Genomic DNA, 72,089 nt, shown 5'->3' on the forward strand with positions numbered 1-72,089 from the left:
GTCCCAGATCTCCTTTTCGCAACCAATTACATTACAATTACCTCCACACAGATCAGACACCATAGGATGAATGACAAAGATTGTGAACACCAATCCCAGAGTCAGTTGTCTACTTTTGTTCTCAGCATATAAACCAGTGTTGGTGGAGTCTTTTGAGACTCCAAAAGTCAGTGTCTGTGCTGAGTTAAATGGTAGAGGGTTGTAGATTTATCTGCTTTTAAAGGAGTTTGAGGACTGATGTGGCCACCCATCCACTTGACAGCTGACCAGCCAGCCCAACCTCAAAAATAACTCATCAAGTTTTTATTCAGATGTGGGTGTGCGTCCTGGTACTTTCAAGGTTGCAGGGAGGGTGTTGGTGGAGATGGGGAACTGTACCCAAGACATGGTGCCCAATTTTACCAACAGACCCACACCACATGACAACCATGTAAATAGTGATGAGATGGAAAACAATAGATAACTGCCAAAGCAGTCTTTGTGTTCCCTCATGGAAAGTTTTCTTTTGAAAAGGATGGGTTGGGTGACTTCATGATGGTTTGACTATGATGTCATAAATCAGTAACCATGGAAATGTTTAACAACAAAAAACAATAAACAATAACTGCTATGTGTCCCCATTTCATGTTGAGACAACGTGAAGTGAACACTGCCAAGAGTTTTAGTTCTGCATTTTCAGGTGTGTATTGTTTTTTTTCCCTCTCCCTCGATAGTCTGATTAGAACTAACACTAGTTGAAACAGAGGGAAAGGATACCTTTGTGGTATTACTTTTGGTTGTGAGAAATGTTTTGATGTAATTTGAAATCATTTCTATTGGGCAGAATTTGTAACGAAATTGGATTTTAATTCATGTTTCACAGAAAGAAAAATTGGAAACATGAATGCAAATATTGGGATAACTCTAATTGAATTCATGTGTGAATGTTACAGTGGGCAATGCCTCCCATCCTTGCCAAAATAAAAATTAAATTGGCCACTTTTTATGTGTCTACTGTTTGAAAGAAAAGGAAACTGAAAGCAAAGTTCTGTTGACATTGTCCCCAGCAAAACAATCCAGTGACAGGGACAGTTAAACATTCAATCCTTCAAGGCACAGTGCATTCACCATAGCACCACTCTGCTGTGCCATTACTGTTTAAACTAGACTAATTTTAAGAGATTAGTGTCAGACATCCTTTTCAGAATCACGTGGGAGCATTGGAGCACTGCTACATAGAGGAAATTGGACTGAGTTTGGGTGGAGAGATTGGAGTTATTGATTATGAAAATATGCATGGATAAGCATTAATGGTTTAGTGGACATTGAGTAGGCAGATGAATAGTGGCAGAAGAAAAAGAAATGTTTGATATTTATTGATCTAGTCTTAAAATTTGACTGCAGTATTCCACCTTTTGTGTTTAACTGGGGCTTGACTCGAATTATCTCCTCACTTGTATTACAAATTTGACTGCACCTCATATTAGAAGACAACTTGTGGCAGAAAGTTGATTACCTATCCCCATTGTTGGCTCACTATTTTGTCATAGATAAAAAACATCTGTAGATCATGTTGAACTGGAACAAGGTGGCGCCATGTTTTGATCTGCGAAATCGTGTTTCTGTTTGTATACTTTGTGGATAAGCCAAAGCCCCCATGCAGCAAAGGCATTCTGTACTCACATTAGTAGTCAGCCAATATTTCTGATCCCACAAATGGAGTTTTGCTTAATTTTACCTAATGAGTGAGCACAAGAGACCAAGCCAGAAATACAATATGGGCTATGTTGTGATGTTTTGTGGGCTTTTAAGAAATATCCACACAGATCAGACACCACAGGATGATTGACAAAGATTGTGAGCACTATACCGAGAGCTAGTTGCCCACTTTTATCCTCACGTACAAATCAAACAGTGTTAACGGTGTCTTTTGAGGCATCAAAGGTCAATGTATGAGCTGACCTCAACAGTAAAGACTTATCTGGTTTTTGAGGGACTTTGAGGACTGATGTGACCATCCATCCTCTTGAGAGCTAACCAGTCAGCCCAACCACAATACAATACCAATAACTTGATGTTTTAGTCACGTGTGGCACGGCATCCTGGTGATTTCAACCTGACCGGCAAGGTGGAGGTGGGGGTATTGTATCCATGACATGATGGCCAAATTTACCAACAGACCCTCCCTCTCAACATGACCATGTAAACGGCGATGAAGTAGAAAACAACAGATAACTGCTCAAGCAGATTTGTGTTCCATCTTAGAAGGTTTTCTTTTGAAAATAATGAGTCCAGTGACTTCACAATGTCTTTACTATGATGTCATAAATCAGTAACCATGGAAACATTTGAAAACAACATAAACAATGAACAATAACTGCTGTGCCCCTCCCCATTTCAGGTTGAGACAATGTGGAGTGAACACTGGAGAGTTTTAGTTCTGTATTTTCAGGTGCGTATTGTTTTTCCCCCCTCCCTTTTATTAGTGTGATTAGAAATAACACTAGTTGAAGCAGAGAGAAAGGAGGAATACCTTCATGGTATCATTCTCGGATGTGAGAAATGTAATTTGATGTAATTTGAAATCATTTGTACAAAGAAATTAGATTTTAGTCCACATTTCACAGAAAGGAAAACTGGAAATGTGAACGCAAATATGGGGGTAACCCTACTGAATTCATGTGTGTCTGTAGCAGTTGACAATGGCTTCAACTCTTGTCAGTACTAAAATTAAATTGGCCACATTATTGGCTTTACAGCACAGTCAAGAACAACTGGATATAGAAAGCCTTAAGGAAATCCTTCCAGATGTGAAAGGTGGTCTATTAGAGTGAAGCTTTATTGAGTTTCATTTTGACCTGAAGTATCTGAAGGATAATGCCCTCGGCTGGTTCAGTTGACAAATTAAACTTTTAATTTTTCTAAGGAATGGCAGGTAGATATTGAAGGGGCAAATGAATAATAGACAGATGGCATTGCACTGATGTCAGCATATCATATGTTTTGGTCGGATATTTAAGTTTGATGCCAGTCTTTGTATTTTTGTGTTGAATTTCGTTTTGACTCATGATGTTTTCAAATTTCTTTTCGAACTCACAACATTTCAATGAGTGATCTCGCAGCGTCGCACTTCTATTTTGATTCGGAAAGGTAAGAACTATCGTTAGTTCTTCACGCACATCAAACTCCAATCCAGTGGTATCTTGTTCACCGTGTCCAGACATTCTTTAGCATATTCATTTTAAAATGATTTTAATTTACATATAACTTTGCATGCTACTTTGAGCCATTTTCTGACACTCATCTTTGCCATATCCGACTGGATAATAACATCAGTGTTGCAAGACACCTGTGAAAAGGAATAGTTGTCAGCCTTGCATCACTGGCAGCAGTGTGTCCCCAGTGTCAGACATTTCTCAGTTGTAACAATGAGGACTGATATGGCCACCCCTTTGAACAACCTAAACAGACAGGGTGAGCAATGAATGACCGGGCATCCAACTGCTGTCTCTACAGTTTCCCAGCTGTGTTCTCCCAACTCCCCAGGCTGGTTTCAGTCATCCACTTGACTGACCATGACCCAGTAACGGTCCTGCAGAGATATGGATTCCAAGAACCTGACTGCCTCCGATGGCCAAATGTCAGTGCCCCCCCTCCCCGCCAACCCCCACCACCCCCCCCCCCCGCCCCCGCCCCTGGATTACTGCTCTTGACTAACCTATCCTGAATGTACGTTGTCTCCCTACTTCACCTGTAGGTTACCCTCTTTAGAAGTTGGGATAGTGCTGCCAGGATGTGCAAGATTAATGTATTTATTCACAAATATGTTAAAGTGAAAGCTTTGTGAATTTTAATTTTGAATGACCTGAAAGTCATAGTTTGCTTAGTTAGCATTTTAAAGTTTTAGATATTTTTAAGGAAGAGCAAAATGATATTGAAAGACTGATATAATCATGGACACATGTAATTACTGTGAAGTTAGCAGTTGATAATTATTGGTCCAGTATTCCAGTTTAATGGTGTTTTACTCTTTTTATGTTGAATTTTGTTTTGACTGCCATGATGTTTTCATTTTACTTGTAGAACTCACTTTCGATCATCTGAATGATCTCACTGAGTCACTCTGATTTCTATACTTGTATTTTGATTCGGAAAGGTAAGAGCTATCCTTAGTTCTTCCCATACCACAAACTCCAATCCATTGATATCTTGTTCCTCATATCCCTCATTTGATCCCACACTCAGGCAATTATATTTTAATTCACATATAACCTTTGCCTGCTCTTGTGATCTATTTGCTGACACTCATCACTGCCATATCCTACTAGACAATGACACTAGTGTTGCATGACATCTGTGAAAAGGAGTAGTTGTTGGACTTGCAGCAGTGGCAGAAGTTTGCCCCTCCCCAGAGTCAGACATTTCTTAGTTGTAATAATGCTGAGCACAATGAGGACTGATAGTGAAAGGTTTGTTGAGTTTCATTTTGAGGGACCTCAAGTGTATGAAAGTCTGAGGTTCTGGTCTGCTCAGTTGGCCTGTTGCATTTTCCATTTTTCTCAGCAAAAGCAAGTTGATATTGAAAATGTAAATAAACATTTGTGTTTACCACGGATGATTGTCCTTCTCAATCTCTGCCCTGGCCTGATCCTCAGGTTAAACAACCACCAGTTGGCAACATTGGCGACTTTATATTTGAGAAATGTTGGTCATTTTGGCATAAACACACTGGATTTTCTTTGATAATAACTTTAGATCAGGAAATAGCTGTAGCTGAACATTTCAAATTCGAGCTATGTCAGTTAGGTGAAATCCCGAGATAGATATTTTAGCAAAACTTTTGTCAACTGCAACTTCTGAAGACTATCATTCAAAATTTCAAAACTGCCATTTTAGTTGTGTCAGTGTATTAATGGTAAATGAATAAAAGATGAGTAATTGGAGTTGAGATACAGATGGGTCATGATATGATTCTCAAGTGGCATTATTCGTATTAATTCAAAAAATATAGTTTGTGTGCTGAGATTTTAGCAAGCAAAATATAAGACAAACTGAGTAACAAATGTATACCATGTACTAGGGTAGAAATCCATTAAAATGTTCCCATTCAGTATTAATTAAATAACTGGTGTATGTATTGTTTTATTTTTGATTGAAGACTGATATAGACTAATGATCTAATTTCTATCCACGATGAATGCAAAACGACTATATAATCATCAAAAGGAATTGGGCCCCTTGATGTAACATAGTGGATGTGGCAAAGATAACTGTCAGGTCTTTAATCAATTTTTAATAATCACCATGACTGGGAACGAGCTTGTAACCACAAAGTGCAATGTTTTAATCGGGTTTAACTGTGGACCTTAGATGGTGTTTCATTCACTAGCCAAATTTTGCTGCTCTCCCACATGCAATGCCTGACAACCTTCAGTCAACGAAATCCAAATTTGAAGCAGATTTACAAACCAATTCCTAAACTCAAAACAAGAAAAGAACCTGTCATCTGTCAGGCAATCCTTCTGTTCACTGCTAGCATGTTGTAGTATTATGACTACTAAAGGAAAACCAAACAAGTTCATGTGGAACTCTACTTAATTTTGAAACCTGAATGTGCACACTTTAATTGATTTTCTCCACTGTGTAACTAACTTTAGCATCTCCATTCTGCTTTACTTGAAATATTAATATCACCTTGAAATCTTTCCTCCATCCCTGTTGATTGCTTACTTATTCCAACTGTTTAATATGGTGGAAAGCACATGAGGTTTGATTTATCACCACACATGCTGTGCATTGAGCGACTGTGATTTATTGCGTTTGATTATGTGTTTTTCATTTTTCTGGCATTGTAACAACTTAGAAATACTGGAGGGCAGATCCTTCCATAGCCTATCCTTCCCTGTCTTCTGTTGCACCATGCAATGCTTGGGAAGGAAAGGCTTGGGAAGAAGTCTAGAAGAATGAGGGGAAGAGTATGATGAAGTTCAGGGAGGGAAGACACCCAGAATGTCCATTGTGTGACCCTTAGATATACAGCACAGCACTAGATTTCTGAACAGCCCTTTTGAAAACCTAGGATCGTTAAGATGGAAGGCTACTATGTTAAGTTACCTGGAAAGCTAAAAATTTATATGACACAAATTGACTTGATGGTAATTAAGGGAGTGAGAATGACAAGTCAGGGATTCAACAGCCTTGTTCTTCCATGGCAGAACAGATGGAAAGAACCATAAATAGTGTGAGAGAGGAACAGAGATTTCATGCATTTAAAGGGTCAAAGCAATGTATTCACAGCTGGTTGCCTTTATTTTAGTAATGTAATAGTTGTACTTTAATAGTTTTACTTTTTTATTGGTTAGGCATGGACATTACATAATTTTTCTTACTGACCTTGTCAATATGGTTGTAAAATATCAATTTATTTTTATGTTATTTGTCTTATTAGATTAAAATGATATAAAAATAAACAAGTAGAGCATTAGTGCTTTTACTTAACAAGGAAGTGAGTGAAAACTGGGGACAGAATTGAGGTGGTAAAGCAATACAGCACAGACAAAAGTTAAAGGCAATAATTATGGATTTAAGTCACCATGATAACATTATGTTTGGAGGCTGACTTAGGATAGGATGCCAGAAAGAACATGGCCGAATTTCTGCTGAAACCAATTAAAATACAAGCACATAGTTTGTGGTTTTCTGTGACATGCAATTGTGCCACATCTGGACACGCATTGAGATTTAAATTGATCAAGGGCATTTATTCTATATTAGGTACAGTATGAATTAAATGCATTAGTACACATAATTTTGGGAGTTCAGTTTCTCTGATTCCAACAGAGAAATAATTCTTTACTTGCCTCTTAAAATCATGCATCAGAAAAATGTCTCAGAACATTCTACTGGCACAATGTATGGCAGATTTTCCAAATGCATTAAAGGTTTAAAAGTGATGTTTTTTTAAATCTGGTCAATATTGGTTCATAAAGATGAGAAAAACACAAAGGTCTGCACATACAATTGAATAAACAAAATAAAGAACTGCAATTAAAGAATTACGATTTCAGAAGCCAGGAATACTTAACTCCTGATTATTTGGGTAAAAAATTATTACCAGACTGAGAGTTTAAGTGAATTTTGTTTTTAGTAATCCACCAGACACAAACATACTGAGGAATGCCAACTTGCTTTTACAGCACCGGGTGGTGGTACTAGTGAATCATTTGAGTGTATGAATTGCGGACAAGTTGCCATGCTAGTGACAGCATCAAACCAACAATGAGTAGATTGTAGATTGCTGCATTCATTGAAAGCAGGGAAATGTCTTTAGTGTAAAGTACACAAATAAAGTACATCAAGTCATGCACTTATTGCATGCTTACTAGGAGACTCAAATTTTCATTATTACAGTACTGGCCCAACTATAAAGAATCTGGCCATTGAGTCAGTGGGGGGTGAATCCATTTTATTGTTGTAAATGACTTCTTCCCACAATGTTCCTCCAAGGAAGTCTGTTACCTGTAGTTAGTGTCCAGCCATTTGATAGACTGCACTGATATTGCCTTTCAGCCAGGTTTCCTTCTGGGAATAGATGGGCATAAGCTGGCTGCCACTTTCTTAAGTATTATGACTACACATCAAAATGCATGTCATTGGCTGTGAAAAATATTGGAATGTCCGCATGTTGCAAATGACAATTTTACAAATACTGAAACCTTTCTCAATTTAAAAGGCAACGTTAGATGGTTTCCACTGCCTTTTGAGGGTTATCCAGTGACCTCCAAAATGTATTAACAACTTTAATGCAGCAACATGTCCCAAATGTTTCAGAGTTGTAAAGTAAGGTGAGGGTGAGAAGTTGTTCAGACTAAAAAGGCTTATATCTGCTGAGTTAACTGCTGTCTACACAAATGACAATAAAATATTAGAATTTCCCTTGGTGTCTCTGCATAAGGGAGCAGGATATTGGTCAGGAAACACACTCATTTGACATTCCATAGACCACCTACTTGACTTACTAACCTCTTCTGTTCAAGACAATCCAGGCAATTTGATTGATATTAATGGCTGTTCCCTGCAGACCCGTGTTACACAAAAGAAAAATGATATAGGATTTAGATATTTCACTTGAATATATTACCTCATTGACTAAGTTACATACCTAATTTTCAATCTTAATTTTCCTTTATAGACAATGCAAAACATGTGTAAATTGGATGCTAAAGTCAAATCAAATCAGGTATTTTGTTACACTTATCATGAAGCATTCTGATTTAACAATTAAGTGTAGTTCGATTTGTCTTTGTTGCTGTAATAGCAGACTCTTATTAAATTACTAGAGTCATCTGAACTGTCTATTTGAGGAGACATGGGAGCCTTTGTGATGTGAATTATTCATGACAAGTGACCAAATTGTCAAAGACACTCACAACAATTTTTAATCGAAATGCTTGCTTAGGGAGCAACCATCACTGCTGCTTTGATCAAACTCCAGAAAAATTCATTATTTTTGATTCAGCATTTCAGTTGTGAAGTGTCATGTGTTTGCCTGCCATTGTCTCCTCAATAATTTTCAATGTGTTTCATTGTCAATCATGCTATGTAAATAGATGGCATTCTACCAACCTTGATGCACAAGGGCACAGATACGTGCCAATGTAACTACTGTAGATGAGTAATCTAGACATATGAGCCTATTGTTTGAGTGACACAAATTCAAATCCCAGAACAGCAGCTAAGGGTAGTTAAATTCAATTAATTAGTATATTCAGAATACAAAATGGTCCCAATAATAGTGACTACAAGCTACTCAATTGCTGTGAAAACCTAGGAGAAAAGCTATCTATTACACAAATGTCCTTCAAAGTAAGAAATATACTATCCCCTCATTTTGTCGAATCTGCAGTAGTCCAGAATCACGATCATATGGTTATCTCTTAACTGCCCACTGAAATAACTGAGAATGCAGCTATATGGAATCGCAACATAAATGTTAATAGGAGTAAAATAGCTCTGACCACCTGGTATGTATCTGGGCATCAGATACCACAATGGCACACATGACAATTCCGTCCTTTCAGTTCTGACTTCCTGTTATCCTGGATTTACATCAACATTAGAGGAGCAATAGTCTGATATAATAGACAATAGACAATAGGTGCAGAAGTAGGCCATTCTGCCCTTCGAGCCTGCACCGCCATTCAATATGATCATGGCTGATCATTCCTAATCAGTATCCTCTTCCTGCCTTATCTCCATAACCCTTGATTCCACTATCTTTGAGAGCTCTATCCCAACTCTTTCTTAAATGAATCCTGAGACTGGGCCTCCACTGCCTTCTGGGGCAGAGCATTCCACACAGCCACCACTCTCTGGGTGAAGAAGTTTCTCCTCATCTTTGTCCTAAATGTTCTACCCCGTATATAGTCATGTTCACTGAATCATATCTTACAGATTCCAGACTCCCACCTCACTACCCTGCTAATGTTCCTCCCCACCAGCAGGACAGTTCCACCAGAGGTGGTGGCACGTGGGTGTGCAGTCACAAAAGAATGGTCCAATAGTTCACAGCACTAACTCTGACCTCGAATCAGTCTCATGGTATCAGGTCAAATATGGAAAAGGAAACATTCTACCAATTTCTCTCAACTGGTAGCTCCAAAGTTCAGTGAATCTTTAAGAAATATACAATTACAAATTAGGAACAGAAAGAAGATATTCACCTCTTTGAATCTACTCCAACATTCAATAAGATCATGGCTGAACTACTTGTGTTCTGACTTGTAACTTGCCCTCACCCTCGACCCCTAATAGCCATTGATTCCATTGACCAACTGGAATCTACTTATCTCCATCTTAACAAGAGTCAATTAATTATTAATCACAATTTATTACTCCGGTCATGTTATACAATGCCAATTCTAATATAAACTATTCTCTGGCTAGTTCCAGAATGTGCTGTTCTGAACAACTATTTTGAAAATATTCTATTTGTTCGCCATCAAGATAACTCATGTTACCAATCCAATGTTTTCAGTTTATGTGTAGGTTAAAATTATCCATGCTTATTCCTGTCCCTTTATCACGAGCGTTGAATTTTTTATTGCATATATGTCCCCTACATCATGGTGGATATTGTTCAGGGACCTGTGGATCATTCCCATATGAGTTCTGTAGGTCTGCCAGCCTGAGCAGGTAGTGATGATAACAAGGGTAGCAGGTGCATGGGAACACCACCATCTGCTTATTCACCTCCAAGATACCACTGCCCTGTCTATGAAGTACATTTTCATCCTTTCACTCTGTCAAAATTCTGGAACTCTATCTCTCCCAGCTCCATGAGTGCACGTCTACCACAAAATTAACTTCTGGCTTGCTCCAATGTACCCCCCACTTAAGCTGCAGGATGGAGGTTACAGGCTGTTGTTGAATTCAGTTCCACATATGCTGATGGCCCACTGGGCCTTATCAGTCCCTAACTTTTATACTATTGAGCTACTTGATGAGGGACATTGAAGATCCCATCCAAAGTACCTTTAACCCTGAATGCTTCATCTATGTGGTATTCAACATGGAGATAAACTCACTTCTCAGTTGAAAACAGGGTAGGGGGAGGTAAGGTGGTAATCGGCAGGAGGTTTCCATGTTCATGTTTGACCCGATGGCCTTGAAATGTCAGATTGTTCAAAGTCAAAGTAGAGGAATCTCAGGACTCTCACAACCTCCTGCCTGTATACCTTTGATCGTCCCCAGCTCTGTTGTGTCTACTCGCCAGTGGGACAGGGATGTTGATGGAGGAGGCTGAAGCATTGGCTGTCAGGTATGATTTATGATATGACTAAGCCAGGCAGTTTCTTGAGTTGTTGTTGGACAGCTCTCCCAATTTTGGCACAATTCCCAGTAGGAGGATATTGCAGGGTCAACTGAGCAAGATATACTTTTGTTATTTCCCATACTACAAGGTCTCTTTGTTCAGCAACACTCCTCAAGACCTTACCATTAAGTGTATAAGTCCTACTCTGATGTGCTTTTCCAAAATGAAGCACCTCACATTTATCTAAATTAAACTCCATCTGCCATTCCTTAGCCCATTGGCCCAACTGATCAAGATCCCATTGTACTCTGGGGTACTTTTCTTCGCTGTCCACTACACCTCCAATTTTGGTGTCATATGCAAACTTACCTCTATTGTTCACATCCAAATAATTTTATATGAAGGATAAAAAGCAGTGGACTCAGCACCAACCCTTGTGGCACACCACTGGTCACAGGCCTCCAGTCTGAAAATCAACCCTCCACCACCACCCTTTTGTCTTCCACCTTCACACCAGTTCTGTATCCTCCATCAATATTCATTTACATTTTTACCCAAAATGTTTGTTTCCTGATTTCCCTTTTTCATCTATGATTCAGATATTTTCTACTCAAATTGTTCAGCAATGGTATTACACATATATTTGGAGCAGGTGGGCATTGAAACCAGGTCTATTGGCACAGAGCTAGGAATACTACCATTGCAACTCGAGAGCACTCTTTCGTTTATGTTTTTAATCTATTAAAACTAAGAGCCACCAGCTGCTCCTTTGTGGTTGGTAAAACATTTGAACATCGATCTGTGCAAAAGTTATTTCAGCTCAGTGAGGTTTTATAGTTTCTCCTAGTATCCATGCAGAAGAGGGCAAAAGCAGCACAAAATAGTCACAAAATTTCCCATGTTAAAATGATAGTAGCAGCAACTTTCTTTTCACTTGAATTCCTGCATGCATTTGCTCTGTTATATTTTTGTGCTGCTCATAATATACTGTCAACAGAGCTAAATGAATGTGGAAACACCAGGCCTGGTGTGCCACATTGAATAAAACAGCATATGCTCTGATTTGCAATTTGTAACTGCATGAGTAATCCTTGTGTGTTCATTGGAATAAAACTTTTTTTCAAAGTGATATCCTAAGTACAACTAGTTAGAGTCATGGAGCCATATGGCGTGGAAACAGACCTTTCGGTCCAACCAGACCACGCTGAACATAATCCCAAACTGAACTAGTCCCACCTGCCTGCTCCTGGCCCACATCCCTCCAAACCTTTCCTAGTCCTGTATCTGTCCAAGTGTCATTTAAATATTGTAATTGTACCCGCAGCCACCACTTCCTCAGAAAGTTCATTCCACAGGTGAACAACCCTCTCTGTAAAAAAAAGGCCTCTTCTTCAAAAGGAAATTCGGAGATAAAAGATTTGCAGTTGTAGGATTGAAAATACTTTTGATCCTTCATGGAAACATTTCTCAGCTATTCTTAGGGAACTGATTCATTTTAGTGAAAATTGACAACATTTCAAGGTTTCTTTTATGAAAGGAAATACAATCCACATTTTCATGCCCATCTTTCCCACAATATTTAAGACCCACAATTAGATTGCCAGCCCCTACACAGCACTGAAATAGCCCATAGTGATAAGTCACAGACAACATCCTTTGACTTGAGCCCTGCTGTATTATCCAGCTCTTTCCAATACTCCAACACACCATCCTCTTCTCTGTAGTCCAGTTCGGTGGAATGATCACTTACTTGTTCTTGGAACAACAACATAACTATAAAGATTACAATTTTTTAAAAACTGCTTAAACAAGAGCTGAATGGCTATTCCACAAGATTATGCCCATAAATAAACTGAAATCTAGGGGTTGAATAATTTCTCTGAGTAACTAGTTACATTGCTCAAACCGGTCTTATAGACAGTGGAATAAATCAAAAATGTTGGACTGTTAGACCTGCCAAATGTACTGAAACAGTCATTTCCTTATAGATTTAAATGTTGGCTGTGTTTGGTGTATGCCAGTCTTAAATTTAACGGGTCCAAAGTCACTCACGCACAACAAACGTGTCAGGTTGTAGCATTTGTCAAAGGGACAACACTGTACTGTTATTACAATGATCAACTTCAACACCTTCTTCTCTGTTACCAATGAAATTAATGTCTCAAGGGATTACGCTACAGAGCAGAAATTTACACACGACAAGAAATGAGGCAGCAAAAATTCATATCAACAGTTCGACGGAATAAAATTAGCCCCAACAGGTCAAGCCACTAAATTTGTCCCTGAGTGTTCCTTTGAACCAGTAACATAAACAGAGGACACCAGTGATGGTCGCTAAAACCAAGTCCTCAAACTGAATTATTGTCTGGGCCTCATGAATACTAATCCAGTTGCTTAATCGCAACGTAACACCTTGTCATGTTTTGAGCAGTTTAAAATGCTTCACAAAGAACTGCATTGGTTAAAGTGTAGTCAACATTACTTTTTACATAAGACCACAGCCAATTTGGTTGTAGTTGGTAAAACATTTGAACATTGATCTGTGCAAGAATTATTTCAGCTCAGTGAGGTTTTTTAGTTTCTCCTAGTATCCATGCAGAAGAGGGCAAAAGCAGCACAAAATAGTCACAAATATTCCAATGTTAAAATGATGGGAGCAGCAACTTTTTTTTTCACTTGAATTCCTGCATTCATTTGCTCTGTTATATTTTTGTGCTGCTCATAACATACCGTCAACAGAGCTAAACTAGTGCAGAAACACCAGGCCTGATGTGCCACATTGAATAAAACAGTGATTTTTGCAATAGGTATCTGCATGCTTAATCCTTGTGTGTTCATCGGAATAAAACCTTTCTCAAAGTGATATCCAAAATACGACTAATTAGATTCATAGTCATACGGCATGAGCAGTTTAAAATGCTTTACAAAGAACTACTGTACATTGGTTAAAGTGTAGTCAACATTGCCTTTTACATAATACCACAGTCAATTTGTTTGTAACCTTTTTTAGTATTATCTTTATTGGATTTCTTTGAGGGATAAATGTTGGCCGCAGAAAGAGCAGAGTTTCATCATTTTTTTGTTCAAAAGTGCCATTGAATCTGATGTCCAACTATGCAGGCAGTTTAAAGTCTTGTGCAATGCAAATTTTTTAACTGTAATTGGGTAGTTTGGGTGAAAGTTTGAACCAAGGCTCAATCTGATTTAGAGATAGGTGTCCAAAGGATCCCATGGTACTATTTCAACTGTCCTTGGCATATTTCCTTTGGCAAAGAGCATTATTCAAAGGAAATAATAGATTATCCAGTCCCTAGCTCATAGTTTTGCATTTCAACAGTAAATGCACTTAATTAATTAGAAAGTGCATTGGAATTTCTTGAGTTTGAACGTGCTATCTAATGGCAGGTGTGGTGTGTCTCTGTTGTTGTAAAAGACAACACCTGAAAGAATTTGCTGATCTTAGGAAATAAGCTCTACCTATCAATATATAAAGGAGTGCTCCTGGTCGGTGTGAACCAGTGAGTTGAAGTTGCTCAGTTGTCTCTAAGTTGCATACTAGAATGTTGCAGTAGGAAAAATGTGTAATTATTCATAAATAAAGCCTGAAGTCTTACAAAAAACAAAGTCGAAAAAGGTAGCGCTGTAAAAGCATAGCAGGTCAGGCAGCATCAGGAATATGATGAAGGGCTTATGCCCAAAACGTCGACTCTCTTGCTCCTCGGATGCTGCCTGACCTGCTGTGCTTTTCCAGCGCCACCCATTTCGACTAGAATTGTGTAAGACAGTTAACAAAACTAAATATTGTTCTTCCACTTTAGAATCCAAGCTTTCGAACAATAAAAAAATACTATGAGCCTTAATCACAGAATGAAGCAAGTCTCCTCTTTTTAAATAAATAATTTGGGCTGCAGCAAATATTTTGAATTTTTTTAGCCTTTAGCTATACCTACACCAATAACAATAATATGTGCTAGTTAAACAGGATGGAACATGGTACCAATTATAAGCAAGTGTCTTTCAGTTTAGGCTTTTATTAAACTCTATTTATTACATAATTTCAAACCATACATTGTAATCTGAGATTGACTAGGTTCTGAACTTATTGTTACAATGTTAAGAGACAGTTGTCTGTATGTCCATCTGTCTTCAATTGGTCTGTTTAGTTCCACCCATGCTTTGCTATTTATGCCATGTGGGAAGTTGCTCAGTGATGTCATAAAAAGGTTACTCCAAGGTCCTAAAGCCCTCGTTTAGTAAGGTGCTCTTTTGAGATTGAATTTAAAGTGGTTTCTCTGCAACTAGCCATACTCAAAGTGATCAGAGCAGATTCGGGCTTCACTTCACAGCAAGTTATCATCTACTTTTAATGGGAATATAAAGTCATCTCAAAGCCAAGGAAATAATTCTGACATTAAATAGATATTTCCAATAACTTAAATAATCTAATAAATAATAGATACCTTTCACAATTTTAAGCGGAAATCTCAAGCTAAGACTATTATAAAGTTGTTTAAAACACAGGGAATTGCAATTACATTAACATGGGAACTGCAATGACATTAACATGTCTAAAAAAAGTCCACATTGGAGGAGGAAGGGGGCTGAGAGATAAATAGAGGGGTGGGAAGGGGTGCTGGTGGGGAGAAAGTGGGTGGGAAAGCGATAAGTGGATGCTGGTGGGAGGTAATTGTGATTGTTCAGTGGGGAGGGTGGAATGGATAGGTGCAAATGGAGATAGACAGTAGGACAGGTCATGAGAGTGGTGCAGAGTTGGAGGGTTGGATCTGGGATGAGGTGGGGGAGGGGAAATTTGAAAATGAGTGAAGTTGATATTGATGCCGTGTGGTTGACGGGTTCCAAGGCAGAAGTCATGGCGTTCTTCCACTAGTTGGTGGTGGCTTTGGTTTGGCAGTAGAAGAGGCTCAGGACTTGCATGTTCCTGGGGGAGTGGGAAGAGAAGTTGAAGTTATCAACCACAGTTTGGTACGTGTATCCTAGAGATATTCCCTGAAATACACTGCGAGTTGGCGTTCTGTCTCCCCGATGCAGAGGAGACCACATCGAGTGCAATGAACGCAGTAGGGGTGAGGTGGGTGAATGTCCAAAAAAATCTGTTGGATGTGAAATTATCCTTTAGGACTTTGGACAGAGGTGAGTGGGGAAGGTGTGGATGCAGGTTTTATCACTGGCCTATCACAATGCACTTTCTTTAAAAAATGCACCGTTTATTTCTTGTCTAGTATCTCTGTTGCAGTCCAGCGCTTCGATCATTGAATCAACTGTACAATGTTGTTTGGTACTTAAGACATGATTTCTGTTGTTTATTTGTGAATTTCCTCTGCTATCCAGGAAAGTAGTATAGGCCAAGATAGAACCTTTGATAATTTCCTCAAATGTATTCAAATAGAATTATTTGCATATAGCTAGAGGAAAGAAGGGATGGAAGATAAATTACACAGAGCTGGGTTCAGCAGCAGGGCAGTGGGATCTGCAGAGAGGTTTGACTTGATGGGTGAGGAGAAGGCAAGGGGAGTAGCTGAAAAGACATGAACTGGAAGGTTCTCAGACTTTATTAAGGACTGTTTTATGTTAGTAACAGCGCACTAATGTCAATTTTACTTGTTCAATGCACACCATTGGTATAAATGATATTAGTAGAGAAGAGTTAATTCCAGTACTGAAAATGGTAGTTAAAACTCCAAAGAATTAGGTATATAAAAAGGAAAGCTTTTTTATTCTGCCTATCAATCTTTAAACTATCTATTCAGTAGTCTCATGGCATCAGACCTTCAGATTAGTGCTACTGTTCTGCATGGGTAACGTACAATCATTTCCAACTATCTCCTCCTGGTAGAGTGTGTACTTCATGACTGCTTGTCTCTCTTGAATCCACAAGACACAATGTAGTGGAAAAGATATCATATTGCTGAGGCATGTTAGTGCAGGATTAGGAGAGCAACAACTTGAACAGCAGACACTATTGTACAATGCTTGGTGTGAGTTCAAACCATTATGGTTGTTCTCCCAAAAACTGATCATAAATTATAGAATTTTGCTGCATCACACCAAGAATGTGTAAAATTAAAAAAAAACACAATATAGGCAATATAATGAAGCATGAAAAATGAAGTCAGTAATGTGAAATAGATTTGTGAGGAATAGAGGTGTGTGCATTTGGAAAAAGGAGTAGGTAACAACCTGTATTGACAGTTGCTGAAACAAACTGATAACTCATCGCAATACCTCTAACCTTAATAAGCTTACTTTGTTGACATGATATTTCAATTATTGTCAGAAGCTGTGATGAACTGTGCATAGCTGAATGAGACTGAACAAATAAACAATGACCACATTGAATATGACTAACAACTGAATTCTAAATGTTGTGAGCACAAATTGATTGCACTAGTATATTGCCTGCAGCAAGTCTAGTGAACCAATCAGTCTGGATTAGCTGTCCTCCATCTAGCTCCCGAATAACTAACTACACTCAAAGAATCAAGACCTTGCAGTTTGAGTGTTTGCAGACTTCATGAGCAGATTAAGGTTAGATTTGGCAAGAGTTCAGGTTAAAGCTACTATCTGGAATCAGAGACAATGGGACTGCACCAAAAAATAATTCAGACCTTTTTTCGTCGTTGCCATGTTAATGTAATTGCAATTTCCCTGTCTTTTAAACAACTTTATAATAGTCTTAATTTGACAGTTCCACTAAAAATAGTTGAACAAAGTTGACAAATTTTATCATACATTCCATTGTACTTCCTGCGCAGAGCTTATGAAAAAGCAATGACAGTGGAATTTATTGAAACAATTAATAGACCTTTCTCCTGTTTAAAAGGGATTTCTTCTCATTCAGAAACTCAACCAGTTTGGAAGAGCTGTTTTTGTCAGCTAATTCCTTCTTGTATGTTTTTTTCTCTTCCCTGTCTTCCTCTGTTGCTTTGATTTGCTCGTTCTTTTACCCATTGGAGATTCCAAAATTTGAACTGTTTCAGTTACTTGAATGTCACGTGGTGTTGATCTTGTTGATGTTTCCCCTTTGGATATGTTAGGCATGTTGAGATGTCTCACAACATTCTTTGGTTTAGTGTCCTGTTCTTGATGTGTCTGTACATACAAAGGTGATGGTAGCTTATTGGTAAGATTCATGTATGGCTGAAATAGTTGGTATGGAGCCATTAATGTCATTTGATTCACAGCTGGAGACGGTACTTGTGAAATAGGATACACGTCCATCTCTGGTGGCTTAAGATGTTGCATTCGATATTGCTTTGCTTGGGGTACTACATCTATGTAAGAAGGATGAACACCAGTAATGGCAGCTATCTGATGGGCATTGCTGAGGTCTGCAAAAGCTCTTTCAGGCAAAATTGTGTTGTAAAGAGTTAGCCGTGGCACACCATTCACAAACCTGTGAAGAATTGTCAGCCATGTTTCACTGCTGATGGGATTGAGGGTCACTCTTGGCCAAAGTGAAGCCAAGTTATGGAGAGCTTCTCTATTCCACCCAGATTCGGAAAAGTGATCATCCGTATGGTAGAGTGCAGAGAAATATATGTCCAACCTTGTGCTGGGAAAATCAAACAAGAAATCATTTATTTTGGTTATGCAGCAGTGAGCTCTTTCATTACACGGGGTGTAGTTGGAATAAATGGTAATATAAGCAATGTCCTCATATGAGTACAACAGTGCATCCAGGTAGCTGTCCATGTCAAAGAAGATAGATTCTGGATGAAGTTGATATAAAGTGCAGTTGGTTACTTGTCCTTTTTGCACGATAGTACCAGATGATAATTTCAGTTCATAGAAGATCAGATGCCTGTCAGACTGTGGTTGAGCATAGGGAAATCCAAATGTTTCATAAAATTCAATATAGGAAACTCGTGCTTCTTCTCCAGTTTTGATGTGATAGGGACATTTTGGGCATCTTTCATTGGAATACAGCCAGTAGTAAGGTTTCACCAGTGTTCCTTGAGGAGCAATATATTCTTCATAAGTCATTGTTATGATGGTTGCTTCACTTTTATTTTGTTGCAAAATCATAATCACTTAAGGATAATATATTCCTGAAAGAGAAAATAAAATGGGTATTGACTAAGCAGAAGAGGAGTCTCTGTATGAAGGAAAAACTATAAATTTTCCAAATTTGGGGTATAAACAGATCGTGACAGATCAGATTTTCTTTCAGCATATCTTTATTTCATTATTTCAGATTTTTTTATATATCAGATTTCCAGCATCATTTTATATTGACTATAAATAGAAGATAGAGATAATTGCAGTGGGGAACTTAGAAATTGCTTTCGTGGTTAGAATCTGAAAAATATTTCTGCAGTAAGTGTAAATAGCTTGGATGCTTTCAAAATGAAAGCAGCAAATTGGAAAAGAATACGGGGTATACTGGTAAAAAGGGATGAGGGCAATGGAATTAGAGGGGGCACACCAGACAGAAAGATTACAACTGGTTGTGCTGAATGGTCTGCTATGATACTGGAACAGGGGCCAAAGCACCAGAAACAAACCTATAATTGCAGAAAGTTTATGATGTAAAAACAACACAAAATGGCATGAATACAATTATAATAAACTCATAATATTCTTTGCACTTTGTACATGATTAGATTGGGATAGTTGTGCTTGTGTCGTTCCTCAGTATGAACTTTTCCAGACATTTTCAGGACACTGAAGAGGTTGAGAAGCAGTTTGATGGTTGAAAGTAGGCATTTCTGTGGTGAAATCTTCAGGAATATATGCATACGGAGTTGGCAAACCTTTATCTTCATCCCCATTGAGAAGCGAATTAAGTGATCAGTGGCTATGCCATTTTTAAATGCAGACTTGCACTCTCAGCTACATAAATTTTTACATGTAGCTGCAAGAGGAAGTATTTTATTCAACTGGAATTTCTGATACAAGGTTCCAACATTGAACTACAAAATTCACTAAACAAATATTGGAAGCAAACTATTGTAATTACCCAATACATTGTTGCTAGAATTCAGATCAGTTGTGCTCCATAAATATTACTCAATGTGCTAAAACTCATGTATAATTATAAAGCCTAGAGTCATAATAAGCACATTCCTATGAAAACATTGTGATTGAATATAAAACTATTGGATACAGAGTAAGAATAATAAGATTAGGCATTCAGGTGTAAATGTATATTCTCCACACATGTAGTATATATTGTAAGTGTTTACCTGTAACCAGGGGGCCCAGAAAAGGTGGTTCATCATTGTTTTTCCAGCATTTGTTGTATTTTTGATTAATCTGAACTATGGAATTTATTCCAAATGTTGGTGCAAATCTACAGTAGATCACACAAACATATTTTTCTTCCACCGGTGATTCTGTTCATGTGCTTGATAACTTGTTTGTTGCAGAGGGGTGGGGCAGTTTTGTTTATGGGCAAAGTGAATGGATACAGACTCCATGGCAACAGTGTTGAGACTTTGTGCTGGGTTACTGTTCCTCACGTAGACTATAGGTATTCCCCATACTTCTGGCAAGTTTTCTGAATGTAATTTAATCATCATCATAAAAACCATAGTGCTGCATTTACTATAATCACAGAATTTTTTCAAAGCCAGAATGGCAACATTGTATTCAACAAAGATCATGGAATAATGTGTGTTAGATATTGTCAGGCTGATCCGTCAGTTACAAAAGACTGACAGGCAAGTGAAAGGATATTGAGAAATAGTGAGGACAAATGATTGAGTGGGTTATATCTATTACTGAATATGACGATTTGGATTCATCCTTTCTTTTTCTGCCTTCTGCCTTAAAAGATCCGAAGTTACATGATCCCAGGTCATAGTCCTACAGCTTTATTTGAAATCACAAGCTTTCAGTGCATAACCCCTTCGTCAGCTGAAGTGAAGAGAGAAGCACACAGACACAGAAATTTATAGGCAGAGAGATTAAGGGCAGAGAGATCAAATGATCATACAAATAGTGTGAGTAGAGTGTTGAATAATAAATCTCTGCAGGTGATCAAAAGTGTCAAGTGAAGAGATGATCTATAATATGATTAAATGAGGCAGAGAGAGGTTTACAAAAAATTAAAAATAAAGTTGCGCTGGCGACAAACCAAATGACTGGAATAACAAGATAGGTATAAGAGTAATAAATTCACAAGTAATCCAAAATTGTACAAATTAACTAAAGTAGAGAGATCATAACAATTTCACAAGGTGATGGTGTCAAAACAGGACAGTAAGGAAGATTTTCCAGACCAGAACAGTGTGGTAGGGTCACATGTCATGCGACATGAACCCAAGAGCATCTTAAAAGGTGGCAACACTCACGCTGAGTCAAAGGATTTGCTAAAGTGTTACAGGAAGTGAAGTACTTAGAAGAAATATGTGCCTTCTGCAGATAGGTTATTTCAGATACATTACTATCATTTCTGTTTTTGAATTGACTACTGTAAAAGCTGTCACTTTTGGATGGCGTTGTTCAATCACTTGTAAATAGTGCAATGCTGAATCTGAATGATTGATATTGGGCAAAGATAAATCCAATAATCTTACTAAGCTTTAGTAAATTATGGGGTAGTATTGGCATAGTATATGAAGGTACAGATATTCAATTTTATTTCAAATTATAATCTACATTGGCTCTTGAAAGTAGAGTTGTAGGAAATGTAATAGCCAATAGTCCGTGGTCCCATCAACTGAAATGAGCAGATAGTCTTTGAGGTTGGAATAATTATTCATCTGCAGAACTACCCTTCTCTTTTCAATCAGAGACAGGGACTTTATTTAATGCATTGTTTGAAATATTGCACACTTGATAGTGCAGTACAGGCTGGCACAGTAATGTCAGCTGAGATTATGTGCTGAAGTCTCTGAAGTAGGACTGCAAATTTGAAAGTCAGGCAAAAATGTTATCCACTAAGCCAAATCTTGTAACAGACAGATGTTTGCATGACTTTTGATGAATTCAATATTGTGCAAGTGTTATAAAGGTCACCAGTGGTGGAATGTTAAAATTAGCTGCTTTTCACTCAGAAAATTTGTATGCCTTGGTCACAACACTAAGTAAACATGCAAAATGTTTGAATTGGGATGGCAAAGGTGTTTCAGCATTTTTGCTTTCAGTAGTTCTTTGATACCCATTGGCTGTGGGGGTGCTGCTCAATTGTAAACTGATTTAATTCATGTGCTGGCTTTTGGCCTTTTGGAGATTTCAGTTGGAGCACAGTTATGTTAATATACAGTTTATCAGCCTGCTGCTTTGATAATTTATCTGAATTCAACATTAATTTTAAATCCCAGCATTGACCTGTGACAAAGTGGTGAGATACAAGTGGAGCACAGTGACCTTTTGCATAAACAAATACTGGGAAATTGGCCAACTGTTGTAAAAAAAGACTCACTGGTTTCCTCTATCAATAAGAGTGACGTTCTATTTGTTACAAATCACACAACACCAGGTCATAGTCCAAAAGTTTAATGGGAAGCACACTAGCTTTCAGAGCGACACTCCTTCATCGGATGATACCAAACTTTGTACACCCCAGTTCTATTTGTTGGATACCATTCAGAAAAGTGTGTGTGTCATTCACATTTCATATTCTAGATGCTTGCAAAATTAAAAGTTAAAACCAGCTCACTTCAATAATGGGCCTTACTGGTTTCTAAGGAATTGGATCGCCTTCAATCATGTGCTGAACATATTCAGCAAGACAGAGAACTAAGTGTTCCAGCTGGTATTTATTAGAGACAGGATCTATTACAGCAATCTATAAATTAATTAGGCTGGTATATGATTGTGAGTAACAGAAGAAAACTGCAGTTCTGTAATCTTATCCCGTCAACAATTTGTGATCTGCAGGATTAAAATATTAACATTTTCAGGAATCAAAGATGAGATGAAATAGTAAGGGAATATTTGAGGGTTAGTAAGTTCAATTTCAGATGATATAGCAGAAGAAATATTTTCATGCCTAAAGCAAACCTAAGAAAATATTTAATGCTATTTAGAAGCAACAAGCTAACTGCCATTTAGAAAATTAATGCATGTCAGTATTTTGCTCTGTGGATGTCACATTTTGATATGGGGCCTTTGACTGGTGCAAATAATAATCATTTAGCTTTCTCTCTTTTTTTTGACTTTGGCTGGTGAAACTGCTACCCTGGCAGAAGAGGTAGATAATATTTATTATTTGACCATCCAGGTTGATTTTGTATGGTAGATTTGATGGTTTTTGGAAGCAATGTTAAGTTAAGTGTTAGTGTGTTGTCTTACCAGATTGACTATTAATGGGTTATTCTCACTGTAATGTTGCTCATTTTAGATTAGATTACTTACAGAGTGGAAACAGGCCCTTCGGCCCAACAAGTCCACACCGCCCCGCCGAAGCGCAACCCATACCCCTGCATCTACCCCTGCACCTAACACTACGGGCAATTTAGCATGGCCAATTCACCTGATCTGCACATCTTTGGACTGTGGGAGGAAACCGGAGCATCCGGAGGAAACCCATGCAGACACGGGGAGAATGTGCAAACTCCACACAGTCAGTCGCCTGAGGCGGGAATTGAACCCAGGTCTCTGGCGCTGTGAGGCAGCAGTGCTAACCACTGCTTCAATTTCTTGAATGAAGTTGGGTCAATGTGCCGCAGTTGTTCCTCTCCCTTCTCCTGCTGTTCTAACCTTTTCCTTCAGTCACTAACTGTGGCAATATCAGAAGCCTCATGCCTTTCCAAACATCTTGCTTTGTTTTTGCACAAGATCCCTGCTGCATCCCCATGGCACTGCCCTGACTATTTAGAGTCATCTTGACTGGTATGAATGTAATCAGTTAACTGGGAGTCAACCCATCCTGCTGTCCTTCAAAAATACAGGCACATGGTGGACAAATTCACTGCAGGAAATGATATTATTGATCCCTGAAGATTGCAGGGCAGTTATATGGTAGGTGTATGGGATACTTACCTTTAATAGCAGAGGCATAGAGTACAAGAGCAAGATGGTTATACTGAGGTTGTATAAAATGCTGGTTAGACACCAACTGGAAGACTTGGTGCAATTCTGGTCACCACATTATACAAAGGATGTATTTGTACTAGAGAGGGTGCGCAAGAGATTTACAAGAATGCTACCTGGTCTGCAGGCTCTGAGCTATGAAACCTTGGAGAGGCTGGATTTGTTTTTCTAGAAGCAGCAAATTTTGGGAGGAGTCATAATAGAGGTGGAAAAGGTTTTGAGCGACATAGATAGGGTGGGTAGGAAGGGACCTTATCCATTAATAGAGGGGTCAACTATGAGGGACAATGGCTTAAAGTGAGAGGGAAAAAGCTGAGAGGAGAGTTGAAGAGAAATGCTTTAACTCAAGAGGGTGATGCAAGTCTGGAAGTCACTGCCTGAAAAGGTGATTGAGACACAAAGGCTCATCCCAGTTGTGCAGCACTTGTATATTCACTTGAATTGCCATAATTTACAGGGCTAAAAATAGAAAATGGGATTAATGCAAACAGATCATTGATGACGAGTGTGACACAACTGGCATCCTTCTGTGTTGTAATGTCTTTGAGTCTATGAGTCAAAATAGCAGTGAAGGAGTTGACACAATTCTTCATCCTGTATCATCTGCCAACATAGATCCAGTCAGATGACGATGCAAGTTTCAAGTCCAGCATGTTTCAGGAAGTCATTATTAAGATGGGTGTTCACAATATTCCCACTAAGTTCCTATTTTTGGTGTGACCAAGTTTTTGATCGTCAGACCTAATATTTCTGATTGTGTCTCAGTGTCATGTTTTACTTCTAATTCTCCCAGGAAGTGCCTTGGGATTTTTGTTTGTCACTTTAAGGCATTACATCACAATAGTTGTTGATTATTTAGACTGGGTGGCATGGTGGCTGTGGTTAGAACTGCTGCCTCATAGTGCTAGGAACCTGAGTTCGATTCCAGTCTTGGGCAACTGTGTGGAGTTTGCATATGTCCCTGTGTCTGCATGGGTCTCCTCTGAGTGCTCTCGTTTCCTCCCACAATCCAAAGATGTGCAGGTTAAGTGAATTGGTCATGCTAAATTGCCCACAGTGTTAGGTGCATTAGTTAGGGGAATGGAGCTGGGTGAGTTACTCTTAAGAGGGTTGGCGTGGACTTGTTGGGCCAAATGGCCTGTTTCCATACTGTAGGGGATCTAGTACTGATCATATTACTAAGTTATAAGTGGAGTGCAACTTGGCAATGGTTATGTTGACGAGCAACTGAGCAGAACTTTACAGCATAGAGTTTTATAGCACAGAAGAAAAACTTTAGCCGATTATGTCTGTGGCAGTCATCAAGTACCTATCAACATCGAAACCCATTTTCCAGCACTTGGTCTTGTATGCTATGCCATCTAAATGTTCCCAGCTCAATTACTCTGAGGCAGGTGAGGCCCCTCTGGGTGAAAAAAACAACTTATTCCTCTAAAACTCCTGTCCCTTTCCTTAAATCTACAGTCCCTGGTGATTTACCCTGGTTATTGAAATTGCAAAGTCTAAACTGTTGGGAACTTGAAAGCTCAAGTCCCAGTGGTGTTGATGAGGCTGTATCTGGAGTATGGTGTACTGTTTTGGTGCCCATGTTTAAGAAAGGATATACAGTATTGGCATTGGGGGCAGTTCAAAAGAGATCCACTAGGCTGATTCCAGGGACAAAGGGGTTGGCTTATCAAGGACAGCTAAACAGCTTAGACTATTTGCTGTCAATTCACTTTGTGATTTTTGGTCACTTCTATGAAACCTATGCCCCGCCTGGTCTGCGTTCAGTTTCATAAACTGCCATTCTGTTGCCTGCACTTTGAAAAGCATGAACCCGTTGCAACTGTGTGGTAGATACAGACTAAACCATAGACATAAAAAATCTTGTCCATTTTCATCTTGGTATCCTTTCTAAGGATATGCCAGGAAGGATACCTGCGTTCTTGGTATTTTAAAAAATGTTTTGTGATTTAAATATGAAAGAACTGCTACATGGTCATTCTAAAAGATTAGAGATGTAACAAACAATCGGGTCTTTTTTACAATATATCATTTCAGTTACATCACACTGGAAACTTTTGCTGTAAATTCTGAGTCTTGCAATCTTATACTCCACAACCACCTGATGAAGGAGCAGTGCTCCAAAAGCTAGTGCTTCCAAATAAACCAAGTTGGACTATAACCGGGTGTTGTGTGATTTTTAACTTTTTAAGTGAAAGCACTGGATCATGATTAAGTAAAGCTGGTGGATTCTTTTTCTCCTCTATCTGCCCACACCTCCTTTCTTCCCTCAGATTCTTTTTTCTCTCTCCTTCCTCTTTTGGCAGCTCCTCCCCTTCCCCCACACCTCCCATTGATATCTCTGGACTATGCTGCAAAGAAAAATCCTCCTTTTCTCCACTACATTCTCTGCCCCTTCTCCTAACAGTGCTCTGCTTTCTTGAAAACCAATTGTGTTAGTTTGACAAACAAAAACATCTATTGCAGTCTGAACATGAGCTGCAATACCGAATCCAAAGCCTTCAGCCATTTAGACAGCTGGCACACAATTGCAGACGGAGGCAAATACAAGTATAAATGACTAAATTTATCTTGCCTGATCAATTACAGGCCTGGAAAACTTGATTGTCCAGACTGCAAAGGAGACCGAGAACTCTGCGCTGCAAAATCTGAGGTGGCCATGAAAAAGTAAGTTTGACACGATGTGACTATCTATGATTTTGTTTCATTCAGTGTATGAGAAAACCAAAGGAAATTGTTCATGAGCTGGCAGTTATTGTATGATAACCTAGGGACCCTATCTCATGCAAGGGTGTAGTGAATAGCATTCCAGACCACAGTAGTTTCCTTTTCACCTTTTCGCCCTTATCACCAGCTATAGTGACCCTCAAACTGATGAGAGGTTTTTAAGAAAAAAAAATCACTATCTATTTTTCAAATGTTTGAAAGTTGTTTGTAGATGGAAGTCCTTCATTTAATTTGTGCTTCATGACCACTTGCCGGTGCAGACATTTAGGCAGTTCACATTGTCAGGAGGATGGGAATCAAAGTTTGCCACACACGAGTGTAACCATTAGGAAGCAACTGTGATGTGATTTTGATATGGTTTAATGATGCATTCCAAAGGAATCATAAACGTGAAAATGAAATGTTGGAGAACCATTGATTCCTTCAATTTTTTTTTGTGCAATGCAACAAATACCACTCCAGACTCCAGCATTCCCCATTGAAGAGGCAGCTGGACTGCCTCCCTCAAATTACAGAGAGTTGACTTAAATAATAGTCTAAATATTGAAGCATCCAAAACACTTCAAATGTTATAAAGGCATTTGGTATGCTTTCCTTTATTGGTCAGAGTATTGAGTACAGGAGTTGGGAGGTCATGTTGCGGCTGCACAAGACATCGGTTAGGCCACTGTTGGAATATTGCATACAATTCCGTTCTCCTTCCTATCGGAAAGATGTTGTGAAACTTGAAAGGGTTCAGAAAAGATTTACAAGGATGTTGCCAGGGTTAGAGGATCTGAGCTATAGGGAGAGGTTGAATAGGCTGGGGCTGTTTTCCCTGGAGCGTTGGAGGCTGAGGGGGGGTGACCTTATAGAGGTTTACAAAATTATGAGGTGCATGGATAGGATAAATGGACAAAGTCTTTTCCCTGGGGCGGGGGAGTCCAGAACTAGAGGACATAGGTTTAGGGTGAGAGGGGAAAGATATAAAAGGGACCTATGGGGCAACTTTTTCACGTAGAGGGTGGTACGTGTATGGTATGAACTGCCAGAGGAAGTGGTGGAGGTTGGTACAATTGCAACATTTAAGAGGCATTTGGATGGGTATATGAATAGGAAGAGTTTGGAGGGATATGGTCCGGGTGCTGGCAGGTGGGACTAGATTGGGTTGGGATGTCTGGTCGGCATGGACGGGTTGGACCAAAGGGTCTGTTTCCGTGCTGTACATTTCTATGACTTTGATGGGAAATTGCTTGCTGATCAATTTATATTTCTGAACAATGTGGCTATAATGAAAATACTAAAGAAATGGGTTCCTCTCCTCCACCCCACCTAATCGCTTCTCTTCCTCTTTCCTGCTTGTATGTATCTTCCCCACATCCCTCCCCCAAAGCCTTCAGCCATTTAGACAGCTGGCACACAATTGCAGACGGAGGCAAATACAAGTATAAATGACTAAATTTATCTTGCCTGATCAATTACAGGCCTGGAAAACTTGATTGTCCAGACTGCAAAGGAGATCGAGAACTCTGCGCTGCAAAATCTGAGGTGGCCATGAAAAAGTAAGTTTGACACGATGTGACTATCTATGATTTTGTTTCATTCAGTGTATGAGAAAACCAAAGGAAATTGTTCATGAGCTGGCAGTTATTGTATGATAACCTAGGGACCCTATCTCATGCAAGGGTGTAGTGAATAGCATTCCAGACCACAGTAGTTTCCTTTTCACCTGTTCGCCCTTATCACCAGCTATAGTGACCCTCAAACTGATGAGAGGTTTTTAAGAAAAAAAAATCACTATCTATTTTTCAAATGTTTGAAAGTTGTTTGTAGATGGAAGTCCTTCATTTAATTTGTGCTTCATGACCACTTGCCGGTGCAGACATTTAGGCAGTTCACATTGTCAGGAGGATGGGAATCAAAGTTTGCCACACACGAGTGTAACCATTAGGAAGCAACTGTGATGTGATTTTGATGTGGTTTAATGCTGCATTCCAAAGGAATCATAAACGTGAAAATGAAATGTTGGAGAACCATTGATTCCTTCAATTTTTTTTTGTGCAATGCAACAAATACCACTCCAGACTCCAGCATTCCCCATTGAAGAGGCAGCTGGACTGCCTCCCTCAAATTACAGAGAGTTGACTTAAATAATAGTCTAAATATTGAAGCAGCCAAAACACTTCAAGTCCTCGATTCCCCAACCCTGTTAAAAAGACTTGAGTGCATTCAACCCTATCCATACCTCTCATGATCATATATACACCTATAAGATTCCCTCTCAGTCTTCCAAGCTCTAAAGTAAAAAGTCCTAGCTTGTCGAACATCTCCCTATAACTCAGACTATTGAAGTCCAGGCAACATCCTTGTAAATTTCTTCTGCACTCTTTCCAGTTTAATAACATTCTTCCTATAGCAAGGTGACCAAAAGTGAACACAATACTAAAAATGCGGCATCACCAATGTCCTGTACAACTGCAACATAACTTCCCAACTTCTCAATACTCGATACCCTGATTGATGAAGGCCAGTGTACCAAAAGCCTTCTTCAATCCTCTGTCTATCTGTGACTCCACTTTCAGAGAATTGTGAACCTGAACTCCAAGATCCCTCTGTTCCACTACATTCCTTAAGGTCCTTACCATTCACCATCAAACTTGGTTTGACTTTCCAAAATGCAGCACCTCACATTTATCTATGTTAAACTCCATTTCGTGGCCCACTTCCCCAGCTGATCAAGATCCTGCTGCAATTTTTGAGAACCTTCCTCATTGTCCACGATTTTAGTGTCATCTGCAAATGTACTAATCATGCCTTGTACATTCTCATCCAAATCATTGATGTAGATAACAAACAGTAATGGGCCCAGCATCGACCCCTGAGGCACTCCACTTGTCACAGGCCTCCAGTCTTACAAGCATCCTTCCACTATTACCCTCATCCTCTTACCATTAAGCCAATTGTGTATCCAATTTGCCAGCTCTCCCAGATTCCTCCAAATATCTGTGATGTTTGAAGAAATATGACTACAATTAAGACCTGATCCTGGTGTCCTAACCTTGGTATATCTCGCATACAATGATGCCATTGAATGCTTTGCATTTTTAAAAAGAATTTTACAGAATGTTCTGGCTCTCCAGCAATTCTTCTCACATTGTTAAATTCCAAGTTAAAAATGCAATTTAGCCAGAGGTCAGACCAAACTTACTTCTGTATCATTGCTGTCTTTTCTACATGATCGACACTACCGTTGTTGCGAATGTTCGATCTTTTAAAGTGCATGTTTCTGCAAAATTGATGATAAACCACAAAATTAAAATGGTTTTTCGGTCTATAATTGGTTATCAGACATTTAAAAAATAACTTGAGTCTCAAAATTCAGCATTTCAGGCCCCAATTGGCTAATTTTATGAAATAAGGTCCTACTCCAAATGTAAAATTGTACAAGAGAACAAACCAAACAGTCACGGCAAATAGAGAGGCAGGAAACAGCCCCCTTAGGGGTCTACCCAGATGTGGAGTTACTGGGTAGACGCCCACCCTACAGAATTGAAGAGGCTACGAAGCAGTGTCCTGTGACAAAGGGAACAGTAGAGACAGAGGTACAGTTAAAATGGGAAAGGAGTGAAGAAGACGAGATTAAACAGAGAGGAAAAGAAGATAAAGAAAGAAAGGGAAGGCTGGAGGAAATAGAAGCTATACAACGTGAGCAGGAGGAGCTGAAGCACGTGCGTGATGTGCTGAATTCACTAAGACGAATATCGGGAGTACAGGAGGAGGATTGAGCAGGGAAAAAGTGGGAGTAGGAAAGATAGATAAACGAGGAAAAAGAGAGGCCCCGGGAGGGGGGGGGGGGAGGGGTTAGCAGGCATGGGATGGAAATAGAATCAGAATCATAGTGTGATGGGGAATTATTGAGTGGTGGCCTCAGTAGGGAAAAAGATCTCAACAGGACAAGATGCTAACACTACTCATAAAAGGGGGGGAGACACCTATAATATGTTCCTTGGGGAAGTCAGGATCTGAAAGGGCTGAGAAATGCGCTGCCCAGCTTACATGAGGAAGCGGGAAAGTGGATCAGGGTTTTTGAAGATGAAACCACAGGATGTTTGTTGGCTATGAGAGACTTGAAAGGGAGGCTGATAGGGCTCCCAAAGTTAGGGGAAATAATGGACCGAGCCAGTTTGAAAAATGTGGTGGACAATCTGATGATTGATGGGGCCGGGTTTGACCAAGTGAGACAGAGAGTATGGCAGGCCCTAAAAGACTGTTATCCAAACAAGATGGACCACAAATTCTGAGAGGGGACCCACTGGGAGATGACAAGAACCTGACCGCCTATTTTGAAAGACAGTTAAAAAAGTGGATGCTGGAAACAGGGCAAGATGTAGAGGACAATCAGTTGCTGACCACAATGTTCCGAAATACTATCATTGCGGCAATGTCCTCCCAAGTCAGGTCAAGACTGGAGGAGGTGGTAGGACTGACATCATCAATGAGCCACTAGGAATTTAGAGACCACGTAGCTCATGCAGTCAAAAGTTCCGAAAAGAGAAATTGTCTGAACAGTAGGAGCAGGTGCAAAGGAAACTGATCGGCTTTCATTCAAAAAGTTGTTAAGTTGGTGTTGCAGACGTTGAGAATCAGGGGTTTGGGTGTATGTATCATCCCCAGTCGCAAGGTATGGTGGAAAGGATCAATGGGACATTGAAGGTCAAATTAAGTAAAATCTGTGTGAGCACCAATCCTAATTGGGTTGATGTGCTGCTGCTAGCACTAGTGAGTTATTACGTGCAGACTAACCACATGACCAATTTAACACCACATGAGATGCTCACAGGCAGACCCATGCCAGTGCCCAAGTGGAAGGGCCCATACGAAGGGCCCAGTTTGGAGCAATTAAGCTTAGAGCTTAAGCAATAAATGCGGTAGCCAACCATGGTACATGACACTATCCACATGCAGGAAACACAAAGGGAACCAGAACCTGACAATGAGGAAGGACCTATTACAACTGGGGATCGTGTGGGTCTTCCAAAGACGCTGAAATGAGCCGAGGAGGGAGGGATCTTTCATAGTGACCAAGCCATCACCTACCACCATCCAAGTGGAAGGACGACACGTATGGTACCACCTTAATCATTGTACTAAAGCTCTCCCACTGGCGCAAACTGACTCTGAAGCTGAGGTAAGTGGAGCTGAGGCCGAGGAACTTGGATACGGGCAGGACATGCAGGAAGCTAGTACTCCACAGCAGGGTTCCGAAAAAGGTAAAGGTGCAGCTCTTGGGGACATTGATCATTCTGGAAGTGATAGTGATGGAGATGTGGAGCATAGCCCTTTTCCTGGCAACAGGGCTAAGGGAGGAGTGAGAGAAGCCCCTACAACCAGCAGAGATTTATCAACTATACTGACGGTGCCCTTGAGGCTTTAGGAGAACAATTGGATGCTACCACCAAAATGACATGGCAAAACAGACAGGCCTTAGACTGGATACTGGCAGAGAAAGGCGGAGTTTGCATGATGTTTGTGGGGGAGCATTGCTGCACCTTCATACACAGCAACACCAGCCCTGGGGGATCTTTTACGATGGGAGATTTGCTCGTTTGATTCTTGAGGGTTTAAACTAGTTTGGCAGGGGGGGTGGGAATCAAAGCCATATATCTGAGAGGGGGGCAGTTGCAGATGGGGCAGTGACAGGATGTATTGAATCTATCGGGAAGGTTTCTCATGCGTCGAACCAAAGGGATCAGTTAAAACGTGTCTGCTTTAACACAAAGAGTGTCAGAAATAAGAGTGACGAACTTAGAGCATGGATCAGTACTTGGGGCTACGATGTTGTGGCCATAACGGAGGTGTGAGTTTCACAGTGGCAGGAATGGTTGCTTGATGTTCCAGGGTTTAGAACGTTTGAAAAAAACAGGGAGGGTGGAAAAAGAGGAGGGGCTGTAGCATTGTTAATCAGAGAGTGCATCACAGCTACAGAAATGAAGGTCGTTGAGATAGACAAACTACTGAGTCAGTTTGAGTGAAAGTTAGGAACAGCAAGGGAACAGCCACCTCATTTGGGGGTGGGGTGGGGGGGTGGTTCTACAGACCACCTAATAGCAGTAGAGAGATTGAAGAACTCATAGGCAAAAATGCAGATGTACCAGGGTTGTTGCTATGGGTGATTTCAACTTTCCCAATAGCGACTGGAACCTTCTAAGTGCAGATGGTTTGGATGGAGCCATTTTTGTCAGGTGTGTTCAGGAGGGTTTCCTTACTCAGTATGTAGATAGACTGATGAGAGGAGAGGCCATTTTGGATTTGGTGCTTGGCAAAGAGCCAGGACAGGTGTCAGATCTCGCGGTGGGAAAACACTTTGGTGATCGGGATCACAACCGCCTCACATTTACCATAGCCTTGGAGAGGATAAGGAGTAGTTACTGAGGGAAGATATTTAATTGGGGAAAGGGAAATTATGACGCTATCAGACAGGAGTTGGGAAGTACAGACTGGGAGCAATTGTTCCACAGGAAGAGCACAACAGACATTTGGAGACTACTTAAGGAGCAGTTGTTGAGACAGGTAAGAAGGGGTATGATTAAGGAATCTTGGATGGCAAGAACAAAAGAGCTTCTCATCAAAAGGAAGAAGGCAGCTTGTGTAAGGTGGAGGAAGCAAGGATTTAGCACAGCTTTAGAGATTACAGGATTACTAGAAAGGAGCTCAGAAATGGACTGAGGAGAGAGCCAGGAGGTAGCACAAAAAAGGCTTGGCAGGAAGGATTACAGAGAACTCAAAGGCATTTTACTCATATGTGAGGAATAAGAGAATGATCAGGGAGAAGGTAGGGCCGATCAGGGATAGTGTAGGGAACTTGTATGTGGAGTCTGAGCAGATAGGGGAAGCCCTAAATGAGTTTTTTGCTTCGGTTTCTTCCAAGGAAAGGGACCTTGTTGTGAATGAGAACTTTGAGGAGCTGGAATACAGGCTTGACCAGATCAAGATTGAGGAAGTTGATGTGCTGGAAATTTTGGCAAACATTAAGATTGATAAGTCCCCAGGGCCAGACCAGATTTATCCTAGGCTGCTCCAGGAAGTGAGAAAGGAGGTTGCTAAGCAAGCCCCTGGCGAAGATCTTTGCCTCCTCACTCTCCTCGGGAGTTGTACCGGAGGATTGGAAGGAGGCAAATGTTGTTCCACTTTTCAAGAAGGGGAATAGGGAAATCCCTGGCAATTACAGACCAATCAGCCTCACATTTATGGTCAGCAAAGTTTTGGAAAGAATTCTGAGGGATAGGATTTATGAGTATTTGGCAAAGCATATAGTGATTAAAGGCAGTCAGCATGGCTTTGTGAGGGGCAGGTCATATCTCACAAATCTTACTGAGTTCTTTGAGGAGGTGACAAGATATGTCAACTAAGGTTGAGCAGTGGATGTGGTGTATATGGACTACAGCAAGGCATTTGAAAAGGTTCCCCATGGTAGACTCATTCATAAAGTCAGGAGGTATGGGATACAGGGAGATTTGTCTATCTGGATTCAGAATTGGTTGGCTGTCAGATTCCCCATGGTAGACTCATTCATAAAGTCAGGAAGTATGGGATACAGGGAGATTTGGCTATCTAGATTCAGAATTGGTTGGCTGTCAGATTCCCCATGGTAGACTCATTCATAAAGTCAGGAAGTATGGGATACAGGGAGATTTGGCTATCTAGATTCAGAATTCGTTGGCTGTCAGATTCCCCATGGTAGACTCATTCATAAAGTCAGGAAGTATGGGATACAGGGAGATTTGGCTATCTAGATTCAGAATTCGTTGGCTGTCAGATTCCCCATGGTAGACTCATTCATAAAGTCAGGAGGTATGGGATACAGGGAGATTTGTCTATCTGGATTCAGAATTGGTTGGCTGTCAGATTCCCCATGGTAGACTCATTCATAAAGTCAGGAAGTATGGGATACAGGGAGATTTGGCTATCTAGATTCAGAATTCGTTGGCTGTCAGATTCCCCATGGTAGACTCATTCATAAAGTCAGGAAGTATGGGTTACAGGGAGATTTGGCTATCTAGATTCAGAATTCGTTGGCTGTCAGATTCCCCATGGTAGACTCATTCATAAAGTCAGGAAGTATGGGATACAGGGAGATTTGGCTATCTGGATTCAGAATTGGTTGGCTGTCAGATTCCCCATGGTAGACTCATTCATAAAGTCAGGAAGTATGGGATACAGGGAGATTTGGCTATCTAGATTCAGAATTGGTTGGCTGTCAGATTCCCCATGGTAGACTCATTCATAAAGTCAGGAAGTATGGGATACAGGGAGATTTGGCTGTCTGGATTCAGAATTGGTTGGCTGTCAGATTCCCCATGGTAGACTCATTCATAAAGTCAGGAAGTATAGGATACAGGGAGATTTGGCTATCTGGATTCAGAATTGGTTGGCTGTCAGATTCCCCATGGTAGACTCATTCATAAAGTCAGGAAGTATGGGATACAGGGAGATTTGGCTATCTGGATTCAGAATTGGTTGGCTGTCAGATTCCCCATGGTAGACTCATTCATAATGTCAGGAAGTATGGGATACAGGGAGATTTGGCTATCTGGATTCAGAATTGGTTGGCTGTCAGAAGGCAGAGAGTTATTGTAGTTGGAAAGTATTCTGCCTGGAGGTCAGTGTTGAGTGGGGTCCCACAGGGCTCTGTTCTTGGGTCTCTGCTCTTTGTAGTTTTTGTAAATGACTTTGATGAGGAGCTTGAGGGGTGGGTGGGTTAGTAAATTTGCAGATGGCACAAAGGTTGGAGGTGCCGTTGATAATATCGAGGGCTATTGCAGGCTGCAGTGCGACATATACCAGGATGCAGAGCTGGGCTGAGAAATGGCAGATGGAGTTCAATCTGGATAAATGCAAAGTGATACATTTTGGAAGGTTGAACTCGAATGCTGAATTGAATACAGGATTAAAGACAGGATTCTTGGCAGTATGGAAGAGCAGAGGGATCTTGGTGTGCAAGTATATAGATCCCTCAAAGTTGCCTCCCAAGTTGATAGGTTTGTTAAGAAAGCATATGGTGTTTTGGCTTTCATTAACAGGCGGATTGAGTTTTAAGAGCCGCAAGGTTCTTCTACAGCTCTACAAGTTCCTGGTGAGACCACACTTGGAATGTTGTGTCCTGTCCGGGTCGCCCTACTATAGGAAAGATACGGAGTTTTTAGAGAGGTTGCAAGGAAGGTTTACCAGGATGCTGCCTGGACTCGAGGACTTGCCTTATGTGGAGAGGCTGAATAAGCTCGGACTTTTCTCTCTGGAGAGAAGGAGGAAGAGAGGTGACCTGATCAAGAGGTATACAAGATAATGAGAGGAATAGATAAAGTCAATAGCCAGAGACTTTTCCCCAGGGCAGGATTGACTGGTACAAGGGATCATAGTTTTAAGACATTAGGAGAAAGGTATAGAGAAGACATCAGAGGTAGGTTCTTTACATAGAGAGTTGTGAATGTTGCCAGTGGTGGTGGTGGAAGCAGAGACAGAATGGACATTTAGGCACCTGCTGGACATGCACATGGACAGCAGTGAGTTGAGGGGTGCATAGGTAAAGTTATTTTATTTTATGTTACGATTAACCCTCGGCACAACATCATAGGCCAAAGGGTCAGTTCTGTGCTGTAGTTTTCTATGTTCTATGTTCTAAAGCAATGGAAAAATGAAAGAATCTGAGGCAGGAATTAAAGGACAATGCAGGATTTGGTCATCAGGCTTTTGATTGATTGAATAATATGTTGGGGTCTTGGGGAGCATGATTCATCAAGGTTGGTCTTATTGTAGGTGCTGCGTTACTTGGTGCCTTTGTCTTTTGTTGTGCCTTACCTTTTTTTAAGTCTTTTCTAGTTTGCATCACTACACGGCCACTTGTAGTCGCTTCAACAACCCCCAGACGTACTTACTCTTCTGACGGAGCCTCACCGCTCTATTGTTACAATCTGACAACCGCCTCGGTGCAAGGAACATGAGAACATCGATGTTACTTCTGAAGAACGCGCGTGATCTAGATTGTGAGGGACCTTGGGTCTTTTTTCCCTGTTCTGGTTATTGGAGGACAGGTTTTTGGCCCAAGGGATCCCAGGAATGGAGGAAGAACCCTTTAAGAATCAGACCCCGAAATTCTTTGTGTCTGTTTTGGGACCTACAATGTTTTTATTGGGCATCAGGAGGTCTGCACTTATTGTCTTCTTTCTCTAAAGTGAGACCAATAGGTCTCAAAGGGGGAAATATGGAAAACAAAGAGCACAAGGGCATATGTGACAGGTTAAAGCATACAGAGACCACTGGTGGAATGTCTCAAGAGGTCTGTGAAATGTAACATTAATCAAAATACTACATTGAAGGATTGATGGAATGCCACATTGGAGTGCTACATCAATTAGTAGAGTCAGCCTGGGGTTGAAGACCATTGTGACAGCAGATGTGATAGTAAGGGGAACCTCGATTATCCAACTACCAATTTATACGAAAATCGGATTATCCGAAAGAGATCTTGAGGTCCCGACAGAAACATTACATCAAAGACATGTGACCAACACTGATCGCATCTTTTGTTTACAGTGATTACAAGTGCTGCCAAGAACAGTCCTGGACTGATGGGGAGCGCAGGCATCGTCTCTAAATGACTGACCTCCCCACCCCCTCCCTCTCTCTTCCCACACTTTCCCTGGAGTTCGACACATGCTTGTGCCCTAGACCCCTCCCCTTCCCCGATAATCTCTCTAACATTGTCCTGTACAGGGCAAAGGTGGAACCTGTCAAAACGTTGCAGTAAAACGTTGTGTGTCTGGCTGTATGTGTGTGTGTGTGTGTGTGCGCTATTTGGAGGCTCACCCCACAAAGGCAGCAGCTGTCTTGTTGTTGGTGTCCAGTCCAGCTGCCCCAGAGAGTGGGCGGGGATGGACGGGGTTGGGGGGGGGGGGGAGGCGGGAAACACAGGGGTTGCGCGGAGGGTGAGGGCGGACGGGGTGGCAGTGTTGGACAGGGTTTGGGGGGGTGTGTGTGGGGAGGCGCGGTTGGACAAGTTTTGGGGGCGCGGTGGGGGGGGCGCCAGAGTTGGACAGGGTTTGGGGGGCGTGTGGGGAGTGGTGTTTAATAGAGTTTGGGGGCGGGTGGAGGGCACGGTTTGGGGGGCAGGCGGGGAGCGATGTTTGATGGGGTTGGGGGCAGGTGGGGGGAGCGATGTTTGACGGGGTTTGGGGGCAGGTGGGGGGGAGCGATGTTTGATGGGGTTTGGGGCAGGTGGGGGGGAGCAATGTTTGACGGGGTTTGGGGCAGGTGGGGGGGAGCGATGTTTGACGGGGTTTGGGGGCAGGTGGGGGGAGGGGGTGGGTGGCGGCGAGGGCTCACGCGCGGTGTGCTGCTGCCTCGTCTCCTGAATGAGGAGCAGACTTAACAGAAAACTCCGAGCCCCAGAGGAAAGGCATTGAATCGATTAACCGAATAATCAATTATCTGAATGAAATAGTGCCCGCCCATCTCGTTCAGATAATCAAGGCTTCTCTGTAGTAGAGTAAAAAAGTTCAATGTAGGAAATACCATAGTGGCAGAAGTAGAGAGATAACATGAACTAACATCATTCGCTTGTGACATGTCTGTAGTAAGGTAGTCTTCACTAACACAGTCAGACATATTGATAAGATTGAAGAAAGCATGATAACAAAAAGGTATTAAAAGACAATGGACCCTGAGGTTCGGGGGCAGCCAGGAATTTGTATACTGATTGTCATGGTTTTTGTTTGCAAATAAAAGATCATCTTCTTAAAGAACTCTTTGCGTCTCCTCGTAATTCTCTACAACACTGTCAGACTGAAATCCTTCATTTGAACGCAGCTCCACCAAGCATTCTCATAATTGGCCACTGCCAGCAACTTTCTAAACCAGCTCCCAGTTTTGTCCAAAGTTGGGTTACTTCCTTTCAGAACGAAGAGCAAGAGAGTTGCCATTCCCAACAAAACTCAACCCTGGTGTTGGTGACTGAAGCGTCTGATTCCAGGAAAAATATTATTCACTCATGGAGTTAAAACTGACTTTTTTGAGCAATGCAAGTTTGCCTTACTTTGATGAGATATTTTATATAACTTTTTTAAAAAAGTACAAAGGAAGCTATGCATTTGATTTTTTTTTTAAAGATCATTGCACTCATAACCAAAATATTTTGTCTTTAATTTCTAACAACATTTTAATTACGACATAGTAAATTTTAGTGCATGGGGCATGTCTGTAGCAGCTTTAAATGCACAGTCCACAAAAACAGCACTTTGGAGTATTCTATGTTAGCTTGATCTTGATCTAGCAACCTGAAACATCGACTCTCCTGCTCCTCGGGATGCTGCCTGACCTGCTGTACTTTTTCCAGTTCCACACTCTGACTCTCCATCATTTTGCAGTCCTCACTATCTCTTTGATAAATATTTATGTAAGCATGTTCAAATACAACAAACTAAAATCCCAAAGGGTTTGTCTGACAAACTTAAAACTGAAGCACCAGTTTAAAACGTCAAGTGAAATGACTGCAATTCTTTTGTTCTTAAAGAAACTAGCTTAAACATTTATGCACATTCTAAGTCAGCTTAATGCCTAATAAACACGAACTGGAGCATAATTCCTCAGAAGTGATCTTTAGTGGCAGAGGAAGGAGCTACAAGTAAAAGATTTCGGAAGAGAACAACCATCAAGAAATCATGCATCACTTCCCGTTCACGCAACTGAGCTGTTGTGTGCACAATGCCTTCATCTTTGAGGGCAGCGGGACAGCACATTTTGTGGATTAATAGGTATAACTGGGAAGAGGGAACCATCTAATATGTAACAATTAGCAAGTCATTTTAAACAAAACAATTATTGCACAGCCATTAAAATCCATTGACACCACCTCCAACAGTAGGACAACATCTTAAGCTTCTTACTACATGCCGAAATCTTGTAGGCAAATTTACTCAGGCAGCTCCTATGGAAAATAAAGAGCATGAAAGAATGGGAAGGGTTAAATAAAGCATGAAGACCACTGACAATCTGTGATCTGTGGAAGGCAAGATGGGGTAACAATAGTGGAATGCTCTTACACCAATTTGCAGAGTAAGGTTAAGGCTGTAAGGTCACTATGGTGAGATGAGATAACAGTTAGTAGAGCTAGTTTCCCTGTTAAGTGTCATTATGACAGGATTGGGACCATAAATATTTGGGACATGACATTAAAATATCTAATTAATAGTTAGTAGAGTCAGCTTGAGACAGGACACTATGGTAATAAATGGAACAGCTAAATATCTATCATGACAAGTTAGTCTGGAATGGAAGATCACTGTAGCAGAGGTGATAATAAATATCTAACCGTGACATTAGAATAACATTAAGTAGAATGTAAAACTAAAGAGATAATGGAAACTAACATCACTGGTTTATTGTGTAGCTAGAGTGAGGTATTTTGATTAATATAGTTGGACATGCTGATAAGCTAACAGAAGCATGATAAAAAAAAATTAGAAACCACGGACCCTGAGGTTCGTGGGCATTTGAGAATCTGCTTTCTCAATGTCGCAGTTTTTGTTTGCAAATAAATGACCTACTTCTTGAAGAGCTCTGTGTGTCTCCTGGTGATTCTCTACATTTTCCCCCATGACAAATTTGGGACTGTGAGCAGGGTCGTACAGAGACCCACCTGGACAGAGGGCGGCAGTAACAGGGCGCTGCTCGGTCCACCGGGGGCACTCCTGAGACTGACAGAATCAGGGTACCCAACAAAAAAAGTTAGCATTTTTGCTGTGAATTCAGACTATATTCTGCTGGCTTGGAGTAGTCCTCGGGGTCTTGGAGGTGCAGGAACCTGCCGGAGGGTCTCTCTGATCCAATATCCAAAGGCGAGGGCTAAATTGCAGCTGAAGGAGACGTGGAGAGTTGGTCAAGAAAACTACGCAGTGGGGTAAGGGATGAGTAAGAATAGAATGTAGCAATTGTCTGAGTAAAATTCCACGTGGTGAATATAAGACCCGATAGATAGATACGGCAGAATAAATAAGGGGAAATTGTTTTACTAAAAGCATAATAAAATTCCACGTGGTGAATATAAGACTTTATAGATAGATAGGACAGAAAAAAATAAGGGGAAATTGTTTTACAGAAAGCGCTGATAGACCTGTTTAGAAAGCCGGCAGATTGGTAGTGGATGGTTAAACGTAAAATAGCAGAGAATAGACATAGCTTTATAGTGTTACTAGACTGTTAAATGTTTTAGATAAGGCTTATAGGATAATTAGACTTTTGGAAATGAACAAAGGGTCTGTCTAAGTAAGGCTCTGCCAGAGAGAGAGAGAGAGAGAGAGAGAGAGAGAGATAGTTTAATCATTGTGTGGTGATCAAATGTTTGTGTTTTGTTTCCCTGGAGCTTGAGATCCAGGGGTATTTTGATTTTATTTTGCACTGTAAGAATGTAAGATTTCTTTTGACAGAGTATTTTTTCAAGAAAATGTTAGTGATTGGTGCATTTTGAAGCTGCAGTGTTAGATTGGTTTGTGCTGAATGAATGAGAATAACTTGTTTGTATTAACTAGCTGCAATTGAGGACACTTAGGAATTGATAGATTGGTAAGGGGCAATTGCAAGTTATAAAGTTAGGGATTGCTTATACTGTTGATAAATCCCAACCAGACTTGAATGGTATGAGAGCTTATGAGAGCAAAGATAATACATTAGCTGGACTGAAATACATGTTAGGATGGATAAAGGGACTGCAGTTGAGATACTGAGTAAGAAATTTCCAGTGGCAAGAAATGATATTGTAAAGATTTCTAAGAAATGGGAAGAAAGAACTCAGGATTTATTGACTAAATGGCCAAAAGAAGGTACCTTTGATATATATAATATATATATATATATTATATATATATGTGCAATGAGATGGAAGGACTAATCAAGAACTATAAGCTGAAAGATAAATCTGAAAATAGAAACCAAAAGAGAGATCAGGAGATGGAAATATTAAAACTTTTCAGGGAGGAGGGTGAGGAACTGAAGGTAGCTTGTTAGGCACCTGTGGTGACTAGGAAAGCTGCAAAAGAACGAGCTGAGCAGTTACGGGAAACAGAAAAGCAGGAATCAGCCTCCCCTCTATACCCAGATGTGGAGGAGTTGAATCGACCTCCTCCCTACTCGAATCAAGAGGCATTGAAGCAGTGTCCAGTAATAAAGGGAACAGTAGAAATAGAGGGACAGTTAGAATGGGATGGAAGTGTGGAAGATAAAAATGAACTGAGGGAAAGAAGAGAAAGAGAGAAAAGGGTCAGGCAAGAGGAAATAGAAACTATACGAGAGCAAGAAAAGCTGAAACATGAGATTAGTGTGCTGCGTGGGCTAAGGGAACAAAAAGCAATTGAGGAATACTCATTGCAATACAAAAGAAGGGCTGAAGAGAAAAGCAGTGAAGGTGATGCAGAGGAAGCAGAAAGGAATGATGAGAGACCAGGAGAGAGAAAGGCCCCAATACCTAAAGAATGGGAGGAATTTGAAATTGCATCGGACTCAGAGCCCGAGGGGGAATTATTGAGAAGTAGTGTCAGTAAAGGGAAAAAGGGTCAACAGGGAAGGATGCTACCGCTCCTTATAAAAGAGGGGAGAAACCCACAATACATTCCTTGGGGAACTCAGGATCTGGAAGGGCTGAAGAATGCACTCCCAGTTCACTTGAGGGAGTGGGAAAGTGGATCAGGGCTTTTGAAGATGAAACCACTGGGCGATTCTGGCTATAGGAGACTTGAAGGCACAGCTGGTGAGGTTGGTAGGGCTCCTGAGGTTAAAGGAAATAATGGTCCGAGCCTGTTTGAAAAATGCGGCAGACAATCCAATGATTGATGGGGTCGGGTTTGATCGAGTGAGACTGAATGTACGGCAGGCCTTAAGAGACTGTTATCCACCCAAAATGGACCCCCAGGCTCTGAGAGGGGATCCACTGGGAGAAAGTGAAAACCCGGCTGCCAACTTGGAGAAACAGTTTAAAAAGTGGAGGCTGGAAACAGAGCAAGACACAGACACTAATCAGTTGCTGACCATAATGTTCCGAAATTCCATTATTGAGGTAATGCCCTCCCAAGTCAGGTCAAGACTGGAGGAAATGGTGGGTCTGAAATCATCAATGAGCCATTTAGAGAATTTAGAGATCATGTAGCTCATGTAGTTGAAAGGTTTCAAAAAGACAAAGAGAAACTGTCTGAACAGCAGGAGGAGGTGCAAAGGAAGCTGGCGCAAATGCAGCTCAAAGAGCTTAAAAAGAAAGAAAAAGAGAAGGCTAAAAAGGTGTTGCCAGTAAGAACCGACACAGTAATCAACACTGGTGTGGACCAAGTGCCGGTGCAAGGGGGTCCTATCAGGTAGCCAGACAGGGGCCAGAAAGTCCCATGCCAGCAATGGAGGTTATTAGAGAAGCTTTCCCACAGGTGATGTATCCAGGACAGAGCAGATCTAAACAACAGCCTAAACAGAACCGGGGTCCCCAAGGACTGGGACGTAGGAATGGGGAATTAAGGTAGATAATAAATAATCAGGCTCAAGGGGGATCAGAAATGATGTGCTGGGGATGCCATCAACCAGGCCACTTTAGGAGGAATTGCCCTTATTGAACAAGGCCCTCTCTGCCCTACAGCGGGCCTAGACGGCGGGAATCCCCAGTGACCACTTCCCGACACCTACACTGTATGGGATGTGTTAGGGATGCCCTGTGAACCTGGGTGGGAAGGGGCACTACCCTGTAGTAGCATGGGAGGGTGATCAAAAACCAGTATTACAAGTTAATATAGAAGGGTGGCAGACACCGGTGATGATAGACATATACACTTGTGGACAGCCGCGGTATGCCTCTCACCTTCCCATGTCAAGTAAATTTGTTAAAACTGTAGGGTTCTCAGGGAAATCACAGTTAACTCGATTTACAGCTCCAGTAAGATTAGCAATGGAAGATAGGGAGATAGTTCTGTCAATATTAGTGTCTAAAGAGATGCCAATTAACTTGTTAGGTAGGGATGCTTTACTATAGTTAGAGGTAAGATTGGAGTGCACACAGCCGGGATTGGTCGTAGAAAAGGCCAATACAAAATTAGTGATGCAAGAAGTTAAAGATGTTAATGTTTATTTTCAAGGGGATATAGCAAGTGATAATCAAGACATTTGGGGGATGTGGGAAGCAGAATTGTTGACGATGTTGACTAAAGCAAGACCACCTAAGTCTGAGCTGCACTGTACAGTGATATTTGATGAGTCTCAGGATGAGGTGTTAGAGAGGAAGTGGCAGCAGGAAGTCACTGCTCCACAACATTTGAGAAGTGAAGCAATAGTATTAGGGGAGCAGGGAGTGATCCTGCAAATAGAGAGAAATGTGTTCCTGGAAAAGTAGTATAGTGTATCAGGCACCGCACCACATGTGACCTTACTGGTAAATAAGGGATATCAATCTAAATATGTAGGACCTATGGCCAGGCATGTAGAAACAGTTAGGGAATGACATATGCTCACAACAGGGGTTTGGGAATCCAGGGATAGCAGCTATATTAAAATCCTAGCCTGCTGCAACTTGACAGGGAATCCAAAGGAAGTCAGGGTAACAGCCCAGCGGAACATCCCACTGAGAGTGGAGGAAGATGATCAATATAGTAATGAGCAATTGGATTCATTACCACCACTTTGTGGTCACAGCATGATACGGATGTGGGGAGAGTGAAACCAGTTAGCCCAGTGGAAATAAGGTTGAAACAGGAGCTATTCTGCCTAGGGGACCACAGTATCCTTTAAAACCAGAGGCAATAGAGGGAATAGCAGCAACAATACAGGGATTGCTGAAGGCAGGGGTACTTAAAGAAACTTGTAATCCCTGCAACTCTCCTTTGTTACCAGTCTTAAAGGCAGACAGGTCAAAATGGAGACTTGTACATGATTTAAGAGTAGTAATTGAGGCAGTGGATTATTGGCCAGCAGTTGTTCCTAATCCGCACATACTCCTAACAAATGTGCCCCCACAGGCAGCTTGGTTTTCAGTGGTAGATTTATGTTCAGCACTTTTTAGCATTCCCATAGCAGAGCACTGCCAGTATCTGTTTACTTTTACATATAAAGGTCAGCAATACACTTATACACAAATGCCCCAGGGGTTTAAGCATTCACGCATGTATTCAACCAAGTGTTAAAATCAGAACTGGAGAGTCTGTCTTTAGAAAGTACACTGATACAGTACGTTGATGATTTGCTTGTCTGTTCAGATAGTCAGAAACAGTGTGAACGAGATGCTGTTTTCCTCTTTAAAAAAAACTGGCAAACGGGGGGCATAAGGTCTCCAGGAAAAAGCTGCAGTTTTGCAAACAGGTTGAGTATTTAGGTAGGGTGGTTGCTAAGGGCACGAAGAAAATTGCACCAAGTCAGATTGAAGCAATTGTTAAAATTCCTAGGCCAGAGACAGTAGGGCAAATGATGACATTTTTGGGCATGACAGGATTTAGCGCAGATTGGATTGAGGAGTACACTGAGATTACGGCACCCTCAAGGAAGATGATGAAGGATGTCGGACATTCATGTTTAAGGGACGCTTTGCAGTGGAATGAAGAGGCTATGACAGCTTTCAATACCCTTAAACGAGCCCTGCTGTCAGCCTCAGCATTGGCCTTGCCTGATTATGAAAAACCTTTTCACCTTTATGTGTCAAACAAGCAGACAGAATACTCAGCTGTAGTACTAATGCAGGAGGTGAGTGTAGGGAGACCCATGCAGCCAATTGCTTACGAAAGCACTCGACTAGATGAAGTAGCTTAGGGCTATCCACCATGCTATCAGGGATTGGCGGCTGCCTATTTTGCATATGAAAAAGCATCCTCAGTAACAATGGGTTACCCCATCATCCTATATACTAATCGTAAGGTGACAGAGTTATTGGAGGAAGGGAAATTAGTCCTGACACCAGTTAGAATACTAGCATATCGGGGATGCTGCTGACATTTCCTGACATAAAAGTACAGAGGTGCACTACAAGGAACACAGTGGACCATGTACCACTTGAGTATGAGGGAGAGCCCCATGATTATATAAGGGAAGTGACTGCATTTGCCAAACTGAGGGCCGATTTACAGTCTGAGCCACTGCTTGATGCAGATAAGGAGGTTCTATTTGTGGACGGTTCTTGTTATAGGGATTTTGATGGGAATCATGTAGGGTACTCGGTTAGAATGTAGGACCAGTCCCAGTATATGGCAATCAAACTGGAAACTTGCCCACAGCCATGTTCACCTCAGTTGGTGGAACTTAAGGCATTGACAGTGGCCTGTGAAATGATTGAGGGTAAAAATGCTGACATTTATATTGATTCAGCTTATGCACATAGTGTATGCCACCTATTTGGGGCAGTGTGGAAGCAAAGAGGTTTTAAGAAGAGTAATGGGGATTCCATACAACATTGCCAGCAGATTGTAGAGTTGACAACTGCAATGATGAAGCCAAATGCACTAGCAATTATAAAGTGCCAAGCACACAGAAAAGGCAGTGATATGGTGATATGGGGTAATCAGGCAGTGGATGAAGTGACTAAGATGGCTTCAGGTTGTTCTTCATCTGTTATTGCGCCTCAGGTGCAGATAGATCCAGAACCAATGAATGAGGATCTCATTGATATACAGGGGAGGGCTACCCTGGCTGAGCAAACCCTATGGAAGCAGAGGGATGCTAGGCAGAATCAAGAAGGTTTATGGACCACAGAGGAAGGTTTATGGGTAGCACCCACCCCGTTGTTGACAATTCTTATTTCAGAGGCACATGGATTGGATCACTGTGCACGAAGGGAAGTGCTGAGGGAGGTAAAGCGGGATGGTTTCTGGTCACCATACTTGCAGGCTTCAGTGGACTATTTATTGTCACAATGTGAGGTGTGTGCACAGTACAATATAAGAAGGGGATAACGACCCCATATAGGACACATACCAGTGCCTGAAGGACCATTTAAGTATTTAGTAATTGACTATGTGGACATGATAAAAAAGGTGAGAGGGAAAAGGTGTATGTTAGTGGTGATTGATAGTTTAGCCGTAGGATAGAAGCTGTCCCTTCCAAAGATGCAGGAGCTGGGACAGTAGTGAAATTTCTGACAAATGAAGTTATCCCAAGGTTTGGTATACTGTTGGAAATCAGTTCAGACAATGGGTCTACCTTCATTCAGAAAGTAGTTAAGTTGGTGCTGCAGTCTTTGAGAATCAAACAGAGGTTTGAGTGTGTGTATCGTCCCCAGTCACAGGGTATGGTGGAAAGAATTAATGGGATAATGAAAGCCAAATTAAACAAGTTCTGCACAAGCACTGACCTTAATTGGGTTGATGCGCTGCTGCTGGCATTAATGAGTTATCGCATGCAGACTAATCGCATGACCAATCTTACATCGCATGAGATGCTCACAGGTAGACCTATGCCAGTGCCCAGGTGGAGAGGCCCATACGAAGGGCCTAGCTTGGAGCGGTTAAGCTTAGAACTTAAACAATATATGCAGCAGCTAACTATGATACATGAGACTATCCACCTGCAGGAAACACAAAGGGAACCGACACCTGTCAATAAGGAAGGACGTATTAAACCCGGGATTGGGTGTATGTGCGGGTTTTTCAAAGACACTGGAATGAGCTGAGGAGAGAGGGACCTTTCGTAGTGACTAAGGCATCACCTACCGCCATCCAAGTGGAAGGACGACACATATGGTACCATCTTAAACACTGTACTAAAGCTCTCTCACCAGCACAAACTGACTCTAACACTGAGGTAACTGGAGCTGAGGCTGGGGAACTCGGACATGGGCCGGCCACACAGGAGGCTTGTACCCCTCAGCAAGGTTCCACACAAGGTACAGTGAAGTTCTTGGGGATACGGATCATTCCAGAAATGATTGTGATGGAGATGGGGAGCATAGTTCTCCTGGGAGGGGGGAGGGGGAAGACATGGCGAATGCCCTTGATACCCCCCTCTCTGATGCCAGTTTTGAAATCTTTAAGCGAAATGGCTCCACACCAGTCGGCTATTTTAAGGGTCTTTGCGGGAATACGATTGAACTTGAGGTGGACACCACATTTGGGGCTATTTTAAATTTTCAACGTGTCCCACTGGCAGATACTTGGTGGCTGTGTGGTAAGAAAGGAGGGTTGCTCCTGGCGCTGCCTGCTGACTAGAGTAGCAGCTGTGCCCGTGTAATGATCCTACACAAGGTAGTTATATGGCCATAGGCGCAGCTTGATGCTACATCACAGTCAGCTTTGCACTGAACTAAGCGACGCTATGTCCCTGATCCGATGATTCGGATTGATAGCATAAGGCAGCCAAGAGGTATTCCTAATGAGTTTAAGGCCCGCAATGAGATTGCCGCGGGCTGGGAGGCTCTCATCCCAGTGATAGGGGTTAGCAAGAATGCTGAATGGACTAATTACATTTATTACAACCAGCAGAGATTTATCAAATATACTGATGATGACCTTGTGGCTTTGGGAGAACAATTGGATGCTACTACCAAAATGACATGGCAACACAGACAGGCTTTAGATTGGATACTGGCAGAAAAAGGCAGAGTTTGTGTGATGTTTGGGGAGCATTGCTGTACCTTTATACCTAACAACATTAGCCCTGAGGGGTCTTTAAATAAAGCAATGGAAAAATTAAAGAATATAAGACGGGAGCTAAAAGACAATGTGGGATTTGGTCATCAGGCCTTTGATTGGCTGAATAATATATTAGGGACTTGGGGAGCATGGTTTGTCAAGATTGGCCTTATTATAGATTGGTTTTACTTGTTGTCACCTTCGTCTTTGGTTGTGCTTTACCTTTTATTAAGTCCTTTTTAGTTTGCGTCACTACACGGCAACTTGTGGCCATTTCAACTACCCTAGGAAGTGCTTACTCCTCTGACAGAACCCCACTGCTCGCCTATTATGATCTGACAACTGCCACAGTGCATGGAATATGTCCATGTGGGGACGTCAATGATACTTCTGAAGATCGCACGGGTCCTAGATTGTGAGGGATCTTGGGTCTTTTTTCCTGTTCTGGTTATTGGAGAACAGGTTTTTAGCCCAAGGGACCCCAGGAATGGAGGAAGATTCCTTTAGATCTAAGACTCTGAAAATTATTTAGTCCGTGTTGGAACCGACATTGTTTGTATTGGGCACAGAAGGGGCTGATCTTATTGTCTTCTTTCTCTAGATGAGACCAGTAGGTTTCAAAGGGGGGAATATGGAAAATAAAGAACATGAAACCATGGGAAGGGTTAAAGCATGAAGACCACTGGCAATCTGTGGTCCGTGGAAGGCAAGATGGGATAACAATAGTGGAATGCTCTTACACCAATTGGCAGAGTAGGGTTTAGGCTGAAAGGTCACTATGGTGAAATGAGATAACAGTTAGTAGAGCTAGTTTCCCTGTTAAGTGCCATTATGACAGGATTGGGACCATAAATATTTGGGACATGACATTAAAATATCTAATTAATAGTTAGTAGAGTCAGCTTGAGACAAGAGACTATTGTAATCGATGGAATAGCTAAATATCTATCATGACAGGTTAGTCTGGAATGGAAGATCACTGCAGCAGAGGTGATAATACATATCTAACCGTGAAATTAGAATAACATTAAGTATGTACAACTAAAGAGATAATGGGAACTAACATCACTGGTTTATTGTGTGGATAGAGTGAGGTACTTTGATTACATTAGTTGGACATGCTGATAAGCTAACAGAAACGTGATAAAAAAAAGTATAAAAACAATGACTGCAGATGCTGGAAACCAGATTCTGGATTAGTGGTGCTGGAAGAGCACAGCAGTTCAGGCAGCATCCGAGGAGCAGCTGCTCCTCGGATGCTGCCTGAACTTCTGTGCTCTTCCAGCACCACTAATCCAGAATAAAGAAAATATTTGTTAGTTTTTCAGTGAGTTGGAGGTGGGGCAGAACAAATCTAGGACTTGAGGAAGCATTTGGATAAGCAAATAGCAAACAGTCTATTTAGGTTGAACATGGATGAAGTACCAAAAAAGATTCACAACTAAAATGAGACCACTGATTGAAATGGGATATATTCTTGCCGACGAGCAGAGTCAATCGAGCCTAGCTAGAGAATCATGGGAAGTTATTACAAAGCAACAAACTGTTTGACTCATTGCATCTATGCTAAATCTCAGTAAGAAGTATCCAATTTGTCCTTCCCTATTGCCCTTCTTACTAACCTGCAAATTTTGTTCTGAATAGTTTATTCAGTCCTTTCATGAAAGCAATTTAGTCTGTTTTAACCTCACATTTCAAATACTGTAGTTTGGAAAAGCAGAATTCTCCTTTTTTTTTGCCTTTTCTCCCCACCGATGACCTTGGATTTTACACTTGGCACATAGTGTCAGAAGGGCCAGTAAACAGTTTACTTCATTTGCTCTATTTAGTCTGAACAAACTTCTTCATGATTCTGCATTCACTTTCTTAGTCAATTTTGTGTCGATACAGCCACTGTCTGTTCCATTCCACAGGCTTCCACTTTGTTTGCACACTTGTGCACTACTTTAACAAACACATTTTAGAAAATCTTCTGTATCACCAATTAATCACTATAGTCAGTGATTAATCTTTTTCAATATGGCCATACAGTGTGAAAAAAGTATCAATTATTGAGAAAAGATCAATTTAGGTGTTGTTCATTAATGAAACCTCTAATTGTAGAGATTTGGCTGCATCACTTAAAGAGTGATAGAATCATATAGTGCAAAAAGAGACCCTTCGGTCCAACAAGACCTTGCCAAAAATATTTCCAAACTAAACTCATCCCACCTGCCTGCTCCTGGCCCATATCCCTCTGAACCTTTCCTATTTATGTACTTCCTGAAATGTCTTTTAAATGTTTTAATTGTGCCCAGGAAGTTCATTCCTGAGAGTGTTTTGACCATCATTTTGACACTCTTGCAAGGCTCTAGCAATGTTTAGGTTTTAGGCCTAAATGCATTTTCCTTGCATATCTCACTTAAAAGCTGACAATTTCCCCAAAAAATGGTCTTTTTAATAGCCTGCCTATCTAATATTATTCCCATACAATTAATCAACTATTCAATATTTGCACCGTCCTCAAATCACAAACTGCTAAATATCTCAAACTGTTAAAGCAGTTTTATCAAACATTTTAGTCAAATAAGCACAACTTCAGAAATTTCAGACTTTATAAACATCATTAAGCCATTTGATGTATTGACATTAAATGTTAAAAGCCTGCCAAGAGATATCTGGGTTTTGAAGGGGAGAGGGGATGGCAGTGGTTTATTTAAATTATTAATTTCATAACCATTTATTTGCTTCAAACTAAGTGTGTCGGCAAACTTTAGCCCTGGACTCTCTTTCCATAGTACATTCAAATTCTAGCCTTTTCATTTGTCAATGTATGTGTGATGGAGCATCTAACGCAAGTTTTACAATAACAGTTCTCCCAGTTATTGTTTTAATAATGTAACCTGTATGGTGTTTAGTAATGTCTCAATTAGTCTTCTGGATGAAAACAGTTTTGCTTATCAGCCCCTTTGGTAACTGAGGGTTTAAGCTTTTCATTTGTTTTTTGCATTAATGAAAAGTGAATATGGTTTTATTAAGTAACCAATCAGGATAAGGTGTCTGCAGTATTCCAGAAAGCTATGGCTGAGTTAAAATTTAAACCAGAACACCCAGAGGATTTTGATCTCGCTCAGATCATCCAACCAGATAAAGGTGAGCTGAAGAATTGTTTCAGTTCAAGCTAAATCTATTCCTGAGTGACATAACTAGCTAAGGGAATTGATATTTTTTCCTAACTTCACCAAACAAAATAAGGACATCTAAATTCTTATAATTGAACTTATCCGACTTTGATGAATATAAAACCAATAAACAGTTAACATCTGCACCTTAATGAAAGCAACTTACATCAACTGATTGCACTGAAAGCCAAAAAATCCACAGAACTGCAAATGCTGGGAATTAGAAACTGCTGGAAAAACATGGGAGGTCTGGCAGCACCTGTAGAAAGAAATCAGAGTTTAATGTTTCAGGTCCAGCAACCTCTCTTCCCAACCCTTAAAGCCTTTTTAGTGAAGGGTGCATAGCTGGGTTTGGTAGTGGAATTAAATCCTGAATTATCCACATTATCACATTACTCTGCTTTGTTCATTCTTATTCCAACTGGTTATTCCAAAACAAATGTTTTCGGTTGCTGAAATTAATCTTTTTTCCCCTGCTGTTGACACAAAGTGGTCATAGCTGAAAGACAAGAAATATGGGTGGGGTCACTGATGCCAAATTGTTAACCTGTAGCAATCCTCCCCCCACCATTTCGTGGTGAAAAGTGGAAAAAGACTCATAGGTTTAACTCTGCTATGGTTTAAAATGGTCCATCCAGACTGCGTTAAATAAAATTGTTACTAAAGTGAAGGTTCCCAATGCCTCTGCAGCAGGCTGTACCTGCCAGTTTCCAATGAAAAGAAAATCAATCCACTGGGTGCAAGTGTCACTGGCAAAGCTGGTATTTATTGTGCATTCATCATCGTCCCTTAGAAAATTGTCACATACTGGATCACTGACTGCTATTTGTTTCTGTTGCTGCCAATGGCATTAACTTCAAGATTCAGACCCCAATGATAAAAAAGAGGATTGCTTTTGTCAATGTTTTCACATTGATTGCATCACACCTTTTTTTTGTGTTTGATGCTGGGCTATCAGCAGAAGTGATCAGGTAGCTGCTGGATCATTTGTGAATCAATTGGGGTTTTGCATTGTTCTACAGGAAGGAAAATCTGACTCTTCCTGTAGTTGACTCTTCACTTTCCTTTGAAGTTGCCGAACAAAACTACTCAATTGCACAAATTGTCACAAAGAAGGCATCTGCCATTGGGCACCCAGGGATATGAAATAAATTGTAATCTTGGCCTACAATGCTTATCCTGAGAATAGGTCTAAAAACAAATTATTTTCAAGTATTGAGTTTACTTGAGGCTGTTGTAACTAAGATTTTCCATTCTGTTTTGTAATACTTTCTGAATCCTTGGAATGAATTAGTTGTGTTCCTCCCAGCCATTGACATTTTTATATCCCAGAAGCAGTTGGAGCTGTGTACAATCCATATTATGAAAACACGTGTGTAATAATGTCCTTTTCTTCTGTTTTTTCAGTGCTCATACTTGCGAATGACATGTATTTATACTATAGCATGAAGAAGGTAATCAATTATGATTTTATTTTGCAAGACCGATACCAATACAGGCCATGAAAGATGACAATACCAGGTTACATCAAAAGGAAACCATTATCTGTCCGCAAATTGCAGTGGGAAGGAGTGTAATGTTTCATGCAGTTAAACTCAAACAGCCATTTTGCAATCATTGGCCAGATAATATTTTGCTAGGCCTTTAAACGCTACAGGGGAGAGCAAGGTCTGCAGATGCTGGAGATCAGAGTCGAAAAGTTTGGCGCTGGAGAAGCACAGCAGGTCAAGAGTATCAGAGAAGCAAGAGAATCAATGTTTCGGGCATAAGCCCTTCATCAGGAATAATGTTGGGGGGAGAGGAAAAAGGGGGCTGAGAGATAAATGGGAAGGGGGTGGGTTGGGGGTGGTGGGGGGAGACGGTAGCTAGGAATGCGATAGGTGGATGCAGTTGGAGAGTGGTGGTGATATGTCAGAGTGGAAGGTGGATCAAATTGGTGGGAAGGAAGATGGGCAGATGGGACAGTTCAAGATGGCGGTGCTGACTTGTGGAACGTCTTAGAGAACACCTCTGGGACACACGCATTAAACAACCTCTAGACACACACTAAATACACGTGCTGTGGCCAATCACTTCAACTCCCTCTCCCACTCTGCCAAGGACATGCAAGTCCTGCACCTCCTTCATCGCCAAATCCTAGCACCCAACACCTGGAGGAAGAACACCTCATCTGCTTCAGGTCTCTCCAACCACACAGCATCAACATCGATTTCATCTGTCTCCTCATCTCCACTCTCCCCCCCACTTCATCCTAGATCCAACCCTCCAACTTGGTACTGCCTGCTTGAACTGTCCCACCTGTCCATCTTCCTTCCCACCTATCTGCTTTACCTTCCCCTCCAACCTATCACCAACACTCCCCACTTGCAACTACCTATCACCTTCCCAGCTACCTTTCCCCCTGAGCCCCACTCCACCTCCTATTTATCTCTCAGCCCCGCCCTCCCACCACCACCCCTCATTCCTGATGAAGGACTTATGCCCAAAATGTCGATTCTCCTGCTCCTCAGATGTTGCTTGACCTGCTGCGCTTTTCCAGTGCCACACTTTTCGACTTTAGAATCTTTAGCACACCTGTCCTGCCATCAGTGCTTTTATTTTTTACACTATATTGTATTAAAAACTCCTAACATAGGCCAACTCCAAGAAAAAAGAAAAGTGTTTATTGCTGCCAATGATATTGTACATATTCTTGACTCGAATTGTATTTTAATTAATGTTCAGCTTTATAGTAAATTTATATTGAATTGTTATATTGTGATTTTTGGGAGATGTTGTGTATTTTCTATCTTCTTCCTCCTGTAAATCACTTAGTGCCTTGTATTGGATTCATTAATTAGACAATTACACATAACCACTCACTACTAAAATGGTTCAAATTTAGACTTAGACAACAACACTTGACACAGAGATAAGAGGAAATCATCTGCATTCCTTGCTTAATATTTTTTTAAAAATATTGTTTCATAAATATTTTCAATGTTCTTGCATTTGTTTAAAATAAAAAAAATTAAATTACATTCTTTTGTTTTATTCTTTTGAAGTAGAAGGCAGATTCTGGGCTGGTGGAGGTTTGAGTATGTTTCTTATCTAACTAGTGTTACTTCACTGTCTATAACCTATCAGCAATTTATGTGCTGAGAGCTCACCTGTAAGAACCATGCATCTGAGGTAATGGATGGTCATAATCCGAGAAACCAAAGCTAGTGCCTGGGTATAACACAAGGAATCTCTTTTTGGGGTTAAGTGATGGAGAAATTGGGTGAACAAATGATGGTTCTGCCAGGATTGGAACAGTTTGTTCTCTATATGTGAGAGAGGTCCCACCATTAAAAATGGCCTCTAACATACATCTACACTGACTCCATACAATTCGTGAAATGCAACCTTTAGTGTAAAGACCACATTGTTCTTGATGCACATTCAAAGAATTTATGCACAAGACTGTTGAATAATGTTGTTTGCAGTGATTGTGTCATGAAAGCTGTGGGGCGAGCATTTGTTGTATGGGTATAAGAGGTAGCACCAGAAACAGCGGATGTATTCGTTGTGATTTTCCTAATCTTTGGATTCTGGAGAAGTATCTGGAAAATTGCCAGTGTGACATTCCTATTCAAAAAAAGAGGAGGGCAAAAGGCAGGTAACTATCAGCCGATTAGCCAAGCCTGGAAAAGCATTGGGATCAGTTATTAAGGAAATAGAACACAGAACAGTACAGCAATAATAGCAGTGCATTTGAAAACCCATAATCTAATTAAGCAGAGTCATTCTGACTCCATGAAAGAGAAAACATGCCTGACTTTTTTGAAGAATGCTCAACCAGAAAAGTTAGAGAGTACATGTTGTACTTAGACTTCAAGTAGGCTTTCAAGATACCTCGCAAAAGGTTAAGTCTTAAGAGCCCTGGTGTTAGTAGTGACATATTGACATGGTTAGAGAATTGGCTAACAGCCAGGAAGCGATGAGCAAGGATTAGAGGTTCTTTTTTTCAGCCGATGACCTGTGGCCAGTGAGGTTTCATAGGGATCAGTGCTGCGACCACAACTGTTTATAACATATATTAATGTCTTGGAGGAAGGAAGTGAATGTACTGTAGCCAAATTTGCAAACAACACAAAAATAATGGCAAGTTGCGAGAGGGATCCAAACAGTTCACAAAATGATATTGATATATGAGTAGACAAAAAGTTAGCAAATGGAGTATAATGTGGGAAAATGCAAACTTGTTAATTTTGGAAGGGAGAACAAAAAATGAAATATTATGTAAATGGAGAAAAACAATAGAAATCTGCAACAAAAGGGCATTGAGGTGTTAATGCACAAAACATAGCAAGCTGGCATACAGGTGCAGCAGGTAAACAGGAGGGCTAATGGAATGTTAGCCCTTATTTCAAGGGGGATGGAGTGTAAGCTTAGGGAGGTCTTACTGCAACTTACAAAGTGCTTGAGAGACCACATGTGGAGAATATCAGCAGTCTTGGTCCCCTTATTTAAAATATACCCTTTTTCTGCAGGCAGTTCAAAGAAGGTTCACTAAAGGCTAAATAGATTGGGACATCACTCTCTGAATTTAGATGAATAAGATGTGATCTTGTTGAATCATATAGGATTTTTAAAAGGCTTGACAGGGTAAATGCTGAAGGGATATTTCCCTCATGGGACAGCCCAGAGAGTGTAGCCTCCAAATAAAGGGTGCCAAGTTAGAACTGAATCATAGAATTAGCTTTATTGTCACATATATTCAAATGCCACATATGTTGCCATCTTAGGTACGAAGGTAACTCGGTTCAGATTCTTAAGTACAAATTCTTAGGGGAGAAAATAAATTGAAAAATAAAGAAACAAAGAGCCCAGCATTATAGATCATAGGAATAATTTTTTTAAAAAAGAAAAAAAATATTTAGAATGACAATCCTAACCCATTCCACACTGGTATCTAGCGTCTAGTCCAGGCCCAAACGCCTGACAGTGCTGGGCTTCAACTTGTGCTTCTTAAGGACTTGAAACCACTCTGGAATCATCTCAGGGCCGGAAGTCCAAGCTGAAGCCATGCTGGCTGAGAGATCGCCACTCCGGGCCTGCGTTGAGGCTGGGATTTCAGAACATCGCTGATAAGAAAGAAGCAAAAAAAAAACACAAAACAGAAAAAAGCATAAAAGGAGTGGATAGGTCCTACTCCTCAGCCCAAGAGTGAGGTGAGGAGGAATTTTTTCCGAAGGTTTGAGAGTCTCTGGAACTCAGAGTCATAGGTATGTTCAGCATGGAAACAGACCCTTTGGTCCAAACACTCATGCTGACCAGATATCCTAAACAGATCTAGTCTGATTTGTCATCATTTGGCCCATAACCCTCTAAACCCTTCCTATTTATATACCCATCCAGATTCCTTTGAAATGTTATTGTGCCCACTTCCACCACTTCCTCTGGCAGCTTGGTCCATATGCACACCATCCTCCGCACGTAAAGATAACTCTCAGGTCCCTTTTAAATCTTTCCCCTATCACCTTAAACCTATGCCATCTGGTTTTTGTTTACCCTAACCTGGGGCAAAGGCCTTGGCTACTCACCCTGTTATGCCCCTCATGATTTTATAAACCTCATCCTCAGTGTCTGATACTCCGAAGAACATAGCCCTAACCTCTCCCTATAGCTCAAACCCTCCAACCCCAGCAACGTCCTTGTAAACCCTATCAAGTTTCACAGCATCTTTCCGATAGCAGGGAGACCAGAATTGAATGCAGTATTCCAAACGTTGCCTAACCAATGCCCTACACAGCCACAAATTGACGTCCGAAATCCTCGACTCAATGCACTGGCCAATAAATGCAACCACACCAAATTCAGCAACGCTTACAATTCAGTATATACGTCCTGCCCTAAGTTGCCTTCCAAAATGCCTTATCTCATATTTATCTAAGTTAAACTCCATCTGCCACTCCCCAGCCCATCTGATCAAAGTTCCATTGTACTGTGAGAAAATCTTCACAGACCACAACACCACTAATTTTGGTGTCATCTGCAAACCTGCTGACCATGCTTCCTATACTCACATCCAAATCATTTACAGAGGTACCTCGATTTTCCAGCATTCGATTAACTGACCAAAATACTCTCCGCCCATGTCCTTCAGTGGCTTAACCAATGTCCTGTACAGCAGAAACATGACCTCTCAACTCCTGTACTCAATACTCTGACCAATAAAGGAAAGCATACCAAACACCTTCTTCACTATCCTATCTACCTGCGACTCCACTTTCAAGGAGCTATGAACCTGCACTCCAAGGTCTCTTTGTTCAGCAACACTCCCTAGGACCTTACCATTAAGTGGATAAGTCCTGCTAAGATTTGCTTTCCCAAAATGCAGCACCACGCTTTTATCTGAAGTAAACTCCATCTGCCATTTCTCAGCCCATTGGCCCATCTGGTCCAGATCCTGTTGTAATCTGAGGTAACCTTCTTTCGCTGTCCACTACACCTCCAATTTTGGTGCTATCTGCAAACTTACTAACTGTACCTCTTATGCTCGCATCCAAATCATTTATGTAAATGACAAAAAGTAGAGGACCCAGCACCGATCCTTGTGGCACTCCACTGGTCACAGGCCTCCAGTCTGAAAAGCAACTCTCCGCCAACACACTGTGTCTTCTACCTTTGAGCCAGTTCTGTATCCAAATGGATTGTTCTTCCTGTATTCTGTGAGATCTAACCTCGCTAATCAGTCTCCCATGGGGAACCTTGTTGAACGCCTTACTGAAGTCCATATGGATCACGTCCACTGCTCTGCCCTCATCAATCTTCTTTGTTACTTCTTCAAATAACTCAATCAAGTTTGTGAGACATGACTTCCCATACAAAAAGCCATGTTGACTATCCCTAATCAGTCCTTGCCTTTCCAAATACATGTACATTCTGTCCCTCAGGATTCCCTCCAACAATTTGCCTGCCACCGACATCAGGTTCACTGGTCCATAGTTCCCTGGCTTGTCCTTACCGCCCTTCTTAAACAGTGGTACCACGTTAGCCAACCTCCAGTCTTCCGGCACCTCACCTGTGACTATCGATGATAAAATATCTTAGCAAGAGGCCCAGCAATCACTTTTCTAGCTTCCCACAGAGTTCCTGGGTACACCTGATGATGTCCTGGGATTTATCCACTTTTGTGCGTTTCAAGACATCCAGCACTTCCTCCTCTGTAATATATGGACATTTTGCAAGATGTCACCACAGTCTATATCTTCCATATCCTTTTCCACAATAAATACTGATGCAAAATACTCATTTAGTATCTCACCCATTTTCTGGGGCTCCACGCAAAGGCCGCCTTGCAAATCTTTGAGGGGCCCTATTCTCTCCCTAGTTACCCTTTTGTCCTTAATGTATTTGTAAAAACTCTTTGGATTCTCCTTAATTCTATTTGCCAAACCTATCTCATGTCCCCTTTTTGCCCTCCTCATTTCCCTCTTAAGTATACTCCTACTTCCTTTATACTCTTTTAAGGATTCACTCGATCTATCCTGTCTCTACCTGACATATGCTTCCTTCTATTTCTTAACCAAACCCTCAATTTCTTTAATCATCCAGCATTCCCTATACCTACCAGCCTTTCCTTTCACCCTAACAGGAATATACTTTCTCTGGAATCTCATTATCTCATTTCTGGAGGCTTCCCATTTTCCAGCCATCCCTTTACCTACGAACATCTGCCCCCAATTAGCTTTCGAAGGTTCTTGTCTAATACCATCAAAATTGGCCTTTTTCCAATTTAGAACTTCAACTTTTAGATCTGGTCTATCCTTTTCCATCATTATTTTAAATCTAATAGAATTGTGGTCGCTGGCCCCAAAGTGCTCCCCCACTTACACCTCAGTCACCTGCCCTGCCTTATTTCCCAAGAGTAGATCAAGTTTTGCACCTTCTCTAGTAGGTATATCCACATACTGAATCAGAAAATTGTCTTGTACACACTTAACAAATTCCCCTCCATCCAAACTCTTAACGCTATGGCAGTCTCAGTCTATGTTTGGAAAGTTAAAATCCCCTACCATAACCAATCTATTATTCTTACAGATAGCTGAGATCTCCTTACAAGTTTGTTTCTCAATTTCCCTCTGACTATTGGGGGGTCTATAATACAATGCCAATAAGGTGATCATTCTTATTTCTCAGTTCCACCCAAATAACTTCCCTGGATGTATTTCCAGGAATAGCTGTAATGCTATCCCTTATCAAAAACGCTACTCCCCTACCCTCCTCTCTTGCCTCCTTTTCTATCCTTCCTGTAGCATTTGTATCCTGGAACATTAAGCTGCCAGTCCTGCCCATCTCTGAGCCATGTTTCCGTAATTGCTATGATATCCCAGTCCCATGTTCCTAACCATGCTCTGAGTTCATCTGCCTTCCCTGTCAGGTCCCTTGCATTGAAATAGATGCAGTTTAATTTAATAGTCCTACCTTGTCCCTGCTTGCCCTGACTGTTAGACTCGCTTCTGTTCTCAGCTGTAGCCATCTCAGATTGATCTCTTTCCTCACTATCTCCCTGGGTCACAACCCCCACCTTACTAGTTTAAATCCTCCCAAGTAGTTCTACCAAATTTCCCTGCCAGTATATTAGTCCCCTTCCAATTTAGGTGCAATCTGTCCTTCTTATACAAGTCACTTCTACCCCAAAAGAGATCCCAATGATCCAAAAATATGAATCCTTCTCCCATACATCAGCTCCTCAGCCATGCATTCATCTGCTCTATCCTCCTATTCCTGCCCTCACTAGCTCATACCACCGGGAGTAATCCAGAAATTACTACTCTCAAGGACCTCCTTTTTAAATTTCTGCCTAACTCCCTGTAATCTCCCTTCAGAACCTTTTCCCTTCCTATGTCGTTGGTTCCGATGTGGACAATGACCTCTTGATGTGCACCCTCTCTGAGACATCCTTGATCCTGGCACCAGGGAAGCAACACACTCTTCTGCTTTTTTGCTGCTGGCCACAGAAACGTCTGTCTGTAACTCGGACTAGAGAATCCCCTAACAAAATTGATCTCTTTGAACCCGATGTACCCCTCATTGCATTAGAGCCAGTCTCAATGCCAGAAACTTGGCTGTTTGTGCTACGTTCCCCTGAGAATCCATCACTCCCTACATTTTCCAAAACAGCATTCCTGTTTGAAATAGGTATATCCACAAAAGACCCCTGCACTAGATACCTACCTCTCTTACCTTTCCTGGAGTTAACCCATCTATGTGACTCTATCTGAGACTTTCCCCCCTTCCTATAACTGCCATCCATCACATACTGTTAGTGTTGCAAATTCTTCATTCCTTCTAACTGTCTCTCCAACCGATCCATTCAATCTGATAAGATTCGCAGCCAACAGCATTTATGGCAGATATAATCTGCAGTAACCCTTAAACTCTGTTTAAACTCCCACATCTGTCAAAAAGTACATATCACTCTATTAAAGGCCATTTTTGTTCCTTCACAATCTACAGACCCAGAAAATAACATCGTCTTATTCCTCTACAAACACTGCCCAGGTTAAATTAATAGTTATGGTTTATATTTTAAGTTTAATCAAGAGACATATCTCAAAAAACATATAATCAAGAAAGAACCCACTCTACTCACTACTGCAGATTCTCTGTAGGCCACACTTAAAACAACGATTAACTTATCTGATTCTGTGCTGTGAACTTCGCCCAACTGTTCATCCAAGATCAGTTGTGAATTTCACTGTTTGTTAATTTTCCCAGATGCACTCTGATGTCCAATGATACATGAATTCAAACAGCAAAGGCAGTAACTGTGCAGAATCCTCTCTCTTTCTCCTGCAATGACCTCACCATGTGCTTCCTTTGTCTGTGCTTCTCCCTTTTAAAACTGCTGTTGTTTTGACTTTTTTTTCCCAAAGTTCCAAAGCAATGCAACAGCATATGAAACAGTAATTGCTGCTTCTGGAATTCAAGGAAATCACCTCCAGCACCTAAAATACCTCAAAAAAGGAGCAGCTGTTACAGCCAGAAATTCTTCCCGTCCTCCATCTTGGATTACCCAGAATTCTCTGATTTCTCACGATTTTTCCAAAACCATGTTGACTATCTGTATTCAGTCTGTGCCTTTCTAAATACAGTAAATCCTGTCCCTCGGAATCCCTTCCAACAAATTACCCACCAATAAGATCAGGCTCACTGGTTTATAGTTCACTGGCTTTTCCTTACCATTGTTCTTAAAAGTGGCACCACATTAGCCAACTCCCAGGTCCAAGGAATTTATCCAACCTGATACATTTTAAGATCTCCAACACCTTCTCTGTAATATGAACTATTTTCAAGACATCACTATTTATTTCCCTAAGTTCTCTAGTGTCCATGTCTTTCACTATGGTGAATACTTATGTGAAATATTTGAATCGTATGTCACCCACCTCCTATGGTTCCACACACAGATAGCCTTGTTGATCTTTAAAGGGTCCTATTGTCTCCCTCATTACTATTTTGCCCTTAATGTACTTACAGAATCTCTTTGGATTCTCCATAACTATATTTGCTAAAGCTAGCTCCTGTGTCCTTTTTGCCCTCCTGATTTCCCCCTTAAGTGTACACCCATTGTCCTTATACTCGTCCAGGGATTTGTTTGATCCCAGCCATCTAAATCTGATAGCAGTAACAGGAGAGGTCAGAGTCAGCATGGATTTATGAAGGGGATATCATGCTTGACTATTCTTCTTGAATTTTTTGAGGATGTAACTCTGAAGATGGACAAGGGAGATCCAGTGGATGTAGTGTACCTGGACTTTCAGAAAGCCTTTGATAAAGCCACATAGGAGGTTAGTGAGCAAAGTTAGTGTGCATGGTATTGGGGCAAAGTGCTGACTTGGATTGAAAATTGGTTGGCTGACAGGAAACAAAGAGTAGTGATAAACGGCTCCCTTTCGGAATGGCAGGCGGTGACTAGTGGGGTAATGCAGGGATCAGTGCTGGGACCGCAGCTTTTTACAAAATATATTAATGTCATAGAAAATTGGTATTAATAGTAACATAAGCAAATTTGCTGATGATACAAAGCTGGGTGGCAGAGTGAAATGTGAGGAGGATGTTAGGAGATTACAGGGTGATCTGGACAGATTAGGTGAGTGGTCAGATGCATGGCAGATGCAGTTTAATGTGGATAAATGTATGGTTATTCACTTTGGTGGCAAGAACAGGAAGGCAGATTACTACCTAAATGGAGTCAGGTTAGGTAAAGGGGCAGTACAGAGAGATCTGGGTGTTCCTGTACACCAGTCAATGAAGGCAAGCATGCAGGTACAGCAGGTAGTGAAGAAAGCTAATAGCATGCTGGCCTTCATAACAAGAGGGATTGAGTATAGAAGCAAAGAGATTCTTCTGCAGCTGTACAGTGCCCTGGTGAGACCACACCTGGAATATTGTGTGCAGTTCTGGTCTCCAAATTTGAGGAAAGACATTCTAACTATCGAGGGAGTGCAGCGTAGGCTCACGAGGTCAGTTCCTGGAATTGCGGGACTATCTTATGTTGAAGGATTGGTGCGACTGGGCTTGTATACCTTTGAGTTTAGAAGACTGAGAGGGGATCTGATTGAGACATATAAGATTATTAAAGGATTGGACACTCTGGAGGCAGGAAAGATGTTTCTGCTGATGGGTGAGTCCCGAACCAGAGGACACAGCTTAAAAATAAGGGTTAGGCCATTTAGGACAGAAATGAGGGGAAACTTCTTCACCCAGAGAGTGGTGGCTGTGTGGAATGCTCTGCCCCAGAAGGCAGTGGAGGCCAAGTCTCTGGATTCATTTAAGGAAGAGTTGGATAGAACTCTCAAGGATTGTGGAATCAAGGGTTATGGAGATAAGACAGGAACAGGATACTGATTAAGGATGACCAGACATGATCACAATGAATGGTGGTGCAGGCTTGAAGGGCAGAATGGCCTACTCCTGCACCTATTGTCTATTGTCTATTGTCTATTGATATATGCCCTCTTTTTCTTATCCAGAGCCTCAATTTTCTTGTCATCTAGCGTTCCTCGCACACACCACCTTACCCTTCACAATAACAGGAACATGCTGCCTCAGAACTCAGGAAGGTCACTCAATCTGATTTCTCTTCACAGATGTTGCACGACCTGCTGAGCTTTTCCAGCAATTTCTGTTCTGGCAACTTCCTGCCTAATCCCATCAAAATTGGCCTTATTCCAATTTAACTTTTTGATCAGTTCTATCCTTTTCCATAATTATTTTAAAACTAATCGAGTTATGATCACTTGCCCAAAATACTCTCCCAATGACACCTTAGTCATTTCCCCTGCCTTATTCCCAACAGGTCAAGTTTTGCTCCTTCTCTAGTAGGTGTATCAACATACTGAATAAGAAAGTTTTCTTTTACACAATTAACAAATTCCTCCCCTGCCCAGCCCTTAACACTATGCCAGGCCCAGTCTATGCTTGGAAAGTTAAAATTCCCTACCATTACAACCCTAATGTTCTTATAGATATCTGAGATCTCCTTACATATGCACTTCTCAATTTCTTGTTGACTACTTGGGGGCCAATTCCAACAAGATGGTTATCTCTTTCTTATTTCTCAGGTCTACCCAAATAACTTCTCTTGACAAACTCCCAGGAATATCCTCCCTAAGTATAGCCGGAATGTTATCCCTAACCAAAAACACCACCACTCCCCCTCATTTCTTTCTTTCCTGCTGTATTTCCATGCTGTACGATTCTATGATTCTGATAAATACAATGAGTTGAATGCTTATATTACTACTCTTCAGTGTTAGAACTAGCAGACATTCCTGTAATCCTCATGTGGAAATATTAAATGCAAACTTGTTATTAGTAACATTTATTTCCCACAACATAGTATAAATGTTTGCAGAAATCTGAGCTCAAGACATCCTCATCAAATGATTTAACTTGGCTACACTGGCAAATATGTTCTGCAGGGAAATCAGGTCATTGCTTAAATTGTAAAGATGACCCATGGCAGCTGATTTGGGGGATTTTCTCAATAATTCCAACATGGGTGCATTTGTATAACCTCTGCTGTATCATATGTGGCAGTCATCAGTATCGTTTCAGAACACAAGTGGCAGGCACATGATGGTAAGTTATGGTACTTAGCAAGTCAATTTATCATAATACATTTGCTAATGCTATCCTTTCTGCTGCCCAACCAATTCTCCTGCTCATTATTGAATTCTCAGTGTGGTTCCCTGTCCATACAAACTTTATATTTTATACAAAGTAGAAATCATTCTTCAAGGTTAGCAGTTGAATTCTTTTTGTTACAACTTCTGCATACTGAGCTTTGTCTCAGGACATTTGTCAAACATGATTTCTTTTTCTTAAATTTGTTGGCTGCCCATCATATTACTAGTGTTGAGTCGTCACATTTTTTGAATAGACTCTGACATGCTCTATATTATTAGCATCAAACTAACAGATCTGTAGTTTTCCTTTTTCTCTCTCCTCCCCCCTTAAGTATTTACATTTGCTGTTGTTCAGTCTGTAGGAACCTTTTCAGAGTCTTTAGAATACCCACCATTGCATCCACCATCTCTATAATTCCTTCCTCGTTTAACAGTCTTTAATTTAATTCCTTTGATTCAATGGATTTATCAACCTTCAATGCAGTTTATTTTAATATTCCTTTTTTATTAATGCTAATTTCTTTCAGTTCCCCCTCATTTTTGCATGCTCCTTAGTTCCCTAGTCTGTTTGCAAGATTTTCTTCACTTCTGTGAAAAGCAATGCAATGTAACATTTTGTTTCTCAGCCATTTCCTCATTATTCACGATATGTACTTTGAACTTCATCTGTGGTGTTTGTCCTCGCCAATCTTCTGCTTTTTCACATACTGAAAGGTGCTTTTCCAGTCTGCCTTTAAGTTCTTGTTCACTTGCATATATATTAGTTTTTTCCCCCAATTGTATTAGTTTCTTGGTCACACTTTGCTGAATTCTAAGTTGCTCCCATACCTAAGCCTTACCATTTTTTCTGGAAATGTGAAAAGCCACTTCCTTTGATTTAACGCAGACTTTAAATTCAGCAGTGTTTTGAGAAGTCTGCAGTAATCTGCAAATCATGCATCATAAGACCCCAATACCGGACAAAATGAAATTGAAAAGTAAATGCAGTCTTCTTGGGCTTTAGCTCACATTGACGTATTTGGAAGTATGCCTTGTGCTTATCATATTTGTGAACAATGAAATATTCTCCATTTCAGTAATTGCCATTGTAACGAATAAATGGATCTGGTATGGATTGAATGTGGAATTTATTCCATAACATTTCAGTCATGTGACTTAATCCCCAAAATCCAACATTAATTCATGTGACATTGCAACTTCACACATTAGCCATCCTATGCAGCCCCTGACCAAGAAATTGGCTCCTTATGTTTTGTTCCACAGGACTGTATCAACAGAAGTAAGGTCAGTTTAAGTAGGCGCCTACTGACAAACAGAAGTGCCATACACTACCTTTGCATTACAGTCACTCACAGAAATAATGGTGCCTGCTGGTGCATTGAGAGAGAGAGAGAGAGAGAGAGAGAGAGAGAAGAACACAGTTACATTATCTGACTCTTTTTCAGATTGGAAATGAAGTGGAAAGGTAATGGGTTCTTGGGCTTTTGGAAAAGCATAAAGTGTCAGCTAGGAAAAGGAAAGAAGGTTTGAGACAGATGAGGGGGTTGTGCAACCTTGGAGCACTCTGCTTCAGGGGGTAGTAGTGGTGGGATCATTAAGTACTCTTAAAGCAGACATCGAGGGAATCAAAGGTTATTGGTGATAGATGGGAATGTGTAATTCAAAACATAAACAAATCAGCCATGACCTTTCTCCTTTGCCTCTTTTCTCATGTGATTACATGTTGTTAGAGGGTGCAAGGGATTAAAGGAAAGAAATGATGTAGAACAAAAGGTAAAGGGAATGCAATATTTTTAGGACATAACAGAAGAACATAAGGGCTCGGTGCAGGAATAGGCAATTCAGCCCCTTAAGGCTCCTCCACCATTTAATATGATCATGACTGTTCTCATCTCAACCTCAACTCCACTTTCCTGCCCACTGTCTCTTGCCACCTTATATTTATTTAATGTCCAGCATACACCGTACTGAGTGGTAGTGAATTCTACAGATCCAAGACCCTTTGAGACAAATAATTTCTCATCTGCCCACACAGTTCTCTGTGGCAAAGAATTCCAAAGACTCACAGCTATGCTGTCTGGTCTTAGACTCTCCCATGAGGAGAAATATCCTCAGTATTGACTTTGTCAAGTCCCTTATGAATCCTGTTTGTATCAAAAAGATCACCTCTCAATCTTCTAAACTCCAGAGAGTAGAGTCCCAACCTGTTTAGTCTTTGCTTATTAAACAATTTCTCCAAACCAGGGATCATCCCTGTGAACCTTCTTTGAATAATGTCCTATGAAATTATATTTTTCTTTAAATAAGGAGAACAAAATTGCTTACATACTCCAGATATGGCCTCACCAGCGCCTTGTGCAGTTGCAGTAAGACTTCCCTACTCCAATGCTCCAAACCCCTTGAAATAAGCCCTTTAGGTGGCATGGTGGCTCAGTGGTTAGCACTGCTGCCTCACAGACCCAGGGACCTGGGTTCAATTCCAGCCTCAGGCAACTGTCTGTGTGGAGTTTGTACATTCTCCCTGTGTCTGTGTGGGTTTCCTATGGGTGCTCCGGTTTCCTCCCACAACCTAAAGATGTGCAGTTAGGTGGTTTGGCTATGCTAAATTGCCCATAGTGTTCAAGAATATGTAGGTTAGATGCATTAGTCAGGGGTAAATATATGGGAATGGTTCAGGGTGGGTTACTCTTTGGAGAGTTGGTATGGACTTGTTGGGCTGAAGGGCCTGTTTCCAAATGGTAGAGATTCTAAGGTTACATGATAAGGGCCTAAATTCCCTTAGCCTTCCTGACTACCTGCTGTACCTATGTGCTAGCTTTCTGTGTTTTGTGCACAAGAACTCCCAAGTCCCTTTGTATTGCAGCTTTCTGCCATTTTTCTCTATTTCAAACATATTTTGTTCTTTTGTTCTCCTTTCTAAAATGAACAGCTTTGCATTTTCCTACATTCTACTTCATTTGCCAACTTCATACCCCCTTGCCTTACCTATCAATGTCTTTCTGTAAACAGTTTGTATCTCCCTCACAACCTGCCTTTTCACTTAGTTTTGTGTTACCTATATATTTGGCTACAGTGCATTTACTTCCTTCCTCCAAGTCATTAATATGCATTATAACAGTTGTGGTCCCAGCACTGATCCCTGTGGAACCCAACTGTCCACAGGTTGTCGTGCTGAACAAGAGCATCTTGTCCCCACTTGCTGTTTGCCTCCCATTAGCTAGTTTTCTATACCCACACCAGTACAGTACCTCCAACAACGTGAGCTCTTAATACTTAACATTTTGTGAGGTATTTTGTTGAACACCTTCTCGACATCTAAATACAACACATTTACTGCTTCCCCTCTACTCACTCTGGTTGAGGCTTCATTGAAAAACTCTAATAAATTAGTTAGACACCATTTCCCTTTCATGAATCCATACTGACTCTGGTTGATTTTCAAAATGTTCAGCTATTACTTCCTTAATAATTTATTCCAATATATTTCCAACCATATACATTAGGCCAATCAGCCTAGAGATACAATTTTTTTGCCTCCCTCCTTTTTTGAATAGGAGTGTTACATTGTCAGTTTTCAAATCATCCAGTACTTCTCCAGAATTGAACACTTTTGGAAAATTACAACCAATGCAACCGCTATCTCTGTAGTTGTCTCTTTTTTACGATCTTTAGATAGAAGTCATAAAGGCCGGGAGACTTAAATGTCTTTAGCCCTGTTAGTTTGTCTAATAATACATCTCCAGTGATGTTGATGGTATTTAATTCCTACCCCAGTCGGACAGCATCCGAAGAGCAAGAGAGCCAACCTTTCAAGCCTAAGCTCTTCATTCCTGATGAAGCGCTTATGCTCAAAACATCGACTCTCCTGTTCCTCGGATGCTGCCTGACCTGATGTGCTTTTCCAGCACCGCACGTTTTGACTGTGATCTCCAGCATCTGCACCCCTCACTTTCTCCTCCTTAATTCCTACCCTGTATTCTATAGTATTAATAAGATGGTCAATGTACCTTCCACTGTAAAGACTGATGCAAAATACCATTTAGCTCCTCAGCCATTTCCTTTTTGCTCATAATTGTCTCCCTGGATTCATTTTCTAAGTGGCCTATGTTCACTTTGATCCCTCTTCCTTTTTACACATTTAACAAAGTTCTTATTGTCAATTCTTAAGTTCCTCGCTAGTTTACCATTGTAGTTCATATTTGATTTTTATTTTCTTGTTAGCTCTCCTTTGCTGGATTCTGAACTTATCGCAGTCTTTGGGTGATCACTAACTTGGGCCATTCTCTCGGCTTTTTCTTTGAACTTAATACTGTCCTTAACTTCCTTGGTTAGCCATGGTTAGTTTATCCCTTTCTGAGAATATTTCCTCTGTACTGGGATGTAATTTTTCTGAGAGTCATGAATTAAATCCTTAAAAGTCTGCCACTGTCCCCTCACAGTCATTCCTGCTTATCCCATCACCGAGTTCATTTTAATTTTAGCTGACTCTATCCTCAATTCACTGCAATCCTCTTTACCGAAGTTAAAAAGAGATGTTTCCAACTCAAGATTTTCATTCTTGAACTGAATATTAAATTCTATCATGTTATGATCACTACTCCCTAGGGGATCTTTTACTCAGATGTTATTTATTCAACCTTCCTCATTACTCATCACCAGATCCAAGATAGCCTGCTCCCTGGTTGGCTGGATAATATATTGCTCTTGGAAACTATCGTTATGAATTTGTAGTCATAGCTACCCTTTCTAATTTGATTAACCCAGTCAACATGAAGATTAAAACCAGCCATAATTATTATTTAATTATTTTCGCTTTAAATTTGTACCTTATGGCTTGATGGCTGTTTTTAAAATTTTACTGGGGGGGTTAGCAAATAATAAATGTTCATTCTTTCAAGAAAATCTTGTAACTGAGCTATTACTTCAGATGAACTAGTCAACTTTCTTTTAATTGGACAGATACATAGCTTTATACTAAAACACATAAATCTTTGTTCTGGAGGTTGAAAGAAGGGAGCCAATTCACCACATCTCACCTGGTTTTAACAGTCTTTGGAGCATCCTTTTAAAATAACCCATCAGCGTCCACTTTCTAGGCATGTAAGTGAATACTTAATGTAAGTTAATACTCATATAATTAATGAACCAGCCAGGTGACTACTCTCTACGTGAAGTATCATCAGGAATGGAGAAAAGTTATGTTCTGAAGGCTCGGGAGACGAATTGACTAACAGAGGAAGACAAAATTATGCTACCAGATGTTGAAATGGCTGTTCTCCTTACTGTCAATGTAGTTGGTAAATAGTTTAGGATCCAATTGTTGGAGAAAATCACCAGATCTGACCACATCTGTGGAGAGAGAGAAAAACAGAGTCCGGTATGATTCATCTGCAGATTGAAAGGGGCTGTAAAGCAAAGGGTGTCTTGCCATTGACAGAGGGAGAGAAGGAACAAGTGGAACAGATGGTGAGAGAGCCTGAACCATTAGACAAAGGGAGTGCTAATGGTGGTAAAGATAAGATGGAGATGTAAACTAGGCTGTAGAGTGAAGTTTATGGTTTTCATTTAAAAATGTGGGATCTTGGGGCTTTATTCTCTTTCTAAATACCTGATGAAGAGCTTTTGCTCGAAACGTCGATTCTCCTGCTCTTCAGATGCTGCCTGACTTGTTGTGCTTTTCCAGCACCACAATCTTCAACTCTGATCTCCAGCATCTGCAGTCGTCACTTTCTCCATGTATCTTACACTTAGTCTACGTTAAAAAATAAATTGGCCCTAACCAGAATAGAACAAATTGGCAATCTATTCTGGGATCATAAGCTACAGATAGAGAGAAAAAAAATTGCTATTTTTTTACCCTCTACTAGGGCTGGCTATTCAGTTGGATCCATGATGAGAGTGTGGTGCTGAGTAACAGTTGACAGTGATGGGTTCAATTCTGATTGGGGTTGAGGTAAACATTGGGACTTGCTTCTTTTTCATCCTAAGAATGGAAGGTAATGACAAACATTACTCTGGAAGAGGCCTCAACAATGTCCTCTCCAACCTCAAATCCTCTACTCAAAGGTTGGAGCAATGAAGGCAGTGTGCTAAACACCTTCTTAATCATCTGTCTACCTATGTCACAAATTTCAGATAATTAAGTACCTGAAGACCAAAGTCTCTCTGTTCTACAACACTACATGGAGGCCTACCATTACTTGTAGAAATCCTGCAATCATATTGCATTTTGGTAAAACAAACCTCCCATTTATCAAAATTAAGCTCCATCAGCAATTCCTCAGCCCACTGAACCAATTAATCAAGATCTCTTTGTAATCTTAGATAACCTTCTTCACTGTCCACTACACCACCAATGATGGTGTCACCTGCAAACTTACTAACTGTCGCCTCCTATGTTATCATCCAAGTTGTTTATAGATCTGATAAGCAAAAGGGGTCGGCATGGTGGCTCAGTGGTTAGCACTGCTGCCTCACAGTGCCAGGGACCTAGGTTCGATTCTAGCCTCGGGTAACTGTGTGGAGTTTGCACATTCTCCCCGTGTCTGTGTGGGTTTCCTCTGGGTGCTCCGGTTTCCTCCTGCCATCCAAAGATGTACAGGTTAGGTGAATTGGCTATGCTAAATTGCCCATTGTTTTCAGGGGTGTGTAGGATAGGTGCAACACTCGGGGGAGCGGGTGGGCGGGTTACTGTTCGGAGGGTCGGTGTGGACTTGTTGGGCCGAAGGGCCTGTTTCCACACTGTAGGGATTCTAATAAAAAGTGGACCCAGAACTGATCCCTGTGGAACACTGCTTGTTACAGGCCTCTATTCTGAAAAACAACCCTTCACCACCATTCTGTGTCTTCTACCTTCAAGCCATTTTGTATCCAATTGGCTAGCTCACCCTGAATCCCATGTGATCTAACCTTACTAACCAGTCCACTATGTGGAACCTTGTCAAAAGCTTTATTAAATTTCATGTAAATAACACTCTACTCTCATCACTGGGTACTGCAGATACTGGAGATTAGAATGGTGCTGAAAAACCACAGCAGGTCAGGCAACATCTGAGGAGCAAGAAAATCAACTTTTCAGGCAAAAGCCTTCCATCAGGAAATTATATCCATTTCTGGCCTCCCTGCTAACGAAAGTATTTTGTGAAACTTGAAAGATTCAGAAAAGATTTACAAAGATGTTGCCAGGGTTGGGGGGTTTGACTTAACTGATTTCTCTCCACAGATGCTGCCAGACCTGCTGAGCTTTTCCAGCAATTTTCATTTTGTAAACAATAGGGAAGTAAGTTTTTGGTTTTTATGAGAATATTAAACATTTTAGTGTAAAAATAACAGTCCTTGAAAGGAAAAAGGGAATGTTCAACATTTAACTTATCATAGATGTGTATTCTCCTTGACCCCTGAAGAGATCTTTGGTAAAATTGGACATTTTGAGATTAGTTCTACATCACCGTCTCTCCTGGTCTCACTCTATTCCCAAAAGTAATGTGGTGTCTTCCCTCATGCCACATGGATGCTATCTCAAGTGAACAAAAATGTCACATTAATTAATGTTGTTCATAAACCTTTAATATTTTGTGGTCTAAAACTTGCGGAATTAAAGTGACAGCTTATCATTAATCTCTCTGTGTGTAAT

The 72,089-nt window shown here is 40.9% G+C and overlaps 1 protein-coding gene across 1 annotated transcript; it reads right to left on the reverse strand.

Annotated features, from left to right (window-relative positions):
- Positions 1-17,563: 17,563 nt before the first annotated feature.
- On the reverse strand, positions 17,564-51,486 carry LOC140479636 (putative C->U-editing enzyme APOBEC-4). The gene is made up of 2 exons (XM_072573535.1): positions 51,460-51,486; positions 17,564-18,861 (listed from the first exon to the last, which is right to left on the reverse strand). The coding sequence occupies exon 2, from the start codon at positions 18,836-18,838 to the stop codon at positions 17,687-17,689; it is 1,152 nt and encodes a 383-aa protein (XP_072429636.1). The 5' UTR covers positions 18,839-18,861; positions 51,460-51,486; the 3' UTR covers positions 17,564-17,686.
- Between the last annotated feature and the right edge of the window lie 20,603 nt (positions 51,487-72,089).

Source organism: Chiloscyllium punctatum, chromosome 7 (genome assembly GCF_047496795.1).
Source record: "Chiloscyllium punctatum isolate Juve2018m chromosome 7, sChiPun1.3, whole genome shotgun sequence".
NCBI classification, from domain to species: Eukaryota; Metazoa; Chordata; class Chondrichthyes; order Orectolobiformes; family Hemiscylliidae; genus Chiloscyllium; species Chiloscyllium punctatum.

Coding starts and splice junctions, on each gene's coding strand:
- LOC140479636 (XM_072573535.1), bottom strand. CDS start 18,838: ATGATTTTGCAACAAAATAAAAGTGAAGCAACCATCATAACAATGACT.